We start from the raw sequence: 72,089 nt of genomic DNA, 5'->3' as shown, positions 1-72,089 counted from the left end.
TAAGTCATCTCTTTGAATATCAGTTTATATTTTCATTGTGCAGCATGTGAGTTCAGCATGAAGAATTATAGTTGCCAATGTGGGAAATTAAATTTCTCCACCCAGAAATTGCAGACAGAATTGATGTTATTTGTCCTTTCAGTCACAAAAATAACTGTTATTTTTTGGTTGAAATTAAATATAAAAGAAAGATTCATTGTATTTTATGTTTCCAAGGCATTACTCTAAGCACTTTACATATATTTTCTTATTAAATTTTCACAGAAAGACTGTAAGCTTGAAATATAGTATACATTACAGATGATTGAGTTTTACATGTTAAATGACTTGTCCAAGACTAAAATTTAAGCTCATTAGATTCTGATTCCAAAGCCTCCATTTTCACCCTGAGAGCCACATGTTGTTTCTTCATTAATAGTCACAAAAAGAAATAATTTATGAAAGTCTCAGCAAGAAAAAGGTAATACACTGGACATTTAGTAACTAGTTAGAACAGATGAGTATTTCTTCTTCAGAAAATAGATAAGAAAAACTCTCTCACATCCAACACTGAGGCTTGTCTAGAACAATGCTACTTCTAAAGAATTCAAGATCACAGGAAAAAATTGTCCTGTATAGAAAGCGTGATTTTAAGCATCAAATAACTAGAAAAGCTGGAATTCAAGACATGATACATGAAACAGTAGATAGAATGCTATAGTAAAAGCTGAGTAACAACCAAAATAACAACAACAAAATGTTGCTTGAAGAAAGTCAAGGAAATATATTTGGATGAAATTGATGACAGGAGAGAAAGTGGCTTACAGGATATGGGATGCAACAGTGAGACACATCCAAACTGACCAGAAACAATGTGTGAAGAGACTCCGATGCCTTGCAAGGAACCTTTTACTTGTTTCAGTATAAATTGAACAATGAGAACACTTGGACACAGTGTGAGGAACATCACACACAGGGGCCTGTCGTGGGGTGGGGGAAGCGGGACGGATAGCATTAGGAGAAATACCTAGTGTAAATGATGAGTTAATGGGTGCAGCACATCAACATGGCACATGTATACATATGTAACAAACCTGCATGTTGTGCACATGTACCCTAGAACTTAAAGTATAATTTAAAAAAGACACCATACAACTTCTTCATTTTTTTTTACAGTTCAGTTACTTTAAAATTTAAAATTACTCTTTTTATCATGAATTATAACACATATGGGTACATTTTATGAATCATAAAGATATAGCTCAATGAATTGTCAGTCCCATGTAACTATTTCCCTGGTCAACGGTTAGAATAATACTGACAATCCAGGAAATTCACCATTAATCCTCTTCAATTCTCAAAGTTAACCATAATCCTTACTTTGAAAGCTAAAATCTAGTTTTATTCTTTTTTAATATTTTATATCAATAACAGCCCAATATGTAGCATGTTACAACTGGCTTCTTTTCTCAATATTGTGTCTGTGAAATGCGTCTATGTTGCTGAGGGCGGTTCAAGATGGTTTATTTTCATTTCTATAGTATTCCATTGCATGGAGATGTTACATATTTCTAAAAGTATTGATGTACATATAAATTGTTTTCAACATTTGAGCTATTATCGATAGCACTGACATACACATACAGGTCGAACATCCCTAATCTGAAAATCTACAATCTGAGATGGTATAAAATCCAAAACTTTTTGAGCACCGACGTGACACCCCAAGTGGAAAATTCCACACCTGACCTTATGTGGCAGGTCTCAGTAGAAACTTCAGCACACGACACACAGTTTCTTCAGTGTCCCCAAGAAAAAAAACACTGTCCCAGTCCCCTGCAACTGCAATATATCTTTTCCACACACGGCATGATGGCAATGTCAAGTAATCACAGGCTGTCTACAAGAGTGACTGAGCTAGTGACACACCTTTGCTTTCTGATGCATCAGTTCAATGTACACTAACTTTATTTTATGCACAAAATTATTATTTTTATTTATTTATTTATTTTCAGAGACAAATTCTTGCTCTGTTCCCCAGACTGGATCATAGCTCACTATAGCCTTGAACTCCTGGGCTCAAAGTATTCCTCAGCCTCAGCCTCCTGAGTAGTGGGGACCACAGGTGCCCACCAGGCCTGGAAAATTTTTAAATTTATTGTAAATACAAGGTCTCACTATGTTGACCAGACTGGTCTTGAACTCCTGGCCTCAAGTGTTCATCTCACCTCAATCTCCAATTTAATGGGATTATTTTAAATATTGTATAAAGTTACTTAAAATATTGTATAAAGTTACCTCAAGCTATTGCATGAGATATATAGAAAATGTCAATGGATTTCTTCTTTAGACTTGTGTCAAATCCCCATGATATCTCACTATGTAGATACAAATATTCCAAAAGAAATCTGAAATTCCAAACTCTTCTTTTCCCAAGCATTTTGAATAAGGGATACTCAAGCTCTACTTGAACTTGTCTCTTGGTCTACATAAGCATGCATATCTGAAGGTTATATTACCATTAATTAAAATATTGGGTCAGATTTATACTCATAATTGAATGTTACATATAATGTATTCAACATATATATAACATATATATAACATATATAACATTATATATGTTATATATAATGTTATAACATATGTAACATTCAACATATATAACATTCATATATAACATATATAAATACATAAAACATTTTATATATATAACACCATATATATAACATGTTATATATATGTTATATATGGTGTTATATATGGTTATATATAACATGTTATATATGGTTTTATTTATTTATATTTATATATGACACGTTATATATATGTTCTATATACGGTTTATATGTTATATATAACATGTTACATGTATGTTTTATATATAATATATATGTTTTATATATTTATATATGTCATATATAAATGTTATATATGTTGAATATGTTACATATGTTATAACATATATGTTATAACATATGTTATATATGGTTTTATATATGTAACAATTTATATAACAATTTATATAAGCATTGTGTATATATTAGAAAAAATTTTTAGTGATGCTGTATTCTTTTCAGCAAAAAAATTCAGATTCACCGAAAGCAAATTTGTCACTATGATGGCAAAATTTTAAATGACTTCATTATTGTATATTTTACACATCATAAAATATCGAAGTGTGTATTGCTGTACTATTAACTACAGGTACTGTATTATACAGTATATCTCTGGAAATATTTATCTAGCTTGACCGTAACTTCATACCTATGGAACAATTCCCATATCCCCTACCTCCCAGTCCTTGGCAACCATAACTGAATTCTCTATTTCAATGAGTTTAACTATTTCAGACCTTGCATAGAACTGGAATCTTGCAGTGCTTGTTCTCCTGGGACTGAATTATTTCACTGAGCAAAATGTTCAGGTTCATCCATGTTGTTGTAAATGACAAAATTCCCTTCTTTTTCAAGACTGAATAATATTCCACTTGATTTTTATTCCACATTTTCTTTATTCATTCGTTGATTGACATTTGGATTGTTCCCATATTCTGGCTAGTGTGAATAATGCCAAAATGAACACAGGACAGTAGATATCTCTTTGAGATTCTGATTTCAATTTGATTATTGGATCATATGGTAATTCTATTTTTAGTTGTTATAAACCTTCATACTATTTTCCACGGCTGCTGCACTATTTTATATTTCTACCAGCAACATACAAGAGTTCTAACTTCTTCAAATCCTTGCTAACACTTGTTACCTTTTGATTTTTTTTTTGATAGTAGCCATTTTAACAGATGAGAAGTGATATCACATTATGGTCTTGATTTGAATTTTCCTGTTTATTAATGATATTAAACATCTTTTCATATACCTGTTGGCCATTTGTGTGTCTTCTATAAACAAATATTGGCTAAAGTCATTTGCCCATTTTAAAGGGGTTATTATTATTACTTTGCTGTTGAGTTGTTGGAGTTCCCTAAATATTTCAGAAATTAACCTTTTGCCAGATATAAAATTTGTAAATATTTTCTCATAATCCATAGGTTACCTTTTCATTCTGTTGATTGTTTTCTTTGCTGTGTAGAGGCTTTTAAGTTTTATATAGTCCTACTCGTGTATTTTTGTTTTGTTTCCTGTGGTTTTGGCATAATATCCAAGAAATCATCACGAAACATATTAAGAAGCTTTCCTATGTTTTCTTCTAGAATTTTTACAGTTTTAAGTCTTAAATTTAAGTTTTAATCCATGTTAATTTGTTTTGTCTGTGTATGGTGTAAGAAAGGGTCTAATGTCGTGGTTTTTGCATATGAATATCCAGTTTTCCCAGCACCATTGGCTGAAGAAATGTTTTTTTTTCCATTTTATATTCTTGGCATCCTTGTCAAGTATGAGTTTATTGTAAACAATTGTGTTTATTTTGAGCTTTTTATTTTGTTTCATTTGTCTAGATGTCTGTATTTATGCCAGTGCCACATAGTTTTAATTGCTGTAAATTTGTGATATATTTTGAAATCATAAATCGTGATGCCTCCAGCTTTGTTGTCCTTTCTCAGTATCACTTTACCTTGAAGTTGGGCAGTATGATGCCTCCTGCTGTGTTCTTTATGCTGAGAGTTGCTTTGGCTCTTCAGACTCTTTTGGTTCCACGCGAATTTTAGAATATTTTTAAAAATTATACTTAAAAACGGCATTGATAGTTTCATAGGCATAGTGTTTAATCTGTAAATCTCTGTGGGCAGTATGGTCATTTTAACAATATTGATTATTCAAATACATGAGCATAGAATGTTTTTCCATTTATTTGTGTCACCTCTGATTTTTTTCAACAGCATTTTTTCTTAGATATTTTATTTTGTGTGGTTATTATAAATAAGATTATATTCCTGATTTAACTCTCAGTTTGAATGTTACTACTATATAGAAATGTGACTTTCAGTTCTAGGAGCCTTTTGGCAGAGTATTTAGAGTTTTATAGGCTATAGTAATCAAAACAGCATGGTACTGGTACAAAAGCAGACACATAGATCAAGGAAACAAGATAGAGAACCCAGAAATAAAGCTGCACACCTACAAAAAGCTTATTTTTCACAAAGTCACCAAAATAAGCAATGGGGAAAGGAATCCCTATTGAATAGATGGTGCTGGGATAGATGGCTAGCAATATGCAGAAGAATAAAACTGGACCCTTACCATTCACCATACATAAAAGTTAACCCGAGATGGATTAAAGATTTAAATGTAAGACCTCAAACTATTAAAAATTCTAGAAGAAAAGCTAGAAAATACCCTTTTTTACATTGACCTTGGCAAATAATTTTTGGCTAAGTCCTCAAAAGCAATTACAACCAAAGCAAACACTGACAAGTGTAACCAAATGAAACAAAAGAGCTTCTGTGCTGCCAAAAAGCTATCAACGGAGTGAACAGACAGCCTAAATAATGGGAGAAATATTTACAAACTGTACACCCGACAAAGGCCTGATATCTAGGCTCTATAAAGAACTTAAACAGATCTTCAAGCAAAAAACAACCTCATTAAAGAATGGGCAAAAGACATTTCTCAAAAGAATTTATACAAGCAGCTAATAAATATTTGAAAAATATTCATCATTACTAATTACCAGAGAAAAGCAAATCAAAACCACCATTAGATACCATCTTACACCAGTCAGAATGGCTATGATTAAAAAGTCAAAAAACAACAGATGCTGGCGAGACTGTGGAGAAAAGGGAATGCTTACACACGGTTGGTAAGAATGTAAATTAATGGCTCACGCTTGTAATCCCAGCACTTTGGGAGGTCGAGGTGGGCAGATCACGAGGTCACGAGATCAAGACCATCCTGGCTAACACGGTGAAACCCCGTCTCTACTAAAAATACAAAAAATTAGCCTGGTGTGGTGGCGGGCGCCTGTAGTCCCAGCTACTTGGGAGGCTGAGGCAGGAGAATGGCGTGAACCTGGGAGACGGAGCTTGCAGTGAGCTGAAATTGCGCCACTGCACTGCAGCCTGTGCAACAGAGCAAGACTCCGTCTCAAAAAAAAAAAAAGGAATGTAAATTAGTTCAGCACTGTGGAAAGTACTTTGAAGATTTCTCAAAGAACTTAAAAGAGAGCTACAATTCAACCCAACAAACCAATAAATGGGCATATACCAGGAGGAAAATAAATTATTCTGCCAAAAAACACATGCATGTGTACGTTCGTTGCAGTGCTATTCACGATAGCAAAAATGTGGAATCAATCTGGGTCCTTATAAATGGTGGATTGATTAAAGAAAATGTGGTACATGTAAACCGTGGAACATGTATACTATGCAGCCATTAAAAACAGTAAAGTCATGTCCTTTGCAGCAACGTAGATGCGGCTGGAGGACATTATCCTAAGCAAATTATCACAAGAACAGAATATCAAATACTACATATTCTCACTTATAAGTGGGAAGTAGACATTGTGATATGGCTTCAATATTTGTCTTCACCCAAATCTCATGTTTAATTGTAATCTCCAATGCTGGAGCTGGGTTCTGGTGGGAGGTGTTTGAAACACAGAAGCAAATCCTTGTGGGTTGGTGCTGTCTTCATGACAGCGAGTTCTGGTGAGATCTGGTCATTTTAAAATGTGTGTTACCATGCGCTCCCACTCTTTCTCACTTGCTCCTGCTCTGGCCATGTGACATGCCTGCTCCCCCTTTTCCTTCTGCCATGATTGTAAGCTTCCTGAGGCCTCCCCAGAAGCTGAATAGATGTCAGCATCATTCTTCCAGTAAAGCCTGCAAAATTAAACTTGTTTTTCTTTATAAATTACCCAGTGTCAATTATTTATTTATAGCAATGTAAGAGTGGCCTAACATACATTAAGTACACATGGACATAAAGATGAAAATAATAGACACTAGGAACTAGTAAAGGGAGAACAGATGGAGGGCTCACGCATTGAAAAATCTCTTGTTGGGTACTATACTGACTACCTGCGTGAGAGGATTCATACCCTGAACCTCAGTATCATGCAGTATACCCATGTAACAAACCTGTACATGTAGCCTCCTAATGTAGAATGAAAGTTGAAATTATTTTTTAAAAAATCACTTTAGCTATTTAGGGTTTTTCTGGTGTCATATTAATTTATTTTATTATTTTCTGTAAAAAAAATACCATTAGGATTTTGATAAGAACAGCATTGACTCTGTAGATCCCTTTTGATAATGTGAACATTTTAACAATATTAAATCTTTCAGTTTATGAACACAATATGACTTTCCACTTATTGTTTTTTTAATTAATGTTTTGTAGTTTTCAGGGTACAACTCTGTCACCATATTGCTTAAGTTTTTTTCTAACTATTTTATTGTTTTCTAAGGTATTATAAATAGAGTTGTTCCTTCATTTTCAGATGAATTGTTTTTATATAATAACAATTGATTTTTATATTGATTTTGTATACACAATTTAATGATTTTTATTTGTTCTAACAGTTATTTAGATAGTCTTTATAATTTTCTAAATATGGAATCATATCATCTGTATACAGAAGTAATTTTACTTTCTTCTGTCCAATTTTGATTCTTTTTACTTCTTTTACTTACCTAAGTGCTTTGGCAAGAACATAGTACTATGTTAATAGAAGGCACGTGAGTAAGAAGGGTCATAAGAGACTAGTATGAACATTTACACACCAACAAATTAGATCACCTAGAAAAAATGAATAAACTCCTAGGTACACACAACCTAACAAGGCTAAATTATGGAGAAATGGAAAATATGGACAGACCAATAATTAATTTAAAAATTGCATAAATAATTAAAAACCTCTTCAAAATGAAAAGCCCAGGACCAAATGGCTTTGTTAGTGAATTTACCAAACAATTAAACAAGAATTGGTGCCAATCTTCCTCAACTATTAAAAAAAATTGAAGATGAGGGAACACTTTCAAACTCAATTTATGAGGTCAGTATTATCCTTATAACAAAGCCAGACCACACCACAAATAAAGAAAATTGGAGACCAATATCCTTGATGTACGTAGATGCAAAAATCGTCAACAAAATACTAGCAAACCAAATTTAGCAGCACAAACAAAGGATCATACACTATAATCAGAAGGGATTTATCCCTGGGATGTAAATGTGTTCTAATATATGCAAATTAATAAATGTAATATACTTCATTAATAGAATGAATCATAAAATTCATTCTATTAATGAGTATCACAGAATTATCTCAATAAAATCAGAAAGGAATTTGACAAAATTCAACATTCTTTCATCTTAAAAATGCTCAGCAAACAAAGTATATAAGAAATGTACCTCAAAATAATAAAGACCATATATGATAAGCCCAGAGCTAATATCATATTAAAAAATGAAAAAGTAAAAGCTTTTCATTTCCTAAGATTAGGCATAAGACAAGGATGCTCACTCTTGACATTTTAAATTATTTATTGTATATGGTATGAGGTAAGGATCAAGGTCCAATTTGCCATATGAACAGTCAGTTATTACAGCTTCATACACTGAAAAGACAATGTATTTCTCCATCATATTACTTAAACACCATGATTGAAATGTGTCTATTTTTGAATTCTTAATTATGCTCCATTGATCCATATACATATTCTTACATATATATCATAAGGCCTTAATTACTGTAGTTTTATAGCAAATCTTAAAATCAGTTAGTGTACATCCTCCAGCTTCGTTCTTGTTTAGATGTAAACGTTTTACTCACTTTTCTGTAGCTCCTAGTGTCATACAAAGCTTAGAATAGATTTGGAAATTTCTGCTAGAAAAAAAATGGTAGAAATTTTAGGGACAGAGGGGAATTGTGCAGAATTTATACACTGATTTCAGAATAATTAGCATCTCAACAATATTGAACCTCCCAATAGCTAAACATGGTACATGATTTATTTAATTTTATCTTCATTAATTTCTCTCAGCAATGCTTTCTAGTTTTCAGTAGAAATATATTAGCATCTTGTATATATTTTGCTGTTTTTCCTAAGTATTTTATGGTTTCTGATTGATACAAATTTAATTTTGAGATCATATTGTTCTTTATTACTTTTGTTTTCTTGAGACAAGGTCTCACACTGTTACCTAGGTGGGAGTGCAGTGGTGTGATCGCAGCTCACTGCAGCCTCAAGTGCCTGGGCTCAGGTCATCCTCCCACCCTAGCCACCCAAGTAGCTGGGACTACAGGTGTGCACCACCACACCAAGCTAATTTTTTAAATTATATGTGGAGATGGGGTCTTCTTATGTTGCCCAGGCTGGTCTCAAATTCCTGGGTTCAAGCAGTCCTCCCACCTTTGCCTTCCAAAATGCTGGGATTACAGGTGTGAGCCACCATGCCAGGTCAGATTATATTATATTTTTCTGTAGCATACAAAATATAATTTATTTGTGCATATTCATCTTGATTTCTGTATCCGTTGATATTAACCTAATATAGTTTTTATTTCTACAAGGATGTTTTCGTTGATTCTTAACGTTTTTGATGTAAGCAATATGTCATCTGAAAACAAATATTTGTAATATTTTATAAATTAAATGATTTTTTTAAAAAATAGAAAATATTTTTAGAACTCTTTTCAGTCTACACCAATACTGAGCAGAAAGTACAGGGAGTTCCCTCACATCCCCTGCACTCACACAGGCACAGCCTCCTGAACTACATCCCACATAAAAATCGTACATTTGTTATAATATATGACCCCCTATTGACACATCATAAATGTTCAAAGTACATAGTTTACCTTAAGATTCAATAACGTAAGAGTAAACCCTATGGAGTTTTTCTCTCCATATAAATTGTTGGTGTTCTATAATTAATGGGTTTTCATAAATGTGTAATGACATGTATCCACTATTATAATATAATACAGAATAGTTTCACTGCCCTAAAAATCCTCTACTCTATACCTAATCATTCCTCCTCCAATCTGTTATTCCCTGAAAACACTGATTTTTTAACTGTCTCTATAGTTTTACTTTTTCCAAAATGTTATATAGTTAGAATCATATAGCATATACTTTTCAGATTGGCTTATATTGCTTAATAATATGCATCTTTGTTTCATAGCTCTTTATTACACTCACAGATCTTTTTAAATTTAATTTTAATCTGTGTATAAAATTCATGATGTCACAAAAAGTATTATAAAGTTAGTTATGGTAAAGCTAAATTTGAAAATGTGTTGACTTTAAATAAATGAATAAAGAAAAAGGTGTTGCAAATAATAGCTTTCTTGTGCCAAAAAATCCTTTGAAAGAGATACACTAGTATCTGAAGTTTCATATTTATTTCCGACCTTTGTTATTTTTCCCCCGAAGTGTTCATTACTATTATATAGAAATACAATTGTTTTCTGTATACAGATTGTGTATCCTACAACTTTGCTGAATTTGATTATTAATTCTAATAGTGTTTTAGTGGAATCCTTTGTCCATTTTTTTCCTTACCTACTCTATATATTCACGTAGGCAGCCTTATTCAGACTTACAGTTTTTAAACACTTAAATGTGGATGTGATTTCTCCTAAATCTGTATCACAGCAGTCACTCCTGGGCCACAGAATGGTTTATACACCTACCTACAGAACATCTTTTCTTAGATAACTGGCAAGTACTCATTATATACCAAATGTATTTATCATTTTTTCCCCAAACTTGATTATTCTCTTGTATTCCTATATCTTGATGTATGGTCTTTTCACCAGGCCAAAACCTGAGATTTATTTAGATAACTTTCTTAAGTCATTCTTATAATCTTCAAATTTTGTTGATTACTCATTTATCTCTATATAACAATCCATTGTCTAGATGTACTACAATTATTTAGCCATTTACCTACTGAAACACTTCTTGGTTGCTTCCAAGTTTTGGTAATTATGAATAAAGGTGCTAAAAGTATTCATGTGCACGTTTTTTGTGTGGCTGTTTTCAACCCATTTGGATAACTATCAAAGAGTGATTGCTGGATCAGATGGTAAAACTATACTTTTGTAAGAAAATGTCTCACTGTTTCTCAAAGTCATTGTGTCATTTTGCAAATCCAGTAGCAATAAATAAGAGTTTCTGTTGCTCCCCATCCTCACCATCATTTGGTGGTATCAGTGTTTTGGGTTTTTACAATTCTAATAGTATGTAGTGGTATCTCATTATTGTTTTCACTTGCTATTCATTAATGACACATGCTGTTGAAAATTTTTATATGTTTATCCACTATCTATATGTACTTTTTAGTGAGGTGTTTATTCAGATCTTTTGCCCACTTTTAAAAATCAATTTGTTTTCTTACTATTGAATTTCAAGAATTTTTTGAATAACTGTCCTTCATGAGAAATATCTTATGCAAATATTTTCTCCCATTATATGGCTGTCTTCTTCTTTTGACAGTGTCTTTTGGGGAGCAAAATGTTGGGGGTTTTTTGTAATTTTAATGAAGTCTAGTTTAATAATTATTCATCTCATGGATCCATTCTTTGGTGTTTTAACAAAATGTCATTGCCAAACTAAATTTTATCCTAGGTTATTTTCTAGAGGTTTTATAGTTTTTTGTTTTGCATTCCGATATATGATCCATTGTGGGGCAATTTTTGTGAAAGATTTAAATTCGATGTCTAGATTGATTATTTTTTCTTGTGATTTATGTTATTAAGCACCAATTGTTGAAGACTGTTTTGTTCTCATTATATTGTGTTTGCTCGTTTGTGAAACATCAGTTGACAGTATTTCTGTGGGTCCATTAGTGGGCTCTCTGTTCTGTTCCATTTGGTCTATTTCTCTATTCTTTCATCAGTATCACAGTGTCTTGATTAACATACCTTGTTAGTAAATCTTGAAGTTGGGTAGAGTCAGCCTTCCAAATGTGTTCTTCTCTTTTAAGGCTGTATTGGTTATTCTGGTTATTTGTCTCTTTATATAAACTTTAGAATTATTTGTCATGTTCACAAAATAACTCTCTGGAATTTTTATTGAAATTGCATTGATTTATAGATAAAGTTGGAAACAACCAACATCCTGAAAATAGCGAGTCTTTCTTCTCATGAATATGGAATATTTCTCAATTTATTTAGTTTCATAATTTCTTTTGTCAGAGCTTTGTAGTTTTCCTCGATTAAAACCTTGATATATTTTGTTAGATTTATACCTAAATATTTCATTCTTGGAGTGCTAATAAAAATGGCATTGTGCTTTTAATTTTAGATTTATCTTCTTCATTACTGGAATATAAGAAATAAATTGACTTTTGCATATGGAAATTGTATCCAGCAACATTGCTGTAATAATGTAGTTCCAGGAGTTCTGTTGTTGTTGATTCATTTGGATTTTCTACATAGACAATCATGTTATCTATGAACAAAAACAGTTTCATTTCTTCCTTCCCAATCTGTATACCTTTTTTTTCCTTTTCTTGTCTGATTAGATTAGCTAGGACTTCCAATACAATGTTGAAAAGTAGTGGTAAGAATGAAAACCCTGGCATTGCTACCGATCTTATCAGTATAGTTTCTGAAGTTTCTTACCATGAAGTATGATGTTAGCTGTTGGATTTTTTTGTAGATAATCTTTGTCAACTTCAGGAAGTTCTATTTCTACTTTACTAAGAGATTCTGACATGAATAAGCATTGGATTTTGTCAATTGCTTTTCTGTATCTATTGATATAATTATGTGGTTTTCATCTTTGTCCCGTTAATGTGATAAATTACATTCACTGATTTTCAAATGTTGAACCAGCATTGCATACCTGGATTAAATTCCATTTGTTTGTGAAGTTCAGTTCTTTTAATTCATTGTTGCATTCCGTTAGCTAATATCTTATTGAGAATTAAATCTATGTTTATAAGAGTTATTGGTTTGCAGTTTTACAGCCGTTTGATTGTTGGTTTCTGTATTAAGATAATGCTAGCTTCATAGAATGAGTTAGGAAGTTTTCATTCTGTTTTTTTCTCCTGGAAAAGATTGTATATAATTGGTAACATTTTTTCTTAAATGTTTGGAAGAATACACCAGTGAATTCATATGGGCTAGGTACTTTCTTTTCTGGAAGGTTTTTAATTATTGATTCAATTTATTTAATAAATATAGGTCTATTCATATTATCTATTTCTTCTTGTATGAGTTTTGGCAGATTGTGCCTCTCCAGGGATTGGTTTATTTCATCTAGATTTTCAAATTTGTGGTCCTAGATCTGTTCACAGTATTCCTTTATTATCTTTTTAATCTTTGATTTTCTGCAGTTTGTACGATATGCTCAGGTGTGGGTTTTTTTGTTTTGTTTTGTTTGTTTGTTTGCATTTGCCCGGCCTGGTGGATTTGAGCTTCCTGGATTTGTGATTTGATGTCTGACATTACTTTGGAGAGATTCCCAGTTATTACTGTTTCAAATATTTCTTCCTTTGTTTCTCTCTTTTTTTCTATTTCTTGCATTCCCATTACATGTATGTTACACCTTTTATCATTGTCCCAAAGTTCTCAAATAATATTTTTAGTCTTTTCTATATTTGCTTTTGAGTTCTGAAAATCTGTATTGACATATCCTCAAGCTCAGGGCTTCATTTCTCCTCCATGTCCAGTTTACTACTGAGTATATGATAGGCATTCTTTATTTCTGTTACAGTGTATTTTATCTCTAGCATTTATTTTTGTTTCTTTCTGGGGAATTTCTGTCACTGTTAGAGCCTTTAGCATATTACTCATAGTTATTTTAGATTTTTGGTATGATAATTCCAATATTCTAGTTAATATGTGACTCTGGTTATGACGCTTGCTCTGTCCCTTCAAACTGTGTTTTCTTAAGCAGCCTTTAGTAATGTGATGGTAATGTGTGGGGGCAAGGAGGAAGCATTCTACAGTCTTATAATTAGGTTTCAGTCATTTAGTGATACTGGGACCCTGAGCTGAACTTCATGAGTGCTTTTCAGTACTGCCCCCACCTTAGGTAACAAAGACAATTAGAGAAGGTAGAAGTTTGGTATTTTTCTTTTTCCACATGGAAGGCTAGGAGTAGCCGGGGTTATGCATTTATCTTCCCCCACAGAGAGGGCTAAAGCAGGCCAGAGTTGGATAATTCCCTTCCCCAACATTAGTGAAACTCTGATAAATTTCAACATGTTAGGTTCTGGTAAAGTAGTTTCTCATGAGGGCAAGCCTTGTTGAGAAGAACAAAATGCTTTGTCATGTTTGTAAATGGCTACTCCTCCCCTCCCATTGCCAGAATCAAGAGGGAATTTTCCTCAGATTTTTACTGTGAGAACATAGTAGAACTCCTGGAAGTAAAACTGTGAAAAGTGTGAGTGTGTTCCCCTAAGGCTGAGCACCCTGAATTTCCCAACTCTCAGACTTGTCCACATTAAGCCTGCAACAAATTGTCAATTACAGATCAGGTTTTCTACCCTGGAACTTGTTTCTGTGATGGCTTCTTCTTGGGGCAACAGTTTGCCTTGTGACATCAGTTTTATGACAGATCTAAAAAGAGTTGTTTACTTTCGGTTTGTTGAGCTTTTACTTATTAGGATGGAATTACAATGTCCAGGACGCTTAAATGTCAAACCAGAACTCAATGATATTTTATTATTCATTTTTCTCATTGTCTATGAAATTCTATAACTTACCTGTTTAGAAAATGACTTATAGAAACAAGTCAACTCATATATTCATATATTTTCTTCAAAGCCTTCTCTAACTTTGATTGACCTTTCTCATGACCTTGCTAACATAGTATAAAACATACAGAAAAGTACTCTGTCTTGTTAAAATTTATTGATTCAGGAGAATGATTTAAATGGCATCTTTTGCACCAAACAAATCCTTAGGCGGAAAAAGGTGACAGGTGATTGCCTTGCTTAAAATTTTCTATTGCAATAAATACAGCTCACTATATATTTAAAGTTATTTATAGATTCCACTAGTTTATATATTTACATTGCAAATAATGTGCTGTAACTCTGTTATTTTATATTATAGCACCACCTTTTTTATGAAAGCATTTTAATATAGATACTATTAATTAGTGTACCAACACACAGCTTGGTCAATGGATCAGTGTTTGCAAAACACACATTTTCATACACTGATGACTTCAATTATTAAAGCAGAGAGTCATCAGCAAACAAACAAGATTGGTCATGTAACTACAGACTCAAATACCCTAATATGCAACTGGATTATGAAAACAAGCAGCTGTACCAACAAGATAGGCAATCAAATTGACGAAGTATGTCTTTGAATTAATGAAGTATTTGCCACTTGACAAATAAAAGTAAGTGCTGAAATGGTGAAATGAACCGATTTGGATTATCACATTTATTCAGAGTAGACCCAACTTAAATGAGATCATTGTGCATACACATCAGGCAAATACGGTTTTCTAGGTAACAGAGAATTAAATGGATCTAGAATAAAAAGCAAATCATTTTTAAATATAAAATAAACTTATCAAATAAAATTTCATATTTAGAAATAATCCAAGGGCTAGACAACAAATAACGCTATTTCAAACTTTCTGACAGACTATAATAAATCTATATAATTATCAGTAAAGATACAATATAGTTCATTGCATCTTTTTTATTAAGTCCAGGAGTTCAACACACTATAGAAAATTAGCAGCATCTAAAATTAATTATAAAATATCTTGTGATTTTATTTATTACAAAACCTGACCGGTTATAAAATATACACAAAAGGAGTTTAATACAACAATCATGAAAGAAGTACAGCAGACTTCAAATAAAGTATTTATTCTCAGTAGCTACTCACCAGTTTAATATAGAATACAAAGCAACATAAGCAAATGAAATTATATTTATTTAGTATTACATCTAGTACTGTTCAAATGTATGCAATGAGTGTGTGTTTGTGTGTGCTGTTTACTAGTCAACTAAGAACCTATTATTGTGTTCCATTCAGTTAATATACAATAATTACCTATGATTATTATCTTTCACCGAGTTAAAGATAAAAATCTTACTATGTTAAGTAATTTTTAGCTTACAGAATTATGATGGAAAGTGAAATAAAAAGTAAAGACAAATACCTTGTTTCTATGTTTTCCTTTAGCTAATTAGTTCCAGAGACCCCGACATCTCTTACCTTTTCTATGCATGCCTTTCAAATACTTTTTCTGGCCTTTGAGTTTTCCTTCTTTCCAGTAAATATTCTATTGTGCAAATATTTCACAGTTACCACAATCTAAAACACAAGATTATGTGATTTTACTAAACCTTTTTTAAAATATTTACCTACTGTGAAATGATTCATTTTTCATTCTTCTCATACTATACTCTTTGGAAGAAAGTTATACATAACCCAAATTTGAAGAGTATGGAGTTATCACTCCACCTCTTTGAAAAAAAAAAATCTACTTGAAAAAATTAGAATTCTTCAGCACAGGAGATTTTTCCATTTTCTCTGTTTTACTTAGTTTTTAGTGATTTATTTATATCAGTATGACATTATGAATACTGTTTTATATTAACGGTTAAAATACAATACTACATTAGTTTGTGGTTTTTATTGTTTCAGGTTTGGCCATGAGTAGATCTTTCCATTGGTAAATGTCTCCCTATAACATACTCATATTTGGGGGATTTTTTTTTTTTTGTCCTTTGTTTGTTTGATTGGTTTTGCTCTATTTTGTTTGAGCACATCTTCATATTCTATTACTACAAGGTTATACAGTCTAACCTTGTATATTTCCATTTCCAGTCCTATAATCACACATTTCTCCAAGGTGCACTAATTTTTTATTGGATGATAATATCATAATAAAGATATGGGTGCTAGATGTGTTCATTGCTTCTGGGTGCCTTTCGTTTTAGGCCGTCTCAGTTGACAGAGCAAGGAAATATGTGTATATACAAAGAATTTTACATACCTTATATATGACAATTTATATGAGCATACATCTACATCTATATTAAGATAACATGAAGTCATTCTGATGTCTCCTGTTCTAAAATTTTACCACTTGGATACATTTTGCCTTCCTCAGTTGCTTGTTTTTAATTTCTCAGTCCAGTAGTAAGAAACACTGATTTAACCATCAAATATCTATTTACTATAAGTTTGAATTTCAGTAAACGTGTTTAGTGGTTTCTGAATTGTTAGCCTGTAACCCCATAGGGAATGATTTTTATCAACTAAAGTGCAATTCTTGTGCAGTTACATTTCCACTCAAAAACAAAGTGACTCAGTGCAGCACCTTCAGCTCCCACCTCCTTGTGTGAGGTTGTATCATACATTTGTAATACTGTTAGATTTTATTGGCACATTCTGAAGTCCATCCAGAGATACTGATACTCTTCAGTATTTCTTTAATTTGTATACATTGTTTCATTTTTGTGTTTTATAGGTTTACGGGTTTTAACAAATGCATGGTGTAATGTATCTAGTCATATAACTATGATTCCAGTATAATAGTATCATATAGGATAGCTTTATCATTCTAAAAATATTTTCTTAGCTGTGTCTATTACACACAGAGACACAAACATACTAAAACACCCTATTCCTTAAAGAATATGAATCTTATGATCTCATCCTAATACAGTGTTCAACCAACAAAAATAAAATTTTCAATTTTCCTTCTCTATTCTGGAAAATGTATACTTTTTTTCCTGTTTCCTTCCTACCTCTCTATTTATGCATAAAATATATTAAATTAAAGAAGATAAAACTCAATAAGATATATTTCAGGAAAATTTAATTTGGCAATCGTAACAGCAAAGCGTTAATAAAAGTTGCATATTAATTTCATTTTATTTTGTTTTTTGTTGCTGTTGTTTTATGTTAAGCCATTTAAATGTCCATTTAATTTATAATGGTTTATAACTGTTGGCATTAGGAACAGATTGAACACTATTCTACGTGCAGGATACTTCTCTCTAAATCAGCTGTGTTTTCAGGTTCATTAATCTTTCCCTCCAAAATACCTGATTTTATCACACCGGGTATATTTTGATCTCATTGATTTTGCTTCTCATCTCAAAGTTTGATTTGGGTCCTTCTTTTATGCTTTACATTTGTCTGCTTAACAAATGAACAGAATACATTTGTAAGAAAAATTTTTAAATATTGTTGCATAAGATTTCTGTCATATTTTAATCAGTTTTGAGTAATTTATGTTTTTCAGCCTTGGGTTGTATATTCCTGGTTCTTTGAGAGTCTGATATTTTGTAATTAGCAGCAACATAATGTGAATTTTACATTTTTGAGTGCTGACTGTTTGTATTCAATATTTCTGAGCTTTGTTCTCGTGTGATATGATATTTTATATCTTGATATTGATATTTGCCAGGAGAAACAAGACCTGGATTTGGTATAGTGTTAATTATTTTGTTACCAGCTACGGAAGGAAAACACCTCTTAGGACTCTATCCAGTTATTCATGAATTATGAGCCTTTCCAGTTTGGCCAGTGTTAACATAAGCTATTCCTTATACTTTTTGTGTGCCAGACACTATTATTCTAATCTTTTTTAGTGCTTTCCTAATCTTTGATAGTTTTCTCTCACATGTGTGCCATTCAGCATTCTGCTGAACACTTGGGGATAATCCTCTGAGAAATCTCTTGACTTCCTCATGTTTGCCTTTCTGTCCTGTGATTTCTAGTGCATTAGGTCAGGCTGCTATAAAAGAATACCATAGACTGCGTAGCTTAAACAACAAAAATTTACTTCCTATAGTTTTGGAGGCTGGCAAGTCCAAGGTCAAGACACCAGCAGATCCAGTGTCTGGTAAGGGCTCTCTTTCTGGTTTGCAGATGACCATCTTCTCTGTGTCTTTATTTTGCCGTCAGAAAAGAGAGGAAGCAAGCTCTCCTCTCTCTGTTTATAATGGCACTACTCCCATCTAAGAGCTCCACCATCAAGACCTAATCACTCTCCAAAGGCTCATCTCCAAATACCATCACATTAGGGATTTAGGGTTCCACTTAGAAATTTTGGGTAGACACAAACATTCAGCCCATTGGCATCTAGCTGATGTTTTCCTGGACTCTCAGCTCTATTCTTACAACTCAGGGAATACATCAATCTTCATTGGTGTTTCTTCTCCTTGTTCCATAGCCTGAAAACCATTTTAAATTTATTTTATCCATTTTTTGTTGCTTCAGGTGGGAGGGTAATTATCTTCCTACGTACTCCATCTTAGCCAGAAACAGAAACTTTGTGATGTACTTCGTTCACAATGGTACACCAATGTGTCAAAGCATTCTATTTTAAATTCACAGAAATAGAAAAAAAATGTTAATAGAGCAGCCATGAGTGAATAGTGTAGAAGTTTATAAAGATTCAGGAGTATGGCCGGGCATGGTGGCTCATGTCTGTAATCCCAGCACTTTGGGAGACCGCAGCAGGTGGATCACCTGAGGTCAGGAGTTCGAGACCAGCCTGGCCAACATGGCAAAGCCCCATTGCTACTAAAAATACAAAATTAGCCAAACATGATGGTGCATGCCTGTAATCCCAGCTACTTGGGAGGCCGAAGCAGGAGAATCACTTGAACCCGGGAGGTGGAGGTTGCAGTGAGCCGAGATTGCACCATTGCACTCCAGCCTAGGCAACAAGAGCTAAACTCTGTCTCAGGAAAAAAAAAAAAAAATCCAAGAGTACAAGTTAGCTGGAATGAATGAATACTAAAACAGTCTAGAAGGTAGAAGGAGACATTCAGCACAGCTCAGCAAACAAGTCAATGCCACTCTAAAAATTTCACTTGGGTTTACAACCCCAAGCAAGTTATTTAACCTGTGTAAGCCTTAGACTCCACAAGTGTAAAATTGGGATAATTTTTTTTTTTTTTTACCTCATAGAGTGTTTTGGGAGAATTATATGTGTTAGCATGTAAAAATGTCTGGAATATTGCATTTTCTCAATACATTGAAGTTGCCATTTATCTGTCATAAAGATTATTGCGGCCTGTGGGAAGAAATATCATTTAAGCCATTTCTGCTGAAGGGGGAGCTTAAATTGAACATACTTTCACCCTCAAGTGTAAATTATCCACAGAAAATTGCAAAAGCATATTTAGGGAGTGGAGGAAAAATAAGGAAAAGAAAACTGCATTTCAAGGTTTATCTTGCAGAAGCTGAGAACCCTTGCTTTCAGTATGTAAAGTTTTGATGGATGCTTGAGGGATTTGGAACTCTAGAGTGGTGACTCAAAAACTTATTTAGCTGCCTATTTCAGTTAGATAATTTCAACCTAGTGTCAACATGCTCTCTTTAAATGCTCCAGTGAATGCAGAGTCAGCCAATCGCCTTCACTTTCTCTATATTTCTCATTCCTATTATGCCACTTAGCTTGCTAACTCTCTTGAAATAGAGAATTGATTCCAGATGATAGATTGATTTTTTTTCCCCCACTGTTCCTATATACAACCAGTCTCCCAATCAGGTTAAATAACCACCTCCATAATCCTATCTTTGCAGTTTTTCTCCTTGCAATCATTCCAGGTAAGAAGTACTGTGTTCTTTAGGTTTTATTGCATATTGTCCAAGGTATACAGTTATCTCCATGTAAACAAAACAAAATAGTAATTATCAGATTGAGAATGTCTGAGCAGAGAAAGATCAAAGAGCACAGAATTATTTTAGCTCCCATAGTTATTTAAAAGAGTGGTTTAATTGTGGCAGCAAAGATGAATATACTGTGAAGAGAACTCCTTTCGAGGAAACAGAGGACTTTAAATTCAGGAAACAACCTTGAAATGTCTTTGGAGCTCAGTTAGGGAAATTACATATGAATGCTGCTAAAATCAGCTGGAAGATTTGGAATTCCTAGGTGAGCTGGGATCAGGGCCAACCTCATGGCCATCTGAGATAAAACTTACATCATTCCTCAGTATAACACTTGGCCCATAGGAGATCATCTAACATAAACTTCTTTATCTGGAAAAGTAATTCATTTGACTTTAAGTAAAATATTCATCAATTTTTAATAATATTAGAGGTACAACATACTAGAAGCCAAGAAGAAAAATGAGAGCATTTGTCTTCTGGAGAAGATTAAGAGAGCTTGACACATTAGTATGACTATTTGGAATACTATCAAGAACAAACTGGAGCCTCTGGTAATTTTAGAAAGAAGGGATTCCCAAGGCATTATCTGGAAGTGGTTTCACAAAACCACTTTTGTGCCATGTAATGCTGAGCATGACAAATTTAACATTATAATAAATACATGTTGTGAGCTGAGCTGTCTGTACTGACTACCATAGTCAGAGGAGGCTGTTCAAGGCTAGCTGCCTGTATATGGAATACAAACTGAGAATGACAAATGTTTTCAATGTAAACACTCACTTCCTCTATGAGTTTCCTCCTTTCTTCTGTGAATACAATTTGTTTAATCTTGATTAATGGCGCTTTGTTATTCTTGCTGGGATTGGCCACACTGTACCTTTTTCTTGGAGAAATAAAGTCTAATGAAGACAGGAGTGAATCACTGGGTTCACAAATAGTGCTCCCGAAAATGGATAAGCACATGCTCAGCATGTGGAATCCTCTGATAAGGGACAATGACTAGGGAAATATTTTCCACCTTCAGAGTGGACATTCAACAAAAATGTATAATCACTCCAAGTGGGTCTATCATTATAGTTATTTCTTCAGGGGAGAGGCTAGTAGGACCATCCTGAAGGACAAAGAGAATTAATACTGTGCTTGTCTTATCTACTTATCCCCAATTTAAGCAATGTGAACCTCCTTTGCCATTCACTGGAGTCACTTTGGGAGCAGAAAATGGAGATGAATGCCTAGAGATAAGGTGCAGAAATTCTTTCCTAACATACCAGATAGAACAATTTCCACTGGTTTTCCCTACTGTGCTAGAAAGTACTTAAAACCTTGGCCAAGTCAGAGGGGGCTTTTCAGGTTATATTAATGTTCAGAGTGTCAACATCAGAGCACAGCTGGACCAGCAAGCATGTAAAATGTATTTTAGAAAGCCATTAGTGCGTGTTGCCTATGGGTAACGGCAGGCATTGAACAATCAATTACACTGCAGTACTATGCTAAGGTATTCATTCCTGAGTAGCTACAAAAAGAATCTTATTGTTTGATTGTAATATCTTCAATCATAGGACAAAGAGGGAAAAAAGTCATTTAGGAATTTCATTGTATGTATGTGCTGCCTGCTCCTGCAAGAGGCATGACATCTTCAGATTCTGACAAAATGTATATGGAAAACATAATCCATAATTGGCACCTGTTTGAGAATAGAGTTTTGCCAAGTCTATCTGGCAATTACAAGCTGGTCCATGTCCACAAATTATGTGCTAAGATCTCTTCAAAACATGTCCATCCACATAGCCTCTGCCTTGTGAGCCTCGGTGGTTTGCCCCACAAATCCCTCATTTAGCACCAAATGTCTTCATGGTACCTATATTTTCCTGGCAAATTTAAGTGTGGATCCAGTGAGCTAATATAAACACTGATCTGCATTATTTCTTCTGTTGCTTTCTTCCAGATATGTCCCTTCTGGGGGGCACATACTTGTTGTATTTGCCTCCATTGAAATTGACTCTTCATATGATCTCCCTCTAATAGTCTAGGAATAGAAAGTTTGAAGACATTTGTCAGAGCTGTTAACAATGCCAGTTACAGTGGTACGTTCCAGTAAATTTCAGTGGCATAATCTATGGCAAAGAATGCTGACTGGAGCTTATTCTAGTCCACTGAACATACAGTACTGTGGGCTGTCACCAATTTTCCATAGTTGGGAAGAATTGTACTGTAGTATGATTTTGAATTGTCTCATCTTATAAATGAGCTATCCTACAACAGAATTGTGGTTTTGTATCAGATAGTAATCTTGTAAGTAGCACCCATTAGAACAGTGATTTTAAAAAAAGCAAACAGCAAATGAGACCATTTTTATATTCCAAATTATGTAAGCAGCTGCTCATTTTTTTCAGGGTTATAAGGTTTTGAGCCATTGATTGGATGTGACATTTATATTTTACAGATAATTCTTATACTCACATTATGTAGTTTTGGTTCAGAAGCAATCCATTGCAGTATGGGGAAGTGTTATTTGAGTAAAATAATGTTCTCTTCTGCAAGATGATTTGCTTTCACTAAGGTCCAGTAAAAGGGGAACACTGCCACTCAAAGGGTATAAAATAAAAAGTCCTTGAGTTTTAAATTCCAGGACCAAAATCACAAATAACTTCACTCAGCTATGAGCTGGCCATAGATACATATTTTCACAGACATTGCAACTCCATAACTGAAGCAGAAAAAAGACCTGAAGAGAGAATATCTTACCAGTTATCCCGATTACTAGTTCCAAAAAGATCTCTGTTTAACTCTGCAAGTTGGCTGGTGATTTATTTCTTAAAAAAGTAAAAAATATGGTTAGAATAAGATTTAGTATTTGATAGAACAGCTGATTGATTACAGTCAGTAATAATTTATTGTACATTTAAATTCAATTAAGAGATTATAATTTGAATGTTTGTGATACAAAGAAAAATGATAAATGCTTGAGGTGAAGGGTACCTCATTTACCCAGATGTGATTATTATTCATTGTATGCTTATATCAAAATATCTTGTGTATCCCGTAACTACATACACCAATCAAATACACACAATTTTTTTTTAAAAAAGAGTCAAACTAAATTTCAAGATATGGAATTTGCTGTCTCTGTGTCAATTCTTTTGACAAATCTGGATTCAGTGCATATCTTTGGCAGAAACACAAATCAAATCCAGAAACAAAGCTCTGGTGGAGTCAGGGGATGTTGGATGGGTATTTTAGCCTTAAATTACCTGCAACTTGAACAAAGGAACAAAGGAAACAGAAATAAAAGCTGCCAAAGCATAATATCCACAAGCATATTTTAATTGCAATCTGTGTCATTCACCTTTCTAGTCTACAGGAAATATAATACAGTGTTTTCAAATCCTCTGGCACTGACTTCAATGACATGGGAGAGTGTCTTAGGTAACTCAAGGGTTGGTGAATGGATCAGCATGCTAAACACATTCAATTATTCTTTTTTGATTTTAGGAATCTTGTTTTGGTTTGTTTGTTTGGAATATTTATTGTGGAAAAACTTTCAGATTAGCGGTTTCAAACAACCAAATGAACAAAAAAAAGAAGAATCTCTCTTGGCTGCCAGAGCAAGCACATTCTGTAAACTCTAAGTTTATCCATATTTCTATGTTCATTTAATATAAGATTATATTCTAACTTCCATGGCCTGATACCATGAAAATCTATTCTAAAACATCACCTGTATTTTTAAAGCATATCATATTTCATGTGAAAATCCACTGCTACTGAATATACACGGATTGGAATATAATCATAGTGGGAGGCTGTGAGACTGAGGGGTTTGAGACTTGAGCATGAGACCATATGCAATCATTTGCAAGGGCTGCCACAGGGCCATTAAGCAAGGATAGTATTGCCTCATCAGGTGGAAAAAGGTGTTGCATCTGATGGAGTGGGAGGGTTAGGGAGAGGTGGGCCATGGGGGTCCTCATACTCATCCAAGTCTCCCACACTGTTCCATGTCAATTCCTAGGGTGCCAGCCTTTTCCTGGGAAATGCCTTAGCTTTCACTTTAAAAAGTTGACATATCTAATAATTCAAATGATATAATTTGGCAGTGAACCAAAAGTACATTGGAAAATGGAATAGAGCATCTGTTATCAGTCAGAGAAAGCTAGTGTTTATCAGACCATACCCTGAATCAAATGTTAGATTTTGAACTGGAGTTTTTTTCTTTAAACCTCTAGTTTAAGTAGCCAATGCACACTAAATCATGGTAATCTTCATGTCTCTTACCCTGTTCTTTGGCAGAATTTACTCAGTTCCCTAAAATCTAATGTTTAATAAGGAAGCAAAAGCATGTATTAATTAAAAAAAAAACTATTTTGCCTTTGTATGCTGAAGTTTATTAGATTCTCAACTTTTAATGCTAAGTCTAGCTCAAACCCTTCAAACTCAGAAAGACAAGAGCTCATGACTTTCTCAAATGTCATGATCTCATTTCATGAGCATTGGCTGCATACCATCGTTAACTTCTGGTGCCAATTTCTACAACAGTCAAGGTTCATAGTTAGACAACTCACTATAGTTTGTTTAATATGGATCACATCTGTTACAAAATATAATTTAACTAACAGGATTGTTGAGAGGAAAAAAGCTTGGCACCTAGTCAGAAAGAAACAACACTGGTATTCTGGGATGCTATCAGCCATGACCCTATAGGTGCTTCCCTAGGGCACAGCCACTGAAGTTCACCTTGTCATCTCTGGCCATTGTATCCACCGTCACTGTCACTGCCACCTTGATAGACTGGGCTCTTTTGCAAAAGTGGATTCTGAATAGCACCTGCTTCTTTGGGTTGTTTTAAGGCTAGACTGTATCCTTGTTGCCACAGAAGTTGGAGATGTAAATATTTATCTTCTGTTTTAAAGATTCAAGATTCAAAATGTGGAAAACTTTTCCCCATTTGAAGAGTGATTAAAAAAAAATACTGGGCTATGTTATGTTAAAAGTTCACTGTAAATAGTAGTGCAATGTGATAAAGACAAACTTCCAAATATGTCTTTTGTTGAGATAATTGTTCAATATACCAACAATTGGCTTTATCTGAGTGGCCTTAGAAATAAAACTTAAAACAATTTTAATCTGTAACAAAGAGCTTTGGAAAATACAGAATAAAATTGTCAACAACTCTGTAACCAGACACAAGAAAAGATAGTCCATTGGTGGAAATGTAAAGATCTCTCTCTTGTGTATATGTAAAAAAAAGTCCAGTTTGCTAAAAATAAAAGAAATGTAAATTAAAATTATACCACAAAACTATTTTTTACTGAGGAAATTATCAAAAAGTCCAAAAATTTACTGATTATATGGCAAGGCTGAAGAAAAACAGGCACTCTTATATGTTGTTAGTGTGAATTGCAAAATAGTACAACTCTTACAAAGGAGTTGTAACACTTGAACCAAAAAAAACTTATCCTAAAGATGCATTTGTAAAATTATAAAAATCATACACATGTGTTCAGTATTTTCAGCACTTCTTGTAATAATATGATTTTATAAATAACATAATTAATTGTCAGTTATTAGGGTACCAATTAAATACATTATGTAAAATCTCTAATAGTATACTAGGCAGCTTAAAAAATTTAAAGAGAAATATCAAAAGGCACAAACATGGAGTGATCTCTGGAGTTTAGTATTAAATGTGAAAACAAAGAGTGGTGAAACTTTTGTTTATAATGCTAGTATTAAACAAGAAAATCTTCAGTCTTTATTTGCAATATAAGGTAGCACAAAACATCATTTGAGGAAGGAACTGTTTTACTCCTTTTGAGATGGAAGGATTTATATACGATTTTGTCTACTTAGGGTTTTGGTTGGTTGGAGGATAAGTGTGTGTAGTTTCATACAATTGAGGACAGAAAGTTGGTGCATTTTTTTGTGTCCAGATTAAGGTGAAAAGGCAGAAGTAATTCTGACATAAAGATGAGCATGTTATGCGGCTAGAGAGGATCAGGTTTTAGTTGAGTAAATAGAAAATTACTAGGAATGGAGAATTTTCTGGAGACCCTGACAATTCATAGGTGTGCATTCATTTTTGTGCACTCAAATGTATCCTCATAAATACTTACAGAATCACAATCATACAGATATATCCACATATCACTTATATTTAATTAAAAAAGAACAAAGGAATGAAAAGCCATAAATTTAAAAACAAAGTTACATGTAAAAACAAATGAATAAATTGTGTAATTATAATGCAAATGTATTTTAAATGAATCATTAAAATTAAAAATAAAATGAATGACCAGAGACAGAACATATTACAAGTGTCTTTAAAAGATTTACAATAATATTTTGACTGTGCATTCCTACTAGTATAAAATCTAAGTACTGAATAACTACACTATTTGCCAGCAGACTGCTTTTTGTAATAATATTGCCTGTGTTAGTGCTTTATTTTTTATCCTGAGACTGTCATAAATGTACTGTAAAATAAAGCATATGAATAATTGTGTGGGTGTTATTGAGAAGAGATATTCCTCATTCTGGAGGGAAAGATACATATGATAAAGATATAAAATTGTGCAAAAACTCTGCCACATTGAATTCAAGTGGAAAGTATCAATGCTGATACTTAATATAAATATTCCCTTAATTATATTCTCCTTAATATAAACATTCCCTAGTAGCACTAATTGAAAATTGTTTAGAACTATGACCAAACCAGGAGCACTGAGCATTCCTAGCTCACAGGTTGAAGTTGTGCTGAAATTGAAGGTATTTATACCTGACGGTAGCCAACCCACCTTGGACAAATTGCTGATTCTGGATGTAGGGTGGGATCCTACATATGATGTCTTGATATTAAAGAAGACAAGATAGTTATAAAAGACTATGTGCCTTTGATACTTGATTACTTTATCATATGTCAAGAAAATTAAGGAGTGGCCTAAGAAACCCCATATTATGCAATCTGTGACAATTTGAGCATCACAATAATAATGACTGAAATTGAGTAAATACATATTAAATGTGTTTATATCCATGAGTTCTTCATAAATCTCAAAATATTCTTATAGGTCATTCCCATCTTTGGAAAATGAAAGAAAACTTCAAAAAAAATGCTAGAAGAGAAAGAATCAATCTTTCATCATGCCTTTTATTCAATATCTTGGTACTTTAAGAGAGTTAATTAATGGAAGTTTATTTTATAGAAATATTCTGCATAGTGTAAGAAAATGAAAGATGGAATTAAACTATACACATTTTGCAATTCCTAATGAGTGATTAGATCTAAGATGATTTTCAATGTTCAATACAGCAAAAAGAGTAATAGTGAGACGTGTACCTTCTGATGAAAAAATACAGTATCCTCTATCTAAGACAAAATTAAAATGGAATCTGTTTAAGGCTGGTGATTTTACTTCCAATTTGCTTTCCAGTATTAAAATGACATAGGGGCATGTGAAAAAGCATCACAAGGTTATAATGGGCAAAATTCAGACCATAGGTACTCTACATGTAAAGAATTCAGTGTCTTTAACAATATCAACATTTCAGAGAAAAAAAAAAAAAGACAAGAGGCAGCACCTGAAGACTGAAAGAGATTTAAACGCAAACCAACAAATTACTGTAATACATGGATCTTATTTGGATCCCAATCAAAGCAAAAGGTAAAAACCAATCAAACACAAACCAGAATATGTATAAAATAGCATGATAAGACACACATTGAATAGATATTCCATTAAATAAATAAATAATTAACCTTCCTGTGATAATGGAACTCTGTGCTTTCAAAAAGCCCTTATCTTGGTCAGGCATGGTGGCTCATGCCTGTAATCCCAGAACTATGGGAGGCCAAAACAGGCGGATCACCTGAGGTCAGAAGTTTGAAACCAGCCTGGTCAACATGGTGAGACCCCCGTCTCTACTAAAAATACAAAAATTAGCTGGGCATGGTGGCAAGCGCCTATAGTCCCAGCTACTCGGCAGGCTGAGGTGAGAATCGCTTGAATCTGGGAGGCGGAGGTTGTAGTGAGCCGAGATGATGCCATGGCACTCCAGCCTGGGAGACAGAGTAAGACTCCATCTCAAAAACCAAAAACCAAAAACAAACAAACAAACAAACAAACAAAAAACTCCTTATCTTTCAGAAATGCATAATGCAATTTTTATAGAAGAAATGCTATATATCTCCTTGGGTTGGCTTGAAATAATACAGATGTAAGGGTGTGTAGATATACTGAAGCAACATGGGCCATGTAATGATGACTGTTAAAGTTGAGTGATGGCGCAGTCTCCCCTCTATTTTTGTATATGTTGAAATATTTCCATAACAATGATTTTAAAAATACAAAAAGATAAATAAATTTGCTGTGTATATTATTTAATGAGGCACCTAAACTTGAAGACCTAATTAAGAATATAGAAGAAAATAACTAGAAAATATCTCATATGTGGACACAATTTTGTTGGCTGAATATTTACAATAACTCATTAAATGACCACATGATACAGTGAGATGAGTTTCTTCTCTCTTCTTCCTTTACACAGACCAGCAACTCGAAGTTGCCTATTAAAGCTGAATTTTTTTGTTTTTGTTGTTTCATTTTTGGTTGTTTGTGTTTTAAGAATAAGCCAGTACCCATACATCTGCTGTCATTCACAGCATTTTCTATAAAACAGAATTGTGAGAAGCTTTCTGGTTAAAAGTATAGGTGAAAGCCTTGCGCATGCTAAGAGACTAATGATGAAATTGTATTTATTTAGCAAGGTTACTGTTTGAAAGGACTTATGAAAATGATGATGAAGCTCATAGGCTGGCTAAGATCTGCTCACTAACTCCATTTGTCATCCTTTGCACCAAGCACTGCCCTTGCATCTATCTTAAAAGACATTCACAAGATAAGGGTATTCATGCCTGGAAAAAGTAAATAAACACTGCTTTTTTTTTTTCCTCCACACTGTTACTCAAATAAATATGTTTCCGCTTAAGAGATGGGGTGCCGTGACTATCCTGTTTGTCTTACATACAGTTTGTAGGTAATGGAATGCCAGTGAATTACCTCATTTTATTGTATCTGGTTCATGGAAGGAGGGAGAGGGCATTGCCTAGAGCCAGGTGGCCAATGTTCAGAACCTGGCTCTCTTTCTTACTTGCTGTACAGCTATAGAAAATTTAATTACTTTCCTTTGGTTCTTCAGTTCCATTATCACAAAAATTAGAATAAAAATAGGATTTCTCATTTTAAGAATTGCTGCAAGGACAAAATGATTTAGCAATTAAAAAGTTTTAACACATAAGAAGTGCTTGATAACTGTTATCATTTTCATCATAAGTTGTTAGAAGATAAGTTGTTAGAAGACTTTCAAGATTGTGATTATTTGAGATAAGGGAAAAAATACATAGGACACTTGAGAACTTTCAGAGAAGAGCATAGCCTCATTGGGCTGAAGAAGTGTTGGACAGGGTGGCATGTGACTGCCTATCTGGTCTTTCATGATATGATTATGCAATCCAGGCATTAATTAGATCTTGCCTCATTAAATCACAGATTTCTTTCTTTCTCCTTATATTACTACAAAACCAAGATGGGGAAGGTGGATTATTGTGAACAATTAAAAATTGAACATTTTTATATTTTAAGAATGAACACTTAGGAAATGTCATTCTGTAATGTAGCAGAATAGTCATTGGATATTGCAAAATGCTGTGTCACCTAGAACACAAAATTCTTAAGATTTCTTAGAAAATGGAAAACATCCATATATCTATATATTAATTATAAATGAAATACCTGGGGAAATTTATATCTAATTCTAAATGTGTTTTATATGAAGTATAATGTGTCTAAATATCTGTCCATATCTCTGAATCATATATACTTAGAAAGAATATTTTATGATATCTCCCTGTTCTAATGTCCTAAATGTTAGTTTATAAATAGAACTGTAGGAGTCAATTAGAGTTGTTTCAATTAAAACATCCAAATCACTTTGCTGAACTCTACAGAGATCAGTATGTATTGCCATAGGATATGTTATGTGTTTCTTATTATTTCAATATGAAATTACCTCCATTCCATGCTGGCTGACCATGGTTGTAATTAATCTTCTAATGATTAAAAAGAAAGACATGTTTTGATGTCAAATAAATGAAGATAATAGCCTCTATGAATTTCGTAAAAACCAATTTATTAAATTGGTCCTTAACATCTTGGATAGCTTCCAGTAGTATAGATGAATGAAATCCAGCAATGGAGTATTTCCTTTGAAGATAAGATTTATACATGAAAATGCCCTGGAAGGAATCCTAGCTTTTTTCACAGTGGCAGTAACTATAAAGTTTAATATTGTTTAAAATGGAATTGTAAAGAATGAGGTTAAGACTAAAAGAGATGAAGGACATATTTGATAATATTATTTTTAAAAATAAAATAGGATATTTAACTTCCAGAAGTAACTTTAAAGAGAAATGTCTAACAGTCCTTAAAATTCACTTTTTTAGAGTGTTGCCTTGTTACACATTCTATTATAGTGACTTTTTTTATATTAGTATGTAACAAAAGATTTAACATTATGTGATACTTTTCCATAAAGCACTAAAAAATACATAAAGTGTGACATCAAAAGACAGTAATATGGAAACAACTATTCATTACAATAATTATAAGCATGTTTCTGCAGAAATAGCTATGATATTTTGTATAATTATTTATTAGTGACAAAAGTGGGCCATACAATAATTCAAAGCACTACACAATTGTGTTTTTGTTTCATTCTTCAGCCTCAACTCCCTTATGCCTTGCTCATACACTTATACTTAAATAATACCAGTTTCTTAAATCCTTTACAGGACACAGACTTTGTTTATGCTCATCATTAAGCTGAATGCACTTCTTTTTTCCTTACTCCTGTATTGTATTGTCTATTGTGAAAACAATACAATTGACAAATGTGTACCTTTCTTTCTTTCTTTTCCTTTCTTTTTTTCTTTCTTCCTTTCTTTCTTTCCTTCCTTTCTTTCTTTTTTTCTTTCTTTTCTTTTCTTTCTTTCTTTATTTCTTTTTTGAGACAAGGTCTCTCTCTGTTGCCCAGGCTGGAGTGCAGTGGCACAATTACGGCTCACTGCAGTCTCAACTTCCTGGGCCCAAGGGATCCTCCCACCTCAGCCTCCTGAGTAGCTGAGACTATAGGTGCATGCCAGCATGCCTGGCTAATTTATTATTTTTTGTAGAGATGGGGTCTAACTATGTTGCCTGGACTAACTTTAATTTTGAGATTCAACTCTAGAAAACGTTGTGTGCTACCAGATGACATACAATGTCAGGACAACATACAGGAAAGAATTGATCATGTTCTCCTTTGGGCTAGCACCATGCAACCACACCGATTTTATTTCGGCCTTTATGAAACATTATCAAACTGATATTTAACAAATCTGCCTCCTCATTCTAAACCACCTTCCTTTCTTTCCATGTTGCCAGTATTGAGCCAACTGAATAATTGTCCAAGGCGTGCTATAGTTTGGGTAAAATTTTCTGGTAAACTATTGTATCCTTATTAATTGGCTATTTCTTTCAGGTTCAGATGTCAACACACCTCAATTTGTTCAGGCTTATGTGATTTTGAAATAATTTAAGACATATCAGAACATTGCAAGAACTATGGATTTAATCTGTGTCCACCTAATCTTGACGATATATGAAACAGAAACTGTTGGAATATCATACCCTGTAGAGCAGTGCTCTTCAATAAAACTTTCTGCAGTGTTGGAAAAGTTGTATATCTGAAGTGCCCAATATGATAACCACTAGTTATATGTAGATAATGAGCATTTGAAATAACAAGTGTGACTTAGAAAGTAAATAGTTTTATTTAATTTTAATTAATTTAAATTTAAATAGCCACATAATATATAATTAGTGGCTAACTATTAGCTCGACTCTGGAGTTAGAAGATAGTTAGAAATCAAATATTTTCAATGCCACAACATATGCTAGCTATACATCTTTATACATTGCCATTTAATTAAATAACTTCATAAATGAGTGTTTTTCCAGCCACATTGCTGTGCAATGGGATTTCAAAGATAATATGCATTCACAGAATTCTAGACATTTTTACTTTCTAAGGAGCAGCTGTGATATCTACCTCAAAAGTCACATATATTTGAATAATAAACATTTGCCTCTATCAGTTTGCCCCGATCAAAATTGGATAGTTTGCAGACAAATAAAAGAGGGGAACTGAGAAAAACAGATTGGGCTTCATGAAGCACAAAGTAAAAATTTTGATAATAGAAGGAAAAGCTTCAAAATGAATTTAATAGGATCCAGTAGCAGAAAACAGATATGACTAGAATGATCCACATTCTAAGAAATTTTCTTTTAGATTTGCTCAAATTTATTTTTAAAACATTTTGGATTATATAGATTTTGACATATTGATTTATTCAATATTATTTCTTCTAGCCTATGTACCTGGTAAGAGTAAAAATTGTGTCTTGCTTTTTCAAGGTGCCCTTTCACCTGGAATGCTGCTTGACTGATAGGAAGTCCTTAGGAAATATTAGATGCAAGCCTGGCTTAATCACTGTGTCCTGAGCACTGTAATATAAAAACATTAAATCCACATAAAAAAGATATTGATGAAACTACATGACTTACAATAAATATTGGCAGCATCACAGAAAGTGCAGATCATTAACATGGAAGCAACGCCAATATAACTTTCTGCAGCAGCAGGATATAACAGGAGTAAAATATATTTCAAGTGACAAAATATACTAGTAACCAATAGCAGCAGTTTGTTTGTTGATATTGGAAAGCCAGAATTCAACAATCTAATTTTCTTTTTCTTTCTCAGGCGATAATCACTGTTTTGATGTGTGATTTTCCTCCAATGTTTTAAAATATATATATGAGTATGTGAGTCTGTGGTGTATGTGCTCATGTACAGTTCTATGTGTTTTCATAAATTAGTTTATTTTTGTTTAGACAAGAAGGGAAGAGAAAACTCAGAAAGATGGTATTCCTGATGGAAAGAAAATAGTAAAAATTGCTTAGGACTATCTCAATATTTCATTTTATTAAATATATTTTAAATAAGTTGGACAATATATATAATCTATGAAAACTAATGAAAAGATATGGCTCCTTGTTATGTCATTAGACACATATTTTTTCAATTGATTAGAATATTTTATAATTAAAAATGAAATAAAAATATATTTATTGTACAAAAACTAAATTTGTGGCACTGTCATATATTTCTAAAACATAAAATGAATGTGGCATAAACTAGTTGTATATAAATTATTATGAATATACAACTTTTATTGCACAATAACCACTATTGAATCCCTAAAAAGACACAAGTTAATTTAATCAATTCTTTTTTGGTATGCTTTGTCACATAGAACACAAAATCTTAAAGATTTCTTTAAGATAGATTATTTAATAAAATGGAAAACTCCCATATATTTATGCATTAATTATTTATATATAACATGCCTGGGAAACTGTGAACATATTTCTAATAACTCCATATACAGTTTTCTACATATTTATTGTGACACTAGTTTTAAGTAAATGCTAATTTACGCTGTTTAAAAACCAACCATAGAAGTGTTGAAAGTGTTATTTCTTTAGAAAGTAACACTCATTAGAAAATGCATTTAAACCTATTGTAGATATGCATATCTATGTTAAATTGAGTTTAGAAAGAGTAGCCATTAAATTAACATGTTTACTTTTTCATTAATTTACGTTCGAGCAAACAATAACAAGTGTTTATTATAATTTTGTCCCCTGTTCATAAAATGTATAAATTTTTATTTATGATAGTTGCCTTTACCAATTTTATAAATTTTCTTTTATTACAACTGTCAAAAGATGACTTGTTGAATTTTTGCCCATGAAAGATTTTATTCCAGCATTGAGTCATATTAAAATATGAAAAAAATTGAGTTGGCAAGAAACACATGAAATCAGCAAAGTTAAGAGAACATAGTGGTATTGAGGGAATCAAGAAAATACTGCTTATCTAGCATCAGAACCATTGCTGCCCAGAGGCAATTTTAATTAGGCCACAATTCATATTGCAGAAAGTAGTTTTGTAATTACCTTCAAATGACCAAATGATATAGAATTCTAAGGAGAGTTGCATATTCCCAGTAATGAGCCAATTTGCAATTGACTGGATTTTTTATGTAAGGCATTTATTGGGCAAACAATATTTAAAAATATGTTACTTCAAATTCATATCCATGTAAATAGTTGAATTTTAGTAGCTTATTTCAGAAGATATAGAAGTAATGAAAAGAATTTAAAAACAAAACCTACCAATCTTTAAAAACATTCTGCTTAAAGTAAAAGTACTATTTATAAAACCAATAAATATTTACAACTTTTAACTAAGTTTTAGATTGGACCATAAAAATTTTAATTAATTTAAGTATGGGAATTATATTAGTTAAAATCTGAAATATTTATTAATGATGAGTAAGGAAATAGAATTGTATTAGTCTGTTCTCATGCTGTTAATAAAGACAAATCTGAAGCTGGGTAATTTACAAAGCAAAAGAGGTTTAATTGGCTCACAGTTCCACACGGCTTAGGAGGCCTCACAATCATGGCAGAAGGTAAAGGAGTAGAAAGGCTTGTCTTACATGGAAGCAGGCAAGAGACCATGTCCAGGGGAACTCCCTTTTATAAAACCGTCAGATCTCGTGAAAGTTATTCACTATCATGAGAACAGTATGGGAAAGACCCACTCCCATGATTTGATTACCTCCCACCAGGTCCCTCCCATGACACATGGGAATTATGGGAGCTACAATTCAAGATGAAATTTGGGTGGGAACCCAGTAAAACAATATCAGACATGCCTCATTTTCTGATTCAGGGTACCTACAGGCAATTCTTCCTTAACAAATTGACTCAAAAATCATAACACTTTCTTAATCTTTTTGTTTGCCTTTTTCAAAAGATAAGTGACTTTACTACATTAACATACTGTCCCAAACCAGAGACATAGCTTCTCTAAACTATAGAGAAATAAAATCAGTAGGACTTAGGCAGAGAATATGATGGTGGGTTCTTTTAATGTATTTAAAAATATTCTCATTCCTTAAGATATAAACATTATCAAGAGAGTAGAATTGATTGGCTGTGAATACAGAAAATGTTTGAAATATTATGGGAAATTAAGAATGTCTAAATAAGTACATTTAATATTTTGAGAATAGAGTTATAAGAGAAAAAGCAACAACTACTTCTAAATTCAAAGTATGAGTTTGGGGTGAAAACATTACAGATGTTTCATATATGTATAGGTTAAAAATATGTGTATAAATAATCTTATAGCTCAAAAGAAATTTTGTTTTAAAGCACAAGTGTGGAAAGAATAATTTTCTCTTATTTCATTTATGAAACGCTTATAGTTGCAATTACTATAGACTTTATAAAAATTAATTTAATCCTTACAATCAATCATTATGAACTTCATTTAACGGGTGAAGAAAAGATATAGAAAAATTGAATGATTGACCAAGGTATACATAGATAGAAACATTGAAAACTAAATTTGACCCTAAGTGGTTTGCTTTCATAGCTGGCATTCTTGACAACTGTGTCATGATTTCTATTTATACTTTGCTGCTTGTGTATATTTTATAATATATTTTGATTAAAGCAAACATATAAGTATATTAAACATTCACATCAATATGTCAATAACTACAAGGAATTAAGAGAACCACCATACTCTCTTGTTCTGAGAATTTAAGTAGGTAGAAGACAAAACTAAAAAATTGAAATATATACACATGTTTATGCTAATACATATTAATTTGTAATATATGAGATAATTTAATGTATATTGAAGCATACATGAGCATTACTAATTGATTTATATATATGATGAATACATACATATTGCAATATTTGAAATAGAGAGAATATATTGTTGGGAGGCAATTCTTTATGGGTTTCTCTCATTTCTAACAGGTCTTGTGATCAGAGACTCTTTCTGCCATTGTTCTAGATTATCCGATGATTGGAGAGTCAATAGCATTAGGAAATAGATACATTGTCTCCCTAGAGAGCAAAGGACAGGTTTGCTACAGCCTCAGAAAAATAAGATTATCTTTCTCCAGAAAATGGGCAGATATGATATCTGTCCTTTGTATATCATTTGGGTTTACTTCCAATAATATAAACCACTGCATAGGCAGACATCTATCTTGGCTCACCTGTGTGACCCCTTTCGGACCTGCGGGCAAGTGGAACACGCACATTTACATGACTCATGCTGCCTGTTTTACTATGTGTAATAAACTGCTTTGGCCTTCAACCCAAGAATGTTGTGTTTTGACAAAATCCATGAAATATTGATAGGCTAACATTTTATCTTGCAACAAAAGCAAAATCTCAAACCCTTCACAGTTCTTTACAAATATGGTATTTAACAATAATTCAGGATCTAGACCTACCAACCAATCCAGAATTTAAAAAAAAAAAACCATTAATATATATTTTAACCAATGCAAGTGAAAAAATAGAATAGATAGTTCAAAATTTTGTCTTAGAAAGAAATTCAAAATTGTAATTAGAGGTATTTAAAAATAATAACAATATACTTTACATAGTAAAAATGTCCATTAGACAAATTTGGATACACAAGTTTGTTTATAAAGAAAGAAATTAATGAAAATAGTGGAATTAACTATTAATTCAAGAACTGAACAAAGGTAACTAACGAGCTCAAGGTAGACTATCAAATTACACCTCACAAACTAAAAGATTTTTTTTTAAGGCACACAATCCACTACTGGAAAATCTAATAAAGAAAAAAAGTCAGGAAAAAAAAGTCACATTCACAACATCAGAAATGAGAAGATGAATATAAAAATGGATAGAGCATCAATTCCAGTAAATATGAGAGAAATAGCCACATGTTCTGTGCTAATAAATTTGAAAATCTGGATGGAAGGGGCACTTTCTCAGGAAAATGCGAATTAGAGATTACCATGCAAGAGAGAATAGAACACCTGCATAACAAAACAAAACAAAACAAAAAAGCAGCATTGAGACTATTAAGGGAGTTTAATAGAAAATATCAAAAATGTTACCTAAGATAATTTAATGAGCTCATGAAAGTATGAGGTATTGATAGATTAATCTAAATTTGGCATTGTGATTTATTAATAGGGTGTACACAAAATGATTACAAGCAAATGTGTAATTTCATCCTGAGATCAGTATGAGTGATTGCTTTGTTAACTTTACTTCACTAGTTTGTTGTTGTAATTGTTTTTCTATATATTTGTTGTTTATTTGTTTATGGGCTGTTACTAATGTTGTGTGTGTAGAATATCTAAAAGAATTCTCCCAAACCAAGCAAAGATATCCAATCCCATTTACTCAAACATAAAGTTATCATGCCAGATTTACATTGTATTAATTCTTAATTCTTTTTAAGGAAGACATAGGGAAATTTCTGGAAAATAATAGACTGGGTAACTTATTTACACTTCAGAAAGTTTCTTATAAGATTAGAATAAAACTTATCTCCTTTTAAGCTTTTTATCTTTTTGATTTTTCTCATCTAACTTTATATAATCAGTCTCAAGGCCAACACTATCAAGATTCAGAATAAGTAGTGCGAAAGATACTGATTTCTGGATTGTTTACAATACCAATATTAAAATAAGATATTTTTACAAAAGAATTTTTTCTTAGCAAGTATTACATGAATGTTCTCTAGTATTTTTCTCTTATATACCTGTCACTGTATCATGAACAAGTATCCATAGAAACACACAAATTTCCGTTCATAATTCTTTGAGGTTAGAAATAAATTATTATATATTTTCTATTAATGATTACGTATTATTATATAATTTAGCATTATGCTTGCTAGATGTAAAGCTTAAAATATATGCTATTTAAATAATGTCTCCAAAAAGGGGCATTAAACCATACCAAATCCTTATTTTGGGAAGTTAGATCTAGTTTGGAAAATATACATTATTTGAAGAAAAAAACCTGAGAGCTCTATAAATAAGTAAGTTGAAATAAGAATATTTTTACAGATTGAGCTTTTTGCATTATTGAAAGTAATTTCATCATTCTCACTCTATATTTGCCTCTTGCTCCAAAGTAATACTTCTTTGAGGAAATATTTACAAGTCAGCATAAAGTATTTTATTCTTTAGAACAAATGTACCAAGTTACCTAAGTCCATTTCAGACATTAAAAACAAAATTAACTGCATTTATCATAGGCCAACCCACAATCGGGGAGCTGGATCCAAATATCTGTTATTTACGTAATGCATCAGTCCAGAAACCGACAATTTTGCTTGCAGTTTACTAGTTTCTACCTAGTAAGAGAAAAATAGAATAGAAAGAGGAGATAGAGAAGAAAGAGAAACAATAAAGAAGAAATAGAGGAGTATATTCCATGGCCTGTACTTCATCTGCATCAATTGCCCATATTGAAAATGTTTGTAGTATTTGATACCTAATCTATGTTTCTTTGCACATTCCATGTCTCAGCTGGTACTGTTTTCATATTATTGAAATATACACTAAGTGTCATTAATTATCACCATTAACTCAGCGATTATCCATAGCCAGCCACAACTTTCTTTTTACTGGGCAATTACAATAGCCCCTTAATCATTCTCCCAGCTTCTAATACTTCTCCTATTGTCCATTCTCTATATAAAAATCATAGCAAGCATTGCTGTATTTTTTAAATATTCCAAATGGTTATTTTTCCTGTTTCAGGAAATTTGCGCCTCAGAATTTTACACTTCCTATTGTCTCTATTTTGCCCCTCTTCCCCCCTCATATGTGATTGTATTTGTTTTTACTCTCATCTGGCTCAAATGTCATCTAATTCTAGAAGATTTTTTTTCTGGCCACCCTAAATTATTATCTTTTCATTCTCTCAGAAAACAATATTTTAGATTACTGAGAACATATATCATTATTAGAAATTATTTTATTCTACTTTGTCACAAATTAAATATAAATTTACTATGAGAAATAAGTGCTTTATATATAATTATAATGAATCATTTTGAATATCTGAATTAGTGATTAAATGGATAAATGCATTTATTTACCCAATAATATTCATACAATATAAACAAATAAGAAAAAGATTTAAACAATTGTAAACAAGCTTTGATGATAAACTATTTTCCCTTAGTTTGGAAAGATACACAAATAAAAATCAAACATACAAAAACTTATCGAACAGATTTAGAAATAAAAAACGCATATCTCATAAGGAATGTTTGAATTGCCCTAGGTTAGATCATAACAGTAAGAAAAAAAATGTCAAACATTATTTGGATTTTTATTATTTCATCCAGTAATCGTGGCAGACCAATTAAGTGTAGTATTTGGCCTCCAAGCATTGTATTTACTCATTTGTTCACTCATCCATCTGTTCATCTATCAGTTTATTCATTCAATATTTACTCAATGTTATCACATTCTAAGTTCTATACTTAAGAGAATGCAATTTCAGAAGAAGCAAACAATGTGATAGAGCTTATGGAACATAAACAGTAATTCAATGAATGTATAATTTGATAATAATTTTATTGCAGAATTACATTCAATAAACATTAGTATAGTTTGAATGTTTATCTCCTGCAAATCTTATGTTGAAATGTGATCCCCAATATCGGAGGTAGGGCCTGGTAGAAGGTGTTTGGGGGCAGATCCCTCATGAATGACTTGGTGCCCTCCCTGTGGTAGTGAGTAAGTTCTTTCTCTGAGTTCACATGAGATCTGCTTGTTTAAAGAGTCTGGAACCTCACTCCACATTGATCTCTGTCTTACCATGTGACACTGCCTGCGCTCCCTTTGCTTTCTGCCAAGACTGTAAGCTTTCTGAAGACTCGGCAGAAGCAGATGCTGGTGCCATGCTTTGTGTACAGCTTGCAGAATGATGAGAAAGACTGCAATGAGGAGTCTTCACTGGGGCTGCCTGATTTTAAAATGTCTGCAAAGCAACCCAAATGTCAAAGACGTAATCTAAATGTATATAAGAAGCAACAAAGAACAGAATAATCAGTATAGAAAGGCATATAAACAATGATTTAAAAGAAAATTCAGAAACTCTGTCACAGCATGCATGGGAACCAACTTCATTATAGAATATTATTTAGAGGAACACCTTCTGATCTGAATGAAGTCATGCTTCACAGAGTAATATGTAAATGTACTTTTAAAGTTCCCTGTCTCAATTATCTGGATAGAAGCACTATCTTCCTAAAATAATAGGAAACTTTTGAAGTAGATGTTGAAGATTTCTTATCACACTTGTGTCCTCTATAGTAATTACTATACTTGCCTGGGTAAATAATGAAAGTCACCAGATGTGTTGTGAAAGTTAGCAGTTTAGAATCAACTCTCTTGTAAAATAAATATGAAATACTTGAGTTTTTATTAAACCGTACTTGTTTATTTAAGCTTATTGTTGTTGAATGTATTTATTGCAAAAGTAAAGTGCTAGCAATGAATGGAATAAAATGTGTGTATTTGTTTAAAAGTGTTTTATTTATACTGTGCACTAAATTTCTGCTACTTGAATGAACTTTGAAGAACAGGAGCACAGGCATCAGCTGGGAGCTATCTTTTCCATCAAGTTCTCAGGTGATGTCCATGTTGTTGGTCTGTGTACCACACTTTAGCCAGGTTTGAATGAATGATATACCCACTTTCTATATAGGCTAATCTGATAGCTTGCTCGGAGTTTTACTGCAGTATTGTTCGCTCCCAATTTTCTTATACTTTTGTCAAATATGCCCAACTTCTGGTTCCAACTAGCAGACACTTGTTGTGGCTCAAATGGCACCAAGGAGAGATCGACCTATTATTCTAAAGGAAGCAAGCCATTAGCTTTGGTGACTTCCAGGTGGGATTAAGTCTGCAGGTACTCAGAATGGCTTTCCATTGTGGCTTTTCATACCCCAAGGCTTAGGCGATGTACATGACAAAACTGGTTGTTTCACCAAGCGGCCAGCAGAGACAGCAGCATGGATCATTTATTACATCACGCTCTAAGATCAGAAGTGGTGAAGGGCTGACTGTGCCTGCTCTGTCCAAGTGAATTTATTTTTATCAGATAACCCCCTACATACTCTTTCTGAAAGGGAGATACTGGTTTCTTCACATCATAATGGGTCTGAAAAGGACAGAGTTTAGTTGCAGTATTCTTTCAGATTTAATTTCTTAAGTATGTGAGAGATGTGTTCACAGTTTAAGTCTCTTACAAATTACTACATTAGACACTGGTAGAATCCAGAAAAAACAAATTTGAAGACTAACAGATCATTAGGTTGGTGCAAAAATAATTGCGGCTTTTCCAATTAAAAGTAATTTTAGTCTTAAAATTTGTTTTTTCTAATATATCATGTCTTATTTTAAAATTTTTATTATTTTTATTTTTTATTTTATAGAGACAGAGTCTCACTATGTTGCCCAGGCTAGTATTGAACTTCAGAGCTCAAAGAATACTCCCACCTTGACCTCTCAAATTGCTAGGATTACAGACATGAGCCACTGCACTAAAATTCTTATTAATAGTGTACTTTGTTGAAACTTTTTAAAATGTAGGAGAAATGTTACATCAGATATGATACTGGGCACATATGAAAGCTGGAAAATACAGTCACTCTGTAAATACATGATTTTGAAGAAAACAAAAATTACTAAATCCCCACATGAAAATACCATATTTGATCACCCCAGACTAAGTGGAATTATCAAAAACCAGAAACAAGAGACAGATTACCTGAAATTAAGTCATAACAGGCCTCAACAGGACCCATAGAAAAAGGAAGACAGTGGAAGATTATCTTCAAATTTCTGAGAAAAAAAAATGTCAACCGACTATTATTTATTTGCTTCTGCTAATCTTCAACAGTAATAGCAAAATAGACATTGCATGCAAACAAAAGTGATAGACTACTATTAGCATGCCTTCACTAAAAAACCCAGGTAATGAATTTTCCAAGAAGAAAAAATATGAACTTTAAAAGATTGTACTGAATTGGTAATGGCAAATTTGTAAACATAAAAATTTTTTTCACAAAATGACATCAAAAATGTCTGCAAGATCAGTGTTATGTGAATAAGTAGTGGAATTTATAGAGCTGAGAAGCCCTGATTTTGTTCTTTTTTTCTAAAAATTATTTTGCAATCTATGTTAGAAGAAATAGACACAGTATTGTCTAGTTTTGCAAAGCAAGTAGACAATTTAAATTGTGAATAAATACATTTGTAAAAGCTGTTTTACCATTTCTAAAAGCTAGAATAGAGTTTGACACGCATTGACTAAATGGCTAGGCAAAAGCAAATATATGAATTTCTTGGATATGAGAGAAAAGTGGCTGAATAGGAGTTTGGAATAAAAAAGGAAATACTAAAATGTGTGTTAGTATGGCTATGATTTTAATGAATTCTTATTTATTGTAAATTGACTAAATGATAACAGTTACATAGACCAACATCCATTCTCCTTCTTTAGAAAAGTACTGAAGTACTGAAGTATTTTAGGGAAAGATTTCCAGACAAAACCGTGGTAAAGGCCTGATTTATTGGGCAAAATATTTTCCTAAGAGTAATGGCTAAAAATGTGAGCCATGATTCAATTAATTCTGAGGAGAAAAGAGGAAGATATTTGTAGAAGTCTCTGGAAATCAAAGGTTTTTTTTTAATTGGATTGTATTTGTATTCATGTTGTATTTTGGAGGAATATAGAAGTCACTTTTTTTGCTCCTTTGTGGCACTGATTGAGCAAAGATATAGAAGCGATTTTCAGGTATTTTGTGAAAGAGAACAAACCTTAGAATGATACTAATGCTAGAAAATGCAAAACAAAAAGTTGACACCGAGTTGCTGACCCAAATATACGTTGAAGCTAATATACTTCTAGAATTCAGTTTATATTAGCCAAATAATAATCTTTCTTGTTTAAGCCTGTTTGACTTGGCTTTGGGCCCTATTTGGTTGTATGCTTGTGATTTCCTTCAATGCAGTGCACATGAGACAGTTGAGTGGCACAGCCAGGAATCCGAGTAACCAAAGCTTTAGGAAACTTCTTACAGAGATATTGAAGTTACTTTAGATATGTGCAGAAGAAACTAATGTAGTGATGTGGGTGGTACAGATGAGAAAGAAACACAACATTTTGAAAAAATAAATTACTTAATTCCAAAGGCCCTTCTAAAATGTTAGTGTCTATGAAATGAGTAGATTCTAGATTTGGGGCTTTTTCTTTTTTTAATCACTGTTCTTTTCATCCTGGGTTTAGCCCCCATGAATTAAGAAAATTTGCCATAAACCTACCTTACAAGAGATATATATTTGCTACTAATTTCTGGAATTTCAGGTGTAGACAGTGTTATATATGTATAATATATGGTGAGTACAGACTTGTTGCCTCTGGTACATTATAAAAGAGACAGCACTGTTCACTAAATATTCCTTTTGTTCTCTTATTATTTTTCTATTCTTATAATTACTTGTTTCCATTGTCAACACAACATTTGCACCAGACAAAGTTAAACATGCCAGGAAGGCTTTATTTACAGTACAGGAGAGAAGTCAGAACTCAATCTGAGCATAAGTGCTCAGAGGAGAGTTTTTAAGAAGGAAGTGGGAGGATTTTAGGCCATTTGTGTTTGCTAATTAACTTTACTCAAAGGAAAAGTAAACTTTCTTGTATTTTCATGACAGCAGGCAAATTTACAACATGCAGTAGAGGGAGGTGTTCATCTAAATTAGGCATCTAACCTCACACGTAGATTAGGAGATAGGATCACTCTTTTCCTTGATATTTACATTTCAAAAGGATGGCTCCCAGATCCTTGGGAAAAAATCATTTTGGGTTGTAAAAGTGGCTGTGAAAAAGATTTACATCTCAAAGGGCAGACAAATAATTTACAATCGCAAATTCCCTAAAGTAAATGCTCTTAGGAAAGGGAGGTCGGAGGGGGGCCTAGATGGGAGGGAAGGGGAAAAAATCCTTTCTGATGTTCTGTGGGTTTGATGAGGTGTTTAAGACTGTTTTATTGATCATCTAAACAGTAGTAACCAACAAAACATGAAAAAGCCACCATCTAATCTTCTGTAATTCTCTTTTGGCTTCTACTGTAGCTAAGCCTTCTAGGTCATGAATCTTTAATAGCTTTGGATTTCGAGTAATAATGTAGAGTGTAGCTCAACCAAGGACCTGAGTTGGACATGAAGAACAAATAAAATATGTGTTTATTTTAAGCCACTAATACTTTTGGTTTCTTTGATACTAAGCATTATCTGGCATTGCCTGCCTAATACAGGTCTTGCTTTCAGTAGAATGCCACCTCAATTAAGTGATTGTGTGACACAGCTTCTCCTTAGGGAGTGGAGGATACAATCAGGAAAAGCTGTAGATGTCACTCTTGAGCAGTAGTGGAATGGTTGGCAACAACATATCTGTGAAATATCTTGTGAGGCAGATTGCATGTCCAATTATTTTGTAGCTGTAGGGAAAGAGATCAAAAAACAAAGTTTGTGTTTTGGGGTTTTATTGACTAAATTTTATCAAGCATTACCAGAAAGATGAGTGAAGAAAGGGATTGCTGAACAGCAGAAATAAAATGAAGTAAACACATTCTGTAACTTTGGGCCTTGATGCGATGAAGCTCAAACAGTAAAAGCTATAATTGAGAGGCAACACTCTATCAAAACTCAGCATTTTGTCCAAGACAAAAATGAGAGTGTACCTTTCCCATTTATTGCTAAAAATTCTCAGAAGCTTCAAATGCCTCAGGGCAAAGATCAGATTACTCTCATAGAGAACAGTTAAATCATAAAACCAAATTAATTTATTTAGAGAATTTCAGGCTATAGCTTTTCCCCAGAAGCCAAAGAATTTGTGTTATCAACTTCAAATTTGAAGACAGAGTGAAAGATCGGGGGATAAGAAATTACATATAGAAAAAAAATAGATATGAAAGGAAAATAAAATATCGGGACCCCAAACTTACTATGCCAAAAGGAACAGTTAAGCTTGGAGGCTGAGGCTTGCAGAAAACTGCCTTTCCTTTTGTTCCTAAATACACAGCTACAAGATAGAAGGCTACGTATCTCCCCAGATAGCTTCCCTCACCCTGACAATGTAAAACTAACAGCTTATCTTCATGAGGCAAGAGGAGACTAGGAATCCTCCCTCCACCACCTGTAGAGGAATATATATTTGTCATCTTCCTCTGCTCTGTATTTATCTTATGTAAAGTGCAGATTTACTAAGCATGACATGAATAAGTACTTGATTGTTCTTTTACCCCCTCCTTTTCACATGCAACATGTGGATTCAGTGAGTGCTAATCAAAACCTCAAAGGAATGTAATGACCTGTCTCATTTGTCTACCTCCTCCCACCTTTTTTTTCTTTCCTCCTTCCCTTCCTGCCTGCCTTCCCCCTTTAAATATTGAAGTGCTCAAAACTCTTTCTGGAAAAAGTGTGGGCCACAGATTATGCTTGGCTTGTAACTCTTTTTTTTTTTTTTTTTTTTTTTCCCTGATTAACCTGAACAGCTGGTTGTAAAGAGCTAAGTTTTTTAGCGACCACTGAGGACTCATTGAGTGGGTGGTGATGGGTAGGGGGCTTCTCTCATGGGCACCGTAACAATATATTGCCAACCACTGCGGCCAACACCATTTTCATGAGCCCCTATAAAGTTGGTCATTATATGATGGGATTGGAAAGAGGCATGGGGAATGCACCAAGAACGTGTGGATAACCTGTCACTAAGTGGGAACAGTTTAAAGACCAAGAGCATCTCCCTGACCTTTGAAAGTATTGTCTTCATTTTTTTTGTAAGATACTAAAGCTCTTTTTTTATTTTTATGTTTTATTATACTCCAAGTTCTAGGGTACATGTGCACAACGTGCAGGTTTGTTACATAGGTATCCATATGCCATGTTGGTGTGCTGCACCCATTAACTCATCATTTACATTAGGTGTTTCTCCTAATGCTATCACTCCCCCTGCCCGCCACCCCATGACAGACCCTGGGGTGTGATGTTCCCCACCCTGTGTCCAAGTGTTCTCATTGTTCAGTTCCCACCTATGAGTGAGAATATGTGGTGTTTGGTTTTCTGTCCTTGTGATAGTTTGCTCAGAATGATGGTTTCCAGCTGCATCCATGTCTCTACAAAGGACATGAACTCATCCTTTTTATGGCTGCATAGTATTCCATGGTGTATATGTGCCACATTTTCCTAATCCAGTCTATCATTGATGGACATTTGGGTTGATTCATCAAAAAGTGGGCAAAGGATATGAACAGACCCTTTTCAAAAGACATTTATGCAGCCAACACACATATGAAAAAATGCTCATCATCACTGGTCATCAGAGAAATGCAAATCAAAACTACAATGAGATACCATCTCACACCAGTTAGAATGGCGATCATTAAAAAGTCAGGAACAACAGGTGCTGGAGAGGATGTGGAAAAGTAGGAATGCTTTTACACTGTTGGTAGGACTGTAAACTAGTTAAAACACTGTGGAAGACAGTGTGGTGATTCCTCAAGGATCTAGAACTAGAAATACCATAAGATCCAGCGATCCCATTACTGGGGATATACCCAAAGGATTATAAATCATGCTACTATAAAGACACACACACATATATTTATTGTGGCACTATTCACAATGGCTTGTAACTCTTTATCCCTAGTGCATTCACAACCAAAATAAGCCTCCAAACTGATTGACAACTCTCTCAGGAACTTTTTCAGTTTACACTATATCTATACATACAAACTATATAAGAACTCTGTGTATAAATATTTACTAGCATATAGAATAGGCTGGCATCAAATAAATAAAAATGTTTACTTTTTTTTGAAATAGTTAAGCTGCTAAAACAAATTCAAATCTGAAATAATAATATCGAGAGACAGGACTAGCTGGATTTCCTAGGCCAACTAAGAATCCCTAAGCCTAGCTGGGAAGGTGACCACATCCACCTTTAAACACGGGGCTTGCAAGTTATCTCACACCTGACCAATCAGGTAGTAAAGAGACCTCACTAAAATGCTAATTAGGCAAAAACAGGAGGTAAAGAAATAGCCAATCATCTATTGCCTGAGAGCACAGTGGGAGAGACAATGATCAGGATATAAACCCAGGCATTCAAGCTAGCAACAGCTACCCTCTTTGGGTCCCCTCCCTTTGTATGGGAGCTCTGTTTCCACTCTATTAAATCTTGCAACTGCACTCTCTTCTGGTCCATGTTTGTTACGGCTCAAGCTGAGCTTTCACTCGCCATCCACCACTGCTGTTTGCTACTGTCACAGACCTGCCGCTGACTTCCATCCCTCCAGATCCGGCAGGGTGTCCACTGTGCTCCTGATCCAGCAAGGCGCCCACTGCCACTCCCAATCGGGCTAAAGGCTTGCCATTGTTCCTGCACGGCTAAGTGCCCGGGTTCATCCTAATCGAGCTGAACACTAGTCATTGGGTTCCACGGTTCTCTTCTGTGACCTATGGCTTCTAATAGAGCTATAACACTCACTGCATGGGCCAAGATTCCATTCCTTGGAATCCGTGAGGCCAAGAACCCCAAGTCAGAGAACAGGAGGCTTGCCACCATCTTGGAAGCGGCCTGCCTCCATCTTGGAAGCTCTGGGAGCAAGGACCCCCTGGTAACAATATTAATTATAATAGTAATAATGCCATTAAAAGTAATGGCAAAACTGCAATTACTTTTGCACCAACCTAATGGTAAAGAAATAAATAGCTGTTACTACTGTAGACTTTGCCCCTTCCCCACAAATCCTTTAATTGAAATGAGTTTAGAAAGGTAAACAAGTCTAAAATAGGCAGATTCCTTCAAGCAAAGCCAAATTAAAAAAAAAAGGAATACAGTAGTTTCCCTTTATCCCCAGTTTTGTTTTTTTGTGATTTCAATTGCCCATAGGCAACTGTGGTTCAAAAATATTAAATGAAAAATTCCAGAAATAAACAATTCATAAGTTTGAATTTGTATCCCATTCAGAGCAGTGTGATAAAATCTCACACCACCCCACTTTATCTCACCTGAAATGTAAATCATTCCTTTCTCTAGTGTATTCACACTGTCTCAGTAGCCATCTGGTTATCAGATGGAATATTCTAGTATAACAACACTTGTGGTCAAGTAACCCTTATTTTATGTAATAAGGGTCTCAAAGTACAAGAGTAGTGATGCTGGCAATTCAGATATGCCAAAAAGAAGTCATAAAGTGCTTCCTTGAAGTGAAAAATGGAAAGATCTTAACAATAAAAAAGACAAAAAAAAATTGTATACTGAAGTTGCTAATATCCATGGTAAGAATGAATCCTATACCTGTAAAATTATGAAGAAGGAAAAACATATTCATTCATGGAATATATAGCATTTAGTACTATTTGTGATGTTAGGCATCTTTGGAAGCCTTAGAACTAACCTCTTGTGGATAAGAGGGAATGACTGTAAGGGAAAGAAGAATCTCTCTGAGTGGAGGACGAGGACAATAGAATGCAATGCACTGTGGCACAAGACCTGTACATCAGAATCAGAGCCTAATCAATGAATACCCACCAACACTATGATCTGTGCTGCTCACAATGCCTATCTAGGATTGCAGAAAAGCTGTAGTCAAAGGACTGTTGATAATCTTTCATATCTCCCTTTCTGATCACGAGACTTCAGCGCAGATATCCAGTCTTTATTTCACTATGTAATATCGGGAATTTGTAGAGGGAAGATAACTTGTCCTTTAGTGCAAAGTTTTTCAGGTTAATAAGAGCCACAGCCAGACTTGTCACTGAAATCACTCATAGCACCCAGAGATTCTATGATTTGAGCTGGATGTAGTGAACGAATGAATTTTTAGGTTGTTTTCCTGAGGCATGACTGAGTGTGTATTATATGTTGTAAGAAAGAAAAAAGGACACAAACAAACACAAAGAGGTGTTTGGCAACAAAAACATAAAGCAAAATTATTGCTCACCCAATAATTCATTTGCCATTGTATATTAATTAGTCCTTTTCCATTTGAGTGTGGTCATAAGACAATTACTGCCAGTAAAATACAATGCTAGAGATTGTATGCTACTCTACAGTTTTATTGGCTCCTAACACAGTGTGTTGTGAAGTCACGTATTGAGATGCTGTTGTTATAATGAATTAGATTCTTCTTCCATCTGAGCCCCTGGGTCACTTCATGGAATAAAGGACCCTCTCAACCACAGGCATATTTCCTAAACTGTACATGCATTTTGAGGGAGAAACTAATGCTTAAGTCTCAAAGAGTTTGGGGATGAGTTTTATCTGGACTAATACATACTTGAGTCATTGAGAAGAAACAAACTGAAAGACAATTACTATTTTATGTTCCTATTCTGTTTTGAAACCAGTCCTTTTCTTTCAAGCATGGACAACTGTAACCATGTACCCCATTTTCCTAAGGAAAAAAAAATAGAATTATTTTCATCTTTTTCCTTTTCTCCATTCCTACTTAACTCTTTAGAAATGCAGTTATAACCTTTACCTCTCTTCACCAGACACTGTGAATTGCAAGCTTATATAACTATGTGTGTGCTTTGAAGTTCCAGGGACCAAACCTTGAAAGAAACCAGGTGTCTCTGGAACTTTCTCCCACAAGATTACTTTGAGTAGTTTACAACCTAACTCTGCCCCAGAAGGTGCCAGCCAGACTGCCTAATAGATAAGAAACTGAAGTGAATCATGAAGACCCCACACTTCCTTACCCCATTCCCTGCATGCCATTCACACCAAGTCCCACTACCTCCTTTTAAGAGGCAAAATCTCCCTGTGTTGCCCAAGCTGGTCTCAAACTCCTGGGCTCAAGCAATCCTCCTGCCTTGGCCTCCCAAAGTGCTAGGATTATAGAACCACCATGCCCAGGCCCAAGACCCTTTTATAAACCGTTGCCTTCTCCCTAGAAATTAGAAGTGATTGCTTTGAATGGGAATCTAGACATTTCTTGATTACTAGGTTTGGTTGATAAAGTCACTCTCTCTCTACCAGACCTTGCTCTTGTTAATTGGACTCTGCAAGTGGTGAGTGGCCAGACCTGAGTTTGGTTACACATGGACAATCAGTGTAGAAGAGCCAGTATCTGAAATCTAATACTAGTATCTGAAAACCATCCAAGATTTAGCAGGGACTGTGAACTAATTAAAATTGTGCATTTGCTTGAGAATGAGAACTACTATCAGAATGATGTCGAGATATGAAAAATGATGGTTGGTGTCTGTTAACTTAAATATCATCGCTTTAGCTAATATGTATATTTCACTGAAAACTGTGGATTATAAATTAACATAAAACACCCTAATAATTTGAAAAATATTGAAAGATAAGGCACTTGAAAAAATCCCATAACCCTAGAAAATATAAATATTTCTACACATTCCCTGCAGTCTTGTTTATAATTTTGTTTTATAAATAATGGTTGTTTTTTATATTTTCATTTTAATAAAATATTTATGCCTATCAGAGTATGTGTATACAATCTTCTATGAAGTATAATGCAATTACATAAATATTATAGTTGTGGTAGGCAAAAGGGTAGCATCCAAATGTTCAGCAATATATACAAGTGTATGCTGAATATCACTAGACTAGAAACAGACCATGTGATTCATATTAATTACTTCGTCATCAAAGTTGAGCACCACAAATTTGTGTGATTATTATAACATATTAAAGTGCTTCCAAAAGACTAAACCTATTCATGTTAGTTATTTATGATGGCACAACTTTTTTAGTTGCGTTATTTGTAAACATCATATTGATATTCACCATAATGTCTCAGCAAGTCCTAATAATGTAAAATTAAATTCTACTTTTTGCTTCCCTATCTGTCTCTATTTGTGTCTTCCTCATTGTCACCTTTTTCCTTTCTTCCTTCTTTCTTTTCTTCCTTCTTTCCACGTTTCCTTTCTTCTATTTCCTTTTTCCTCCCTTTTGTCTTATTTTTTCACGAATACAAACAGCTTTCTATTCTTTCTCCATATATATATAAATAAACAAATAAGATATACTTGCTGCCTTGCTAGTTACTCCTGATCCTAACCATACTCTAATCCTGAATAATATAATAGTAGTCTCTATAAGAAGAAAAGGCCAGACATATTTTTTTTAATGTAACACTCTTAACTATAACAAAGTTCATTAGGGTTTTCTGTTTTATTTTGTTTTGATTTTTCCCTTTGTTGTCTTATCTAGGGTTTCTTCTAAAACAAGGTTTGGGTTCGCAAAGCTTATTCGGGGAAGCAATCACATGTATCAGAAGTGGAGGACTGGGAAGCATGATACAGGCAGGTAGGGTTGGGGGAGCTCTCTATGGGTGAGCTACTACAATTATGGTTACAGTTCTCACTTACCAGGACCCAAGCTTGAGGAGGAACTCCTTAAAAGTTGTAGAGAAAGTGTTCCAGAAGAGTCCACTGAATAATTCTGGTTCTCATCCTCCATCAGTCAAGAATCATTTCTGAGAGTCACAGCACACTCCCATAATATTTACGCATAAAGGCAAAATATATTTAAATATATTTTCTATTAATATTCTTAATGAACTCACGAGAAAATTTTAAATCATGTATATGGCTATGATATAAAATTTTAGCAAGATGAATAGTGTTTTAAGTTAGATAGATTATAGTCAGTTAAAACTTTATTTTTACAAAATATTTCAGAAATATTCCACCTGAAGATGTAAGAGAAATCAGTGCAACATTCCTTTCTTCAATGATTCAAGTGCTTTACTAAAATGACCACAGATTTTTTTTTTCAGAGAGGGAAGCATTTGGAAATCAATTTAAATAAACCTGCTCACAACTTTTAATTGACATATTTATTGGCTTGCAGTTTCACTGCTGATACAGCAAACCAAAATAGACCAGATCATAGATTCAGTGTAAGTCACTCTTATCTCACATTAGCTTAACTAATTCTGTTTGGTTTAATATCAAAATTAGAAACATATAATTGTAATTTTTAATGTTGCATAATAATTAGAATTAGAAGACCAATTGGAGAATTACATTTATTGCATTTTGCCATTCATTAAATAATTCAAACACAGTATGTGTGTACATTTTCCAGGTATTTAAAACAAAGAAAATGTGGAAAAATAATTATTGGAGAAATTGATAACAAAAGGAATGTTTATCAGTTGAATGTGATTGAAAATAGTTATGAAATAGTATGTATAAAATTTATTAAAAACCATGCAATACTATAAAACTCAGCTCAAAAACTATAAGACTCGATTTTCAAATGACTACTACATAATAAGTTATAAATAATGCTCAAACTCACATTATTCACAATAACACAGATGTTTTCCACATGACACTTTCTTTATAGATCCATATGTTTTTTAAGCAGAAAATGTTAAATATCCTGGATTATGAATTTTAAATAATGCCCCCAAACCAGATAAAATTATGTTTATAAAGCAAAACTACAAAATATGGCTCTTGAAGATATTTAAGGATGAGTTTTTTTATTTTCATTTTATTTATTTATTTTTTGAGAAGGAGTCTCGCTTTTTCTCCCAGGCTGGAGTGCAGTGGCATGGTCTTGGTTCACTGCAACCTCTGCCTCCCAGGTTCAAGCAATTCTTCTGCCTCAGCCTCTTGCGTAGCTGAGACTACAGGTGCATGCCACCATGCCTGCCTAATTTTTGAATATTTGGTAGAGACAGGGTTTCACCATGTTGGCCAGGCTGGTCTTGAACTCCTGACCTCAGCCTCCCAAAGTGCTGGGATTACAGGCATGAGCCACTGCGCTTGGCCGAGGATGAGTTTTGTATGGATAAAGGACAGGGTAAAAAGTAATCATGAACACCTAATGTCCATTAAGCTGCTAGAATATTTGTGAAAAGTATTTAATAGGAAAAGAAGCTTGTTTTACATGTATTCAATATATTTTGAATAACATGTTTAACTTATGGAAATATGAAAGAGAGAAAAGTAATAGTTTTTCTTCACATAATGAACACACAGGTATTACTTCCATTTATAGAATCGTAAATTCAAATTCTATTCAAAGGTTTCTTGGAAAGATGCTACATTTAAGCTAAAGGATTTAAAAATAATAAAGAGCCAATACATTTGCATTAAATGTAGTAAAGTAAGATGCAGTTCACCAGCAGAGAGAGGACCTGGGTAGCCTAGGTAGGGGAAACACTAAAAAGTTGACACCCACAGTTACTAATATGATTTATTATCTCCTGGAAGTTTAGCTAATTCATTTTGTAAGAGATTAAAATTTCCATTATCAGCAGTTGACATAATAGTCTACCTTTAAACTTTAGATAAATCAATTGGAAAGCTATTATATCTAAAAATAAGATTCCACTTAAGAGCCAATTTACAAAGTAAAGTACAAAAATCAATATTGATGTGTTATGCACTCTTCAGATACCTGTTTAAATATTATCCTCTAGAAGAAAATTTAAACAAGTTCACACCTTCTATTTTTCCTTCTGTAAGAGTTGAAGAAGGAAGAAAGAAACATGAAGAGCAGCTTAACAGTCAGAGACAGGATTATTTTAAAGAATAAACCTGAGAGGGGCTTCTGGCCAAGTTAGTTCAGGAGCACTCTCTCTTACAGACTAAGAGTATTTAAGGGTTCAGGACAGGAGGGCTTATCACAGGCTCAGAATGTATCTGTGTCTCTTTGTCTTTCTTATCTGGGAGAGAGAGTTTTGTGTCTATATCCACACATCTTCCTACAGCTGCAGGCATAACCCCCAAGTCTGCTTTTAGCTTCCCCATCTTAGTGCACCTAAAGGGAAAAGAATGTGCTTATTTGGGTCCACTGTTTTACTGGGGCCCATTGTATGAGAATGAAGTTTGGTGGTTACCCAAGAGACTTTATTCCTCCTTCCATGCCCGAGCTGTCTTATCTGTGTTATACTGTCTGCTCTTTCAGGCTGCTTGTTGTTAGAAGAGAAGTGATTTCCCAGAAATGCATAAGGGTAGACAGGGAGCTGGAACTTCAAATGGTGATGTTTGTCCAAGATGATGGTGTTCCTGCTCTGTCACGTTCAACATTCTTTATTAGTATGACAATAGTGTAATTATGTATTTAAGGGTTTTATAAAAATTATAAATGTATTACTTCCAACAAAATTTTAAAAAAATTGAAAATGTGACTACGTTTTTTCTTAATTCACTTGGAAGAATAAATCGGTGCACATAGAAATATTTCTATAAAGGAAAGTGAGAAGGAAATATTTACATCACTATCAATTAAATGTATTGCTGCTTAAACTACTCACAATAGTCTGATAGTGGTTCGGGAACAGAAAAAAAACATAGCAAAATATGTCAGTGAGCAAATGAGTTACAAAATAATACCAGCTTTTTGCAAACTCATGGAATTCATAAACAAATGTTTATGCTTATGTTGACTATCTATGCTTAGAGGTTCCGAGAGAGACTTATTTGACTAGGGTAGAAATATGAGCTATTATATATAATTGTACAAATAGCTTGTACTAAGTCTATGGCTTCTCATATAATCATCAAATTTTGTAGTCCATTTTTTTGTGGGGGAGAGTTGGGGGAATAGTCTGAAACTCTTTTAATCTATACCAGCTTTGATTCTTCTTGCTCTTGTAAAGAAATTAAATGAAGAATAGCATATTTTTAAACATATGATTATTAATTAGTTACATAAATGGATGAACACCTTTGCTTTCACTATAAAGTTATAGGTGGCAGCTAGGGAATGATCAGAGAGCTTGAGTTTGTATGTTTAAAGATTATTTCAATCACTATAAGATTTTTTGGCTCATAATTTTTTCTAGGTTAATATTTGTTTTTTCACAATGTAGCTAAAGAGGTAGACTGAAAATTTTTGGTTTTATTCCATCATTAATAACATTATACATCTGGGCTCTAAATTTCTAAATCAGAAAAATTTTAAATAACATTGTATTAGTCTGTATTCATGCTGCTAATAAAGATATATCTGAGACTGGGTAATTTACAAAAGACAGAGGTTTATTGGACTTAGAGTTCCACATGGCTGGGGAGGCCTCACAATCATGGTGGAAGGCAAGGAGGAGCAAGGCACATCTTAAATGGATGGCAGCAGCCAAAAAGAGAGAGATCTCCTTTTTATAAAACCATCAGATCTTATGAGACTTATTCACTATCCCAAGAACAGCACGGGAAAGACTTGCCCCCATGATTGAATTACCTCCCATTCGGTGTCTCTCACAACACATGGGAATTCAAGATGAGACTTGGGTAGGAATACAGTCAAACCATATCAAATGTCATTTGAGATATTTACACTTACATAAACTAATAAAGGTTTGAAACATGTAAGATAAATATAAACTGAAAAATGTCAGTTTTTCTCACCATGAGTCATTTTATGTATTTACATCTCAAATCTTATGTCTTCATAAATATTCTTACCTTTCTGTCTTATTATGAAAGTTTTTTAATTGCCACACTCCTTTGAATTTTATCACAGCTTCAAAGAGCACCTTATTTTTATTTTTAAGCCTTTTACTTCTACTGAGGTGATTAACTGGAGACCTGTAGAATCTTGCTTTAACCAGCATTTTATTTGCAAGTTCTGATATAGATAGATAGGTAAATAGAAAAGACAGATTAAAAACAGATAGGGAAAATGCATGGATTTTATGCATTTTAAAAATTAAGCATATTTAGTGCTTCTAAAGTTTTAGTTTTAGAGCATATCTTATATTTATTTTTGAATGAGGCAATTTGTTTAAATTTTATCAAAAATATTTCTTCACTATCATCAACAATTTATAAGGGATAAATTCGTATCTTATTTCCTCTTCCTAATATAGTAATGCTTATTTTCACATTTTTTGCATTATATTTATAAACAACACATCTATATTTATACAGAATTAATCATTTCAAAGTGCAGATAATGTGGGCAGAATCAAGGATATAAGAATCCTTTTGTAGACAAAGAATAAATTCCTAACCCTCTTCCTACCACAAAAATTATGCATTTAATTCAGTAGCTATTGTGAAGGCATTTGCCTAACAATATAAAAAATAAATAAATATATAATTTTTACTTTATACCATGTATCTGTAGTATATTTATCATGTATTAAATTATAAATGTAAAAAATACCCTTAAAATTATAGTTCAAGTATATTCTAAACCTAAATGCAATTGAGGTAAAACTCAAGACTCAGAAATAAATTTTACTGCATACCATCTTTTCTTTTTGTTTGTAAAAGATAAAATGCTTCTATTTCTCAGGCTTTAGCTTTGAAAATTAAATATTCAAATAAAAAAATAACATTACTCCAATAGATGTCAGTGATAAAAATCATGAAAACAGTTTCTGAAAAGCTTCATAACACATCGAGACGGTTCTTTCCCCCTGTCCAATTCTGACCTAATTCTCAGCTTTTCTTTTTAAGTGCATCGTGACTTAATTGTTTTCAAGTTGCCTCTCAAGCTTTTTTTCCAGCAGAAGCCCCCCAGGAACCTTCTAGGGGTCTAAAAGGTTTTAGGGGACATTTTACTCCCCAAGGTCAGCCGAATGAGACCTCCTTTTCTTTAGGGTATGACAGTCCTTTTCTGGACCTGTCAGCAACTACATACCATCTTTACATTCTGTATATATCATTTGTCACAAATAGAAAAAACAATTAACCAATGATCAAGGGTAAACAAACTATGGCTTGCAAGTCAAATCCAGCCTATAAACTAAGGGTTTGTTTATGCAATGCCCATAATCAAAGAATGGTTTTTATTTGTATATTTTATTTAAAATATATGGAAAAGAGGGAGCATAACTCTTCACTCCTTAACTGTGAGCTATGTATAGAGACTACCTCTAAACAAAATAGTACAGAAAGAAGTTGAAGGGGGAAAGATTAACTTCGTAATGGAGAAACCTGACAAATACTACTTCAGCCAGGTGATCAAGGTCAACATCAACAATTATGAATCCTGTTGATAATAATGTGTATCCTGAATATGATATAATAAAAATGGCACTTTACCTCTTTGATCTTTCACCCTAAAACCCAAATCTCCACTCTAATCATGAGAAAAAAATTAGACAAATTCCACTAGAGGGGCATATTCCCAAATACCTCAATGCTTTCAAAGTGAGAAAAACAAAGGAAGTCTGAGAAGTCATCCTGAATAAATTGAAATATCCAGTAACACCGCATAGAACTTTCTATTTATTTGCTACTTTGGGAAAGGCTAGGGATTGTAGCAGCAAAGTGTTAGAAATGTTTACATATCCCAGGTCTCAGACCTTCTTTCAATAAAGCATTTTTATCATTTACTTTCTTTCCTTTGACACATTTTTTTCTGGCAAATATCCAAAAATTGGTTAGAAGATTAGTCTGTATCATTTATAATGAAAAAATTATTTATTTTCCAAACATTGACAAAGTTTGGCTGAAATAAATACAATAAAAGAATTAAATGGAAATAATGAAAACTAATATTTATTTACAGATTAATATATTTTCAATATCTCTGATGGGGTCATTAAGTCAAGTTTTCACAACTTTGAGGGTATTAATTACATTGATCATCAGCTAAAACTAAATTTAAAAAATATTTGTAATGGACATTTCCCAAAGTTCATCTTTTATTTAGAAAATGTTCTATGGATTTGCTACAACATACTGTAGTAATCTCAAGTACCTATTGATTTTCCACTTATGCACCATACAACTTATGACTATTATTCTCATTGCCGTTGTTTTATTTTTATACCTGCCATCTTCACTTGCTTGTAAGAATATACACATTCCGGGGTTGGGACGCTAGGCCCTGGTGATGTGGGTTTGTGAGCAGGATCTTGAATCTGTGGGTTGTGCAGTTCCATGGAAAAAGCACAGTTTCCCTGGCTGGGTAGCATGCTCACTCACCACCTCCCTTGGGTGGAGGGAGGGGGTTCCCCTGTCCTGTGTGGCTCTCAGGTGAGCCACCAGAAATAAGACATCTATCATTATATGCCTCTAAAATAACTCTTGTTATGAACTCAATTGCCATCACTTTGAGAATTATAATATTATCATATTTATCTTCTCATTTTACAAAGTTTCTTAGTAGCTTATGTCCCAAGTACAAATTTGTATATATTTTCCAGTTTCATTTACTCTTGATTTCTGTGCTGTGCTACTTAAATGTAATTTTCAAGTTGTCTTTATTCCCAACCAGAACTGTGAGAAATAAATTTCTGCTGTTCATAAATTTTCCTCAGGTATTTTGTTGTAGTGGCACAAAGACAGCAAGCAGCCTAATCAATACAATTTAGTAATTATCTATTGACTAGTTACTGTGTAAAGAGATTGTGTTATTGTAAGAAGGCACCATCTAGGTGCCTCGCATGGTGGGAGGGATAAAAAGGGCAAAAGGAGACAAACGCTGTGTCCTCATATGGCAGCCACACCTCTTAATACCACCACATGGAGTTTAAGTTTCAAGTCATGAATTTCGCAGGTTCTAAATTGTATCTTTCAGCTTCTTAGAATCCATTTTATTTACAGAGATGGGGGGAATTTAGCACATGCATTTCATTAAATTTTCTTAGTTTCTTTTGTTATATAGAAGTCTTGCTGAACTATGAATAGAGATTATTTTTTCATGTATAAGTACATTATCTCTACATTCCCCTGTTTTCCATGACATGCATTTGGAGCATTAAGCTCTCTGAAACAACTGCCACAAACTAAAATCTTAGATTAGTGAAAGCTATTTTGTCACTATAAAGCATATCTAAAAGAAATCCAGGAGAATTATAAATTATCTGCCTTATACATATATTAAAATACAGTCATTTTACTTAGACTTCTTGGGCCATATAAATGTCAAGTTAAATAATTCTGAAACTCCCAAAGTTATTTTTAACTCACTTAGTACCAGGCTGTACATAACTGGAAACTATTGGAAACAAAAAATTGAAAAACAGTTGCTTGGAGAAAAAAATGGAGAAATAACAATGTAAAATTCAAAACTATCTTCCTGTTTATATTTATTTTCCCCCTCATTTTTGATATTTCAACATTTTGATCTATTCATGCAAAATCAAGACAAATAAAATTTCATTCCCCTTCAATAAATCTTATTAAGTAAAACTGATACAGTTTCATGCAAGCTCACAGTGAAACACTTGGATATGCATTGATGGTTTGGCATTTCTGATGGAAATTTGTTTTAATAGGTCGCAATAATCCAATTTTCTTTTGACAAGTTACTGCTAAATGTCACTCAGGGATATTTTAAAATATTTTTTTTTCAACTGCAGGAATAAAATTTTAAAGTAAAAAAAAGTGAAAATATATATTATTATGTCAAAACGATTTGTCCTAAGTTTGAGAAAACTGTTGCACAGAGGGGATAAGTAACATGCTTAGTTGCATAGCTAAATAGAAATAGAAATTGAAAAATATTTTTTGATGTGACTACATTTCAACATGTATTACTTTGCAGCGAGTAAGCCATATAAAGAGGAATTTGGTAGTGGAGGTAAGCCTTTTAAATACAGAGAGGTGTTAGGGTTTAGAGAGAATTCATTTTTGTTCCTGAGTCTTATTAAGTCCTAGTATTTTATCAAATGATCCTTTGTATTTATCAATACAAGATTAAAGAAAACTATGATCCTCCAGGGAATGACCCAATGAGCAATAGCATTGAGTTTTTCTATTTAATCATTAGAAAAGTCTCTGAGTTTATTTCCTAAAGAAGTTAAAGTGTCAACATTAAAGGGTGGAGCTGAGGAATATTGCTGTAAATTGTTTTTTGAAAGATTTTAGAGAATTTCCCCAAGACCATTTAATTCCTGGTAGGCTTAGATGATATGTAAGAAGCAGAACTTTGAGCACGACACGGGGGCAGCATTTCAGACCTGAATGCCTTGGAAGTTTACAAAACTGCCTGGATAGACCATGGTGCTTTAGCCTGAGCCCCCTTACCTAAAGAGAGTAGTAGTAAATTCTCATCATCTTGAATGTTGGAATGGTCTGATGAGGTATTCCGTTTTTAGAATAGTGACTGTAGATACGTGTTTTTGATATGTTTTAAAAATGGATAAAAAGATGGTATAATTATGTGACTATAAAAGACTCTGAACAGTTAAAAATGAAGCACATAGTTGAGTTACTACAACGTAAAATACTTCAGCGTTTCCCATGACCTCCTCAGCTGTTTCAAAGGCACTATCTCTCTGTACCATCATGTCTTCCTGCCAACTTCCAAGTTGAGTTAGATCTTATACTGGTCATGGGCTATTTGTATCCAATTTATTTTCATTGGTCAAATTGTTAAACAGATTGTTGCCAGATAGCCCTGTCAAGTACTGTGGGAGAAGCCAGTTGCAGTGATTACCACAGATGCCGCTTTCTAGTGCCAAGCATTATTAGTATTTTTTTGTGTGTGTATATGTTTGTTTGTTTTTGCAATGCAATTATCATTTTATGAAGTCTGTTAAAATACATCTCCATTTTCTCCTGACAGACAGAAACCGGTCTATTCTATAAGTGCCCCACACTGCTGTCTGGAATATGAATAAGGCATTATTTCCATAATGAGATCATAGAATAGATGTTCTATCATTTATTGATCTCCTGTATCCCCTATCTTTCTTATTTATCTGTAAACAAACATTCATAATTTAAATAAAATATTGGTTTTTAGGATTTTCCCTCCTCATTTCTTTATTTTTTAAAAGGATGATATGGTATTATTTTACATCTCTTATTTATATCATTAAAGACAAAATTAGAAATTGTCCATAAATAAGGACACATTACTTATTACTAGGCATGTCAGAAACAGAATCATTGTCAAATGTGTCAGACCATGCTGTGAGTAAAACCATATCAACCAATTATCTGAAGATATTTTCTTATTAAACCTTCAAGAATACAGGATGGAAACTGTGGGGTTCAGAAATAAATCATTTTAAATGACTCTTAAAATTGATAATTAGGAAAAACATAGAAGAAAAAATACTATAAAATTTTAATCGTTATTTTATTGTATGTTACTGTAGAAAAAAATATATTTTAATTAAAATTAAGTGGCAAGGGAGTTTCATAACTTATATTAAAGGGATAAACAGATATATTGGTAAATTATGTTGTTAATTTTTAATAATGCATACTTTAACTTTCTTAAATTATTATTTTGTGGAGTTTAATAGTAATATAGAAAAGACTCTGGTTCAATTAAAATTATGCTTCTTATGTGTTCTCCCACAGATGACTTGTTTTGATAGTCTCATTTAAAAATGTTTACACTTAATTTAGCAACAATAATATCTGAACAAAATATTAGGTATTAAATATTAAATAACTGGGATTGACTCTAACACAATCTGTAAGGAAAATATAATGTCAGGATACACAATTCTCTACATAAGATATTTGTAATTAAGACTTCTGGACTAATAATAAAGGGAAGTTTTTGAGCCCAAAACAATATTATCAAAGAAGAATGTAAATTTGCAAAGCAGTCTTATCTAAAAAGAGTGCAGAAAGTAGAAAAGTTAGGTAGGATGAAATGAATATGTTGGCCATCATTTTATTAAATCTTTCTGTTAAGGAGTATACTGCAATTTATAGATTATTATGAATACACTTGACGATGAACAATATATCAAACTCAGTTATCTTTGGAAGAGAAAGTTGGTAGATGAACAAAAGATAAGACTACAGAAGTTGTGAAACCTAGATTCAATAAACTCAGTAAGATTATAATTACAATCTCTTAAACTAAATGTCTTCATCAATAAAATTGAATCATAGTATCTATTTATAAGAGAAAAGGTAACTAAATATTATCTGTAAAGTGCCACAAAATTTGTACATAATAGACAGCACAAACTTCCTATGTTAACTACTAATCCAACTCTGTGAAACTTTGATACAACAGGCAGGTGCCAGTGTCATTTATGCTTTATGACAGGAATGGAATTATCCTACATAAAAGTTATGTGAATAATAGCAGACTTTTATGAAAAAAGTACCATTTAAATTAATGCAAAAAGCATAAAAATGTAAAATAAATGCATAGCAACGCCAAATTTTGTTTAGTGTATCAGATAGTACTGATATGTAAGAAAGACATTTGAAAATCTCACCATTTTAGATGTCAGTATTACTTTAATTTTAATTATTAGTTGAAGTGTTGCTATGGTACCCCCACACTTCATATGTTTAAACTTAATAACCACTGTGATAGTAGTAACTGTATTAGGAAGTGATTATATTATAAAGGCTGAAGTATCATGAGTGAAGTTAATGACCTAAGTATATTTGTTGCTGAAACAAAATCAAGATTAATAACCTTATAAAAGAGTTGTAAGAAAACACTTCACTTCTTTTTTCCCCTTTTACCACGTGATGATGAATCAAGAAAGCACAGGTTCTTACTGGACACCAAAACTGATGGCCCCTTGACCTTGAACTTCTCCATCTTCAGAACTGTGAGAAATAATTTCACATTATCAACAAATTACCCAGTCTTTGATATTTTGTTATAGCAGCCCAAATGGACTAAGACAGATGCCATTACTGAAATTTTAAATATTGCCTAATTTTAAATACTGGTCAGTTATTTCTAGGTGATTTTCTATAATGTTGTTTAGCTTTCAGGTAAGGTTAGGCCAATTTGATAAACATGATGATATTTTCTTCGCAAAATCAATAAAAATGGGTAGATTTATGCAACAGGAAATAATCCATTCACACCTTTATTCTGATTATTTCCTCTTAAACCTCATTGAATAAATGCTAGTATTTCTTATTCCCCACTCAATACATTTCCTGTAGCTCTATTATTTGAAAAGGTGAATGTCTCTTTGTAAAACTTTCTCTAATAACTTAAATTTCCTACCTGATTTTATGGAATGGGAATTCCATATCATCGGAATCACACCAAAATGAGGGAAAACAACTAAAGAAACCCAAATTTCAAAATATTATACAATAACGTCATCAGTCTCATCACAAAAAGGCAGGAGAGTATGAAAAAGAATTACACAATTCCAGGTAAAAGACCAAAAGAAAATGACACTACCATGATAGAAGGAGGCTGAAACAGTTGGTAGAGAAGCAGATGTGGGTTAGAGCTGAGCTTTCTTCCCAACAACCAATGCCGATTTGCAGGCATTAGTCAAACTGTCAGTCCCTGTCAAGCCTTTAAAAGATTACAGCCCTGGCCAACACTTTGATTTTAGCTTCATGAGAAAACAAGACGCAGATCCATACAATTGGAATTGTTATAAGTTCCTCGTCCACAAACACTAAAAAAGCATGTGAGGGGTGGAGCAACAGGACAAAGAAGGGTTCTCCAGTGATCATCTCCCCAGAAACATTTATTCAAACTATCCACAGATGAAAATACCTTCAGAAGAGCTAGGAAAACCAGTTGAGAAATTATAGTATCTTCTTGTAGCACAATAATAAGAAATAATGTATTGAAGAGAGTAGAAAACTGCTTTGTGTCAGCCATGATACTCCTCCACCAACCTCAGGCACTATAACAAACAGTCTGCTTGAGAAAAAGAGAGGGACATGAACATAAAAAATTGCCATGAACCCCAACATTAGGCTTGCCACAGTATAACCTAGCACCAGGAAGACTCCGTATTTTAGGCCAGTACACATGGACTGAGCCCACAAAGGCAACACATAGGACCATATTGTGTGAGGCTTCAGGCTTACATTGCAATCCCATCTTTGTTCTACACCATTACTTGGCCAGTGTCAGTAATCCCAGGCTCAGGACAGCCCTCAGCAGCAGGCGGGCCTCAGGAGCCCCACAGTTTTGGCAGAGTTTTGCTCCATGGTAGCCACAGGACTTTCCCAGACAAAACCAGTTTGGGAATCCTGAAATAAGTATCTATTTATTCAAATGTGCAGACATTGGCCTGTAAGGCAAGAATTATGAAAAATCAGGGGAAAATGACAGCAGCAAAGGAATAAAAAATAAGGTATTATTTACTGATCCTAAAGGAATGGAGATATATGAGCAGCTGACAGTTAATCAAAGTACTCATTTTAAAGAAGATCACCAAACTTTGGAGAGAAACAAATCAATGAAATGAGGCAAACAATAAGCAGCTAGAAGAAAAGGATTAACAGAAAAAATGAAATAATAATAAGAAAAATAAAACAGAAATTCTGGAGTTGAACAATAAAATCAACAAAGTAAAAATGCAATAGAGAGCATCCACAGGAGGAGAATTAGTCAAGCAGAAGAAGAAATCTGAACTTGACACAGGTTATTTGAAAATATAGAATCAGAAGAGAAAAAATAATGAAAAGAAATGAAAACTGTATAAGATTTTTGGGACAGCATCAAAAGAGAAAACTTTGAAGTCATCAAGTAAAGATGGATAATTAAAAGATGAAAGGATAAAAATTACATCTAAAAAATTGTGGCAGAAAACTTTCTAGATCTGGAAAAAAGTGTAAATATCAAGGTACAGGAATGTCAAAGGTCTCCAACAGAATTCAGTCTAAAAGAAAGACATATTATAATTAAGCTTTCAATTATCAGAGGGGGAAAAAGGAACATAAAACAAGCAATAAATTCATATGAGTTTATATCAGTCATATTGGCATATGATTTCCAATATGACTAGCAGTAGACTTTTTAATGAAACTTTAGTTAGGAGACAATGGAATAAAATATTTATAGTGCTAAAGAAAAAAAATATAATATTCCCAGGAAAGCTGTCCTTAAGAAATAAAGAGGTCACTTCAGCTATAGCATATCACAATTATAAATGCATATGCACATGACATTGGAACACATACATATATAAGGCAAATATTAATAAATTGAAGGAAAGAGATAGACTGCAATCTAATAACAATAGGGGACTTCAACACTCCACTTTCTACAATGGACAGATCAGCCAGACCAAGAAAATCAATAAAGAGACATCAGACTTAAACTCAACTCTAGACCAAATAGACCTAACAAATGTATGCATAATATTAATTGGCACAAAAAGGTTTTTATGTTAAAATAAATTTAAATTATTACTATGTGAGTTAATTTAGATTTGTGAAATAATATATCTATAAACTATATGAGTTTTCCTGTTATTATATATAAGTAAAATATAGCCAAAAGGGAAAGGAAATATTAACTGATGGTTGCTTTTATTTTTATTTTTGCAATGATAATAGAATATTGTCATATTACAAACCCCAGACAACAGAAAAATGTTAAATCTTCTATCAATGTACCTATCAACACAGTTCATCATGAAATGAAATAACATATTATGGGGGATAAAAGTACAAATTCTTTGTATATGATGGTAGATATGTCTCATTTGTCCAATTTTTCATTTTTGACTAGTGATAAATCACCTAATGTCTAGTCTTCAAATCTACATTAAAAAGATATTTTATAAATATGATTGGTGTGATTTTAAAGGTTAATCAGTTTAAACCTCAAGAATAGTGCTTTTCACACATTAACAACTCAAAGATATTAAACTTAATGATTAAAATATATAAAACAGACAATCAGAATGAAGGCAGAGTATAAACTAATTGATATGCCACTTATTAATTCATCTTTATTTTGTTCCATTCATGCACCTATAAAATTATTCATTCAAGTCATTTCTGTTTGTCATATCAATAAGCACAATATGCAGATACCAAGGAGCTGATGAAATAATAAACATATGGATAGCTCAATTTGGCCAAGTGTGGTAGCTCATGTTTGTAACCACAGTACTTTGAGAGGCTGAGGCAATGGGATCGCATGAGCTCAGGAGCTTGAGACCAGCCTGGGCAACACAGTGAGGCCCTTGTCTCTACAAGAAATAAAGAAAATTAACCAAGCCTGGTGATGCATGCCTGTAGTCCCAGACACAGGGAGGATTGAGACGGTAGGATTTCTTGAGCCCAGTAGGCTGAGGCTTCACTAAGCTGTGATCACACCAGTATACTCCAGCCTGGGCAACAGAGCGAGACCCCATCAAAAAACAACAACAACAGGAAAAAAGGCAGGAAGGCAGGAAGGCAGGAAGGGAAGGAGGGAAGGAGGGAAGGAGTGAAGGAGGGAAGGAGAAAGAGGAAGAGAGGAAGGAAGGAAGCAAGGAAGGAAGGAAGGAGTTAATTTGTTACAAGTTAAAATAGACTTGTAAAATATAAGATGTTTTATGTAACCCTAATGGTATCCATAAAACCTATTAGTAGATTCATAAATGATAAAAAGAAAAGAATAGAAACATACCACTACAGAAAAGCATCAAATTAAAAAGACAGGAAGATAGAAAAAAAATGAACAAATACAAAAAGTAAAGGAAAATTTAACAAAATGATAGTAGTAAAGCCTTAACTATCAAAACTTGCTTTGAAAGTAAATAAATTAAATTCCCCAATTAAAAGGCACCTTGTGGCTGCATAGATAAAACAACAAAATCCAACTATATGCTGCCTATGAACGGCCTACTTCATCTTTAAGAAATGCATAGATTGAAAGTGTAAGAAAAAGATATTTCATGCAAATGGAAACTAAACAAGAGCAGGAATGGCTAAAACTATATTGGACAGGATAGTCAAGTGAAAGACAATCCCAAGAAACAAAGAAGGCCATTATATAATGATACAAGGGTCAATTCAAGAGTAAGATGTAACAATTATAAATAAATACCCACCTAACATCAGAGCACCTAAATATGAAATGCAAATATTGACATATTTGAAAGAAAAAATAGACAGCAACACAATAATAATAAGATACTTCAATAACCTTAATCAACAATGGGTAGATTATCCAGAAAGAAATCAAGTGGACTTTCGACTACATGGTGGACCAAATGGACCTAACTGATGTATACAGAACATTCCATCAAAAAGCCACATAATACACATTCTTCTGAGGCACACACAACACATTTTTCAGGATAGATCACAGCTGTTGCTATTATCAACTGTTAACAAGCTTAAGATGAATGAAATTATATAAACTGTTTTTTTTAACAACAATGGTTTGAAACTAGAAATCAATATCAGGAGGAAAACTTAAAATTTTACAAATATGTGAACATTAAAACACTCCTGAATAACCCATAAGCCAAAGAAGAAAGAAAGATAAATATTTCAGATCTTGAAGGAAATGAAAATGGAAACACAACATACCAAAGCCAATTGGATAAAACAAAAGCAGTTCTAAGAGGAAAGTTTGTTGTGATAAATGACTACATAAAAGAGAAGAATGGACTTAAGTAAACAACCTGGTAGCACACCTAGATGAACTAGAAAAAGAAGAACAAATTAAACTGCAAGTTCACAGAAGGAAATAAAAATCAGAGCAGACATAAGTAGAGAAGAGAAAAATTATAGAAAAGGAACAAGTTGGTTTTTTAAAAATAAATAAATTTGACAAGACTTTGACTAGACTAAACAAAAAAAAGACTTAAATATATAAGGTTAAATGACAGTGGAAATGTTATAATGGACATTTCAGAAATGACAAGGATCCTAAAGAAGTATTATAATACACACACACACACACACACACAAATTGGATAACCTAGAGGAAACTGGTAAATCCTTGGTAACATACAACCTAACTATATAGAATTAAAAAGAAAAATAAAGCACAAACAGACTTGTAAGAAATAGATTGATGCAGTCATTAAAATATTCTCCCCCAAAAAACGTCCAGGAGAAGATGGCTTGATGGTTCAATTTTACCAAACATACAAAGAAGTATTAATACTAATCTTTCTTAAACTCTTCCAAAAAATAAAGGGAAGAGGATACTTCAAAATTTATAAGGCCAGCATCCCCAGATACCAAAGCCAGACAAAGAGACCAGAAGAAAAGAAAACCACAGGCTAATAACTTTGATGAACATAGATGTGAACATCCTAAATAAAATATTAACAAGCTGAATTCAATAACATCAAAATATTATACATCATAACCAAATAGGGTTTATCCCAGGGATGAATGGTTGGTTAAATTTAGATAGATGAATCTCTATGATACACCACATTAACAGAATATTTATTTTATACTATAGGTTATGATTCATTATTTCTTAGATTCTTGGCTGAAAATTTTCAAACTTTTGTCACCGGTAACTCTTTCAGCTGTCTTCTATGTTCCTTTGATGTACTTTTATCATTGTATTTGTATGGCAGGGGGCGCGGATTGAACATCAAGTCATGAATCTCAGCCTTGTTATTCGTATTTCCTGCCTCAGTTGTAGCATTAGTCATTTTCCCAAGAGTGCTGATTTATTTAATTGTAGAATCATATTACAAACCAAAATTTGGGCACTAGGTTTGTTCACTGCTAATGTGGTGCTATTACTTTAAAGACTGTCTAGCTAACAGAGCGAACAAATGTTAACACATTATTTTAATGAACATGAATCAGTAATAATGCCACCATATTCATTCATGATATTTGGTCATTTCTGTCTCTTTTATTTTTTCTCATGGTTTGCTTCACTACAGGTTTATCAATTTTTAATTTGTTTTTATTTTTTTAAAATTTTTGTTGTGGATTCAGGGGGTACGTGTGTACGTTTGTTACATGGGTATATTGCATAACATTAGAGTTTGGGCTTCAAGTGAACCTATCACCAAAATAGTCAATATAGGACCCAAAAGGTACTTTTTGAAAGCTTGCCTCCCTCGCTTCCTCCCCCTTTTTGCCATCACCAGTGTCTGTTGTTTCCATCTTTATGTCCATGTGTACCCAACATTTGGCTCCTTCTAATAAGTGAGGACACACAGTATTTGACTTTTCTTTTTCTGCATTAGTTTGCTAAGAATAATGGCCTCCAGTTGCATCCATGCTGCTTCAAAGGACACAATTTCTTTCTCTTCTAAGGCTGCGTAGTGTATTCCATGGTGTATATTCATACACCATTGTATATGTCACATTTATCCAATCCACTGGTGATGGACACCTAGATTGATTCAATGACTTGCAACGTGAGTAGTGCTGTGATAAACACATGAGTACAGATGGCTTTTTGATAAAACAATGTCTATTCCTTTGGCTGGATACCCAGTAGTGGGATTGCTGGGTTAAATGGTAGTTCAATTTTTAGTTCTTTGAAAAATATCTATTCTAATTTCCATAGGGCTTAAACTAATTTACATTCCCAGCAACAGTGTATAGGCATTCCTTTTACTCCACCTCCTCACCAACATCTGTTTTTTGTTTTTGTTGTTGTTGTTTGTTTGTTTTTTTAACTTTTAAAAAATAGTCATCTGGCTGGTGTGAGATTATATGTCACTGTGGTTTTAATAACATTTCTCTGATGATTAGTGATGTTGAGATTTTTCCATGTTTTTTCGGCCACTTGCATGTCTTCTTTTGAGAAGTGTCTGTTCATGTCCTTTGCCCACTTTTTAATGGGATTGTTTGTTTTGCATGTTGGTTTACTGAAGTTCCTTATAAATTGCAGATATGCATTATTTGTTGGATGCATAGTTTGCAAATATTTTCTCTCATTCTGTAGGTTGTGTGTTTACTCTGATGATTGTTTCTTTTGTGTGCTAAAGCTTTTTAGTTTAATTAAGTCCCATTTTCCTGTTCTTGTTTTAATTGTATTTGCTTTTGAGGTCTTAGACATAAATTCTTTGTCTAGGCTAATGTGCAGAATAGTTTTTTTGTTTCTTTTTTAGGTTTTCTTCTAGGATTTTTAGAGTTTCAGGTCTCACATTTAAGTCTTAAATCCATAATGAGTTAATTTTTATATATAATGATAGATAGGAGTCCAGTTTTATTCTTCTGCATATGGCTAGCCTGTTCTCCCAGCACCAATCATTGAATAGGATATTCTTTTACCATTGTTTGTTTTGGTCAACTTTGTCGAAAATCAGTTGGTTATAGGTGTGTGGCTTTATTCCTGGGTTCCCTATTCTGTGCCATTGATCTATGTGTCTATTTTTGTACCAGTGTCATGCTTTTTTGGTTGCTATAACCTTGTAGTATGGTTTGAAGTTGGGTAGTGTGATGCTTTTAGTTTCATTATTTTTGCTTAGAATTGCTTTGGCTATTTGGGCTCTTTTTTGATTTCATATAAATTTTACATTTTTTTCTAATTTCATAAAAAATGACATTGGTAATTTCATAGGAATTGTGTGGAATCTGTAGATTGCTTTGGGCATCATGGTCATTTTAATGATATTGATTCTCACAATCCATTAATATGGAATGTTTTTCATTTGTTTGTGTCATCTATGATTTCTTTTATCAGTGTTTTATACTTATCCTTGTAAAGATCTTTCCCCCTCTTGGTTAAATGTATTCCTAGGTTTTTTTTGTAGCTATTTTACATGGAATTGAATTCTTGATTTGGTTCTCAGCTTGATCATTTGATTATACAGTAATGCTACTGATTTTTGTTTGTTGATTTTGTATCCTGAAAGTTTATAAGGGTTATTTATCAAACCCAGGAATCTTTTGGAGGAATTTTTAGGGTTTTCTATGTATAGGCTCATATCATCCTCAAGCAGAGATAATTTTACTTCCTCTTTTCCTATCTGGATACCTTTTACTTCTTTCTCTCTCCTGATTGTTCTGAATAGGATTTCCAGTACTATGTTGAATAGTAGTGGTGAGAGAGAATATCCTTGTCTTATTCCAGTTCTCAATGGGAATGCTTCCAGCTTTTGCCCATTCAGTGTGATGTTAACTGTGATTTTGTCATGAGTGGCTCTTATTATCCTGAGATATGTTCCTTCAGTACCTAGTTTATTGATAGTTTTTAATATGAAAGGATGTTGAATTTTATCAAAGGTCTTTTCTTCACCTGCTAAGATAATCATATGGTTTTCCTTTTTATTCTGTTTATGTGGTGAATCTCATTTACTGATTTCTTTATGCTGAACCATCTGTGTATCTTAGGAAGAAAACCCACTTGATCATGATAGATTTACTTTTTGATATGTTACTGGCCAGTATTTTGTCTAAAATTTTTGGGTCTATGTCCATCAGGGATATTGGCTTATCATTTTCTTTATTTGCTGTGGCCTTGCCAGATTATAGTATCAGGATAATATTGGTTTCATAGAACCAGTTAGGGAGAAATACTTCTTCCTCCATTGTTTTGGAATAGTTTCAGTAAGATTTATACTATCTCTTCTGTGCATATCTGGTAAAATTCAGCTGTGAATCCATCTGCTCAAGGGTTTACTATTATTATTATTGGTAGTTGTTTCTTCTTTTTTTTTACTTATTCAATTTCATAACTGGTTACTGGTCTGTTTAGGTTTTCCATTTCTTTCTGGTTCAGTCTTGGGGGTTTGTATGTTTCCAGGAATTTATCTTTTTTTTTTTTAGTTTTTTCTAGTTTGTGCACATAGAGCTAACCACAGTAGTCTCCGAAGATCTTTTGTATTTCTGTGGCAACAGTTATAATGTCACCTTTGTCATTTCTAGTTTTTCTTATTTGAATCTTCTCTCTTTCTTTCTTGGTTTATCTGGCTAGCACTGTATCAATTCTGTGTCCCTTCGAGAAAGCAAC

The 72,089-nt window shown here is 33.3% G+C and overlaps 3 annotated features.

Annotated features, from left to right (window-relative positions):
- Window positions 43,937-44,507: an enhancer, noted in NCBI's record as "OCT4-NANOG hESC enhancer chr13:82561943-82562513 (GRCh37/hg19 assembly coordinates)". NCBI's record gives its function as "activates a minimal SCP1, AML or CMV promoter by ChIP-STARR-seq in naive and primed H9 embryonic stem cells {active_cell/tissue: H9 hESC(naive and primed)}" and the evidence as "EXISTENCE:reporter gene assay evidence [ECO:0000049][PMID:30033119]".
- Window positions 44,508-45,079: an enhancer, noted in NCBI's record as "OCT4-NANOG hESC enhancer chr13:82561371-82561942 (GRCh37/hg19 assembly coordinates)". NCBI's record gives its function as "activates a minimal SCP1, AML or CMV promoter by ChIP-STARR-seq in naive H9 embryonic stem cells {active_cell/tissue: H9 hESC(naive)}" and the evidence as "EXISTENCE:reporter gene assay evidence [ECO:0000049][PMID:30033119]".
- Window positions 45,653-46,187: an enhancer, noted in NCBI's record as "OCT4-NANOG-H3K27ac hESC enhancer chr13:82560263-82560797 (GRCh37/hg19 assembly coordinates)". NCBI's record gives its function as "activates a minimal SCP1, AML or CMV promoter by ChIP-STARR-seq in naive H9 embryonic stem cells {active_cell/tissue: H9 hESC(naive)}" and the evidence as "EXISTENCE:reporter gene assay evidence [ECO:0000049][PMID:30033119]".

This window comes from Homo sapiens, chromosome 13, assembly GCF_000001405.40.
Source record: "Homo sapiens chromosome 13, GRCh38.p14 Primary Assembly".
NCBI classification, from domain to species: domain Eukaryota; kingdom Metazoa; phylum Chordata; class Mammalia; order Primates; family Hominidae; genus Homo; species Homo sapiens.
This window is presented reverse-complemented; position numbering and strand designations above follow the sequence as displayed.